General features: G+C 51.1%; 4 protein-coding genes and 1 long non-coding RNA gene across 6 annotated transcripts in view; all 5 read right to left on the bottom strand.

Moving 5' to 3' along the window:
* Positions 1-16,001: 16,001 nt before the first annotated feature.
* Positions 16,002-16,510, bottom strand: SCP2D1 (SCP2 sterol binding domain containing 1). Its single transcript, XM_044442834.1, has one exon. It carries the CDS (start codon positions 16,470-16,472, stop codon positions 16,002-16,004), a length of 471 nt encoding a protein of 156 aa, XP_044298769.1. The 5' UTR covers positions 16,473-16,510.
* Positions 16,511-18,885: 2,375 nt separating this feature from the next.
* Positions 18,886-33,753, bottom strand: DTD1 (D-aminoacyl-tRNA deacylase 1). Of its 2 annotated transcripts, XM_044442938.1 has the most exons (6): positions 33,678-33,753; positions 32,823-32,913; positions 32,335-32,570; positions 30,576-30,673; positions 26,583-26,755; positions 18,886-20,111 (listed from the first exon to the last, which is right to left on the bottom strand). In XM_044442938.1, exons 1-5 carry the CDS (start codon positions 33,718-33,720, stop codon positions 26,600-26,602), a joined length of 624 nt encoding a protein of 207 aa, XP_044298873.1. In that variant the 5' UTR covers positions 33,721-33,753; the 3' UTR covers positions 18,886-20,111; positions 26,583-26,599. The 2 variants fall into 2 exon arrangements, with proteins under 2 accessions (XP_044298873.1, XP_044298872.1); XM_044442937.1 differs by lacking the exon at positions 18,886-20,111 and having other exon boundaries at positions 26,581-26,755.
* A 1,258-nt stretch (positions 33,754-35,011) lies between these two features.
* LOC123029694 lies at positions 35,012-37,302 on the bottom strand. The gene is made up of 2 exons (XR_006415971.1): positions 37,159-37,302; positions 35,012-35,415 (listed from the first exon to the last, which is right to left on the bottom strand). It is a non-coding gene; the product is annotated as an uncharacterized LOC123029694 (long non-coding RNA).
* An 820-nt stretch (positions 37,303-38,122) lies between these two features.
* Positions 38,123-53,950, bottom strand: SEC23B (SEC23 homolog B, COPII coat complex component). Its single transcript, XM_044442910.1, has 20 exons — positions 53,898-53,950; positions 51,983-52,218; positions 51,209-51,266; positions 50,581-50,667; positions 50,059-50,295; positions 49,862-49,947; positions 48,997-49,141; positions 48,306-48,464; positions 46,795-46,910; positions 45,430-45,553; positions 44,848-44,928; positions 43,780-43,869; positions 43,170-43,276; positions 42,859-43,012; positions 41,576-41,653; positions 41,202-41,363; positions 40,509-40,595; positions 39,906-40,061; positions 39,245-39,310; positions 38,123-38,512 (listed from the first exon to the last, which is right to left on the bottom strand). The coding sequence occupies exons 2-20, from the start codon at positions 52,201-52,203 to the stop codon at positions 38,423-38,425; spliced, it is 2,304 nt and encodes a 767-aa protein (XP_044298845.1). The 5' UTR covers positions 52,204-52,218; positions 53,898-53,950; the 3' UTR covers positions 38,123-38,422.
* An 11,809-nt stretch (positions 53,951-65,759) lies between these two features.
* SYNDIG1 (synapse differentiation inducing 1) overlaps positions 65,760-69,458 on the bottom strand; it is a 10,233-nt gene continuing 6,534 nt past the window's right edge. The window contains exon 3 of the mRNA XM_044442906.1: positions 65,760-65,918. Coding sequence (XP_044298841.1) covers positions 65,760-65,918 — 159 coding nt within the window. The remainder of the gene's footprint in view (positions 65,919-69,458) is intronic.

The raw sequence follows: 69,458 nt of genomic DNA on the forward strand, positions 1-69,458 counted from the left end.
CTGACCTAAACCCATTCCTATGAAAACTCACCGGGTGACGCACCGCTGAATGCGTACAATTTCTGCTGCGGCAAACGAAGCGCCCGCTCCCAGCAGGCCCCGGTTGCCGATCACGCGGGGAAGGCACTTCGTGGAGCCACACTCCACATGCCTGCACGTGAGCACGGAGCAGCCTCCGTATCGCCCCAAATCCCCACTCCTCGTGCCCTCCTAAATGGTGCCTCACTGGAAGCCCCGCTAAACCCCACACTGAGGCCTCCTTCATGGAGCTGCCCATCTCATATTTCGTCTGCTGACCTCTTCTGTCTAGTCCTTCCATATATTGTTTCCACCTTCTCTTTATTCTGTCCTGGACAGGTAGTAACCTTCCCTGTTGGTCCTTTAGCATTCCGAACGTAGCTTTAAATTTCCCTTTGATTTCCTGGACCTTAAGGGAGAGATCTTTTGTTCTTCCTCTTTTGTTCTTCTCTTCTGTTTCTTTGCACCAGTCATTGCAATAGTTCTGGTCTCTACGTGACAGTTGCTGAAAAATCGCATTCGGGATTCCGACCCTTTTCCTTCTGCTTCTCACCTGTCCTTAGCAATTGTGTTTCTTCTGTCATCCGCCAAAGCCCGCGCCCTCTTTTGCCACAGGAACTGCCCTTTTTCATTTTTCCCTAATAACGTCTCTGATTTCAGCCCACAAGTTCTGACTCACAGTCAACCAAACTGAGTAACCCAAATTATGTTGACTTTAGATTTCTCAGGAACGTTGATTGGCGCTGTATCTCGGCACTATGCTTCTGTTAGTGATCCTTTTCGATGGATTTCTGATATTGAAAGTTCATGATCACAACCACAATCTGCCCCTATTTTGACAGTGAGAATAACCATTCTCCATTGTCCCTCCTTCTCCACTTCCAATTACAGTCTCCTGGATTTCTAAATAGCAGAACACATGGGGAACCTTCCAACATACCCACCATCATTCAGGTAGACTCTCCGGCAACAGAAGCTGAAGGAGGAATTGAAAAATGTGGTCCATGTTAGAAGCATCCCAGGCAGATGGAAGTCCAGCTGTGTCTTCAATGCTGCCAAACTGGGAGAGTCCATAACCTCGTGAGTCATTGACTCCATTGCCAACAGTCCAAAAGTTTTTCCTGATGTCCCAAGGAAACTTGGGTGAGTTGTTGTTACTGAACTCCACAGGCAGCGGACAGGCCACTGTGTGAGCCGTGCTGGGTTGGTTGCACGGTTTGAGCCAGAGTGGCTGTTCTTACCATCTTTGATACTCTGTATTAGTCGATGGGTTGCATGAAGGAGCTTGCCATCAATCCAGGGGAAACATGCTTCCCGGTGGCATGATTTTAGACGTGTCTCGCCCACACGTGAATCCCGAGGCTGAGGCCCAGCCCACTGATGTATGGCGAGCATCGCCCATCACACCCTCTGCAGTGTAGTGCGAAAGGCTTAAAAGGGTGCCACAAATGTTTTGGCACAAGCTGCCAGAAGGGCTCCGTCATTCCGGGAGCAGTTGAAAATCATGGGAGACCAGCCACACTATCTGTTCATGTGTCTGCACCGTTGATATCTACATTGGAGATGGGAAGATCTTATTTTTACATGGAAAGGGCCCCAAAGGAGCAAAATGCTTTCTGTGTCGTGAATTTTGGTTTGGGTGCAAAGTGGTGATCAGATCCACACGCACGTTCCGTGTTGGATAGAAAAGGGTATTTCCAGCTATGCTGGGTTACAGCGACATAAGGGAAGGAATAGGGATTTTGAACGTCTCTGTAACAAAAGAAGGGTCTTGCATGTCACAGAGTGGGGAAGATACACCTGTGCTTCAGGCCGCCCTGGGAACGGATCCTTCCCCTGGCAGGGGGAGAGGAAAACCCCGCAGAGGGCACTTTGGACAGACAATAAAAGGAGTCTTAAAACACAGACTTCCCACTCTGCCACTGCGCCTCATATTTAAACAAACATCGATCACCCGTTGTTTGGCCTAATGAGGAGCACCAAGTCAGGAGCCAGTTCTCTCCCTTCCCCAGCGGCTTGTTCCAGATTTTTCCCCACCCAAACGGACAGGCACGCGATTTCATTTCCATGAACAATAAACAACGCGGTGAACTGACCCGTAATTCGTTTAGCTGCCAGGCGTGGGTTTTTCCAGGAAGCCCTGGCCAACGGGATGCTCCCCGGCATGAGGCTAATTCACGCAGCAACCACGAAACTGGGCCCATGCGAGTGTGGGGCTGCGAGTGGGGGCAGAGCTAACATCTAACGGTGCCAAAGGAGGAAAGGAGGATGCGAAGCAGAGCAGGGCCTTCTCGGGGGCTGCACCCCATTTGTGGAATGGGCTCCTGCCAGCAGTTTGCCTGGCACCTTCTTCACAATCTTTGCAGCACCAGGCAAAACCAACATTATTTTCCAGATATTTTAACAATTGATTTCATTTTTGCATAAATTAAGATTTTCAATTGCAACTGAATTACAGACTTTTAATTTACTTTGTTTTTCACTCCCATGTTACTGTTCAAACTTTCAGCTGTATTATATTGCTATGAATTGCGCCTATGGTAGCGTGTGTTTATATTATTGGTTTATTGTTACTTTATGTGTAGCGTTGTCGTATTGCTACCTGTTGTACTGATCCTGTGTGTGCTGTAATCCTACTCTGAGGGTCCTGTTGGACTATTGACTTGCGGAAGATAAATGTAACGAATTAATTACTAAAACAAAGGGTCAAAGAGCTGTGTTGCTCCTAAGGAAGGGAACCAAACTGTTACCCCAAACCTTAATCACTTGCTTAGTTTAATCGCCTTGTAGCCTTGCATTCATTTCTACTACCCATTTCTTTCTATTGCCAGTCAGGTGTGGTTCCATCTTTAAGGCTTGAATTTCTCTGTGGCAGCAAAAGATCTTGCGGAAACTGAAGACATCATCATGTATGCAGATTTATCACTAAAAACTGCAGCTCGAAAGGGTAATTAATGATCCGTGGCTGATTGGACAGCACTCGAAGGACCTTCAGGATAACGCCGCGAAGGCAGTCATGCTGCCAACGGGTTGCTTGCATGCAGAGGACGGCCTTGAGGAAGTGTGTAGAGGGAAATACACGTTCGACTGAGCAAGGCCCGGCAGGACATTTCCCCTCCCCAAAAATATAGCCACTCTTAGAGCACAGCCCCTCGTTCCAAAACTGCATGGATGGAGTTTGCTCAAGCTGGGCTTGGCCTGCACCAGAACGGCTCCGCAGCCCCACAAGCAGTCCAGTGGCGTTTCCCCGCACACCAAGGCGTGCCTGTACCTTTTCCCAGGTTGACTTTCCGGAGAAGGGCCCAGCCCACCGTATGACAAGCCCACCCCCAAAACACGACTGCAGGAGGGCACCTGTGTTCAAAGGGCCACCTTCACAGGATGCCGAACTACATCTCAGGAGAGCCAGTGCCCAACGGAGAGGTCCAGGCCCTTTGCTCTGCGCAGGCGGCCGGACGGAAACGGCGATGCGAGAGGCACTAGCAGCGGCATGAAGCCACAGCTGCGCACCATCAAAAGGGCCAGTCCCTTCCGTGCCGTTCAGTAGCCTTTCATTCTGCAGAAGTGGAGGGGCCATGAAAGCAATCAGCCCTGCAAACCCCCAAAGGGGGTCCTGACACCTCTGAGAGGTTTTGTTCTCAGTACGGGTCAAGCATCCAGAATCTCGTGGGCTTTTCCATGTGCTCCCTGCAGCCCGCCGTGGCTCACTGGAGCCACGACGGGTCGCAAGGCCTGCCGTGGTCTTTGTGTGCATTCAAGCCGTGGCAAGGAGGTGCCGTGGCTTCTCCCGACATTTAAACCCGGTGACGGCAGGCTGTGCTGGACTCACCGGTTATTTCTGGGTTGGGGGTGAGTTACACACTGCAGCTACAACCTCCCCTGTGTCGAGTATCAAACGAGTCAAGTCACAATAAGGTGCTGCGGCTTTAGATAGGACGTGGGGACCGCACGGACCAGCGCTGGGTGCTCCGTTCACCAGTGTCCCCTCCCTCTTCCGCACAAGCCCCTCGGCCGAGATCGCGCAGAGCTGTGTCAAAGGGACGAGGAGCCGGAGAGAGCGAAGGGTGCTGGAGGCGAAGGCCAAAGCGCAGGCGAGACTGTGCCGAGCGCGGCCTTGCGACCGACGGGCTCCGGGGAGCGCAGCACTGAGCGCGAAAGCGGCCGAGGGGGCACGCAGGGGAAAGCACACTACGCGGCAGTTGGCCCCAGGAAACATTCCTCTGCAGGAAAAGCCGGGCTTCCGGCTGACAGTTGTCCTCAGGATCCCCCGACTCTCCCCTTTGTTCTTGGGAGCACTGGCGTGTGCCTGCTTTTGCAGATACGAGCCACAAATATTACAAAACACACGCGAGTCGGCAGCAGCTATCTCCGGACCGCAGGGCCTGCTGTCAGGAAAACGAAGGACCGAATTCCCAAAAGGGAAGCTTGTTTCCCACAGGGGGACCCGGTGCAAGGCAGGCAAGGAGATTCTTCGGAGCTGTTCTTTTCCTATCCAAGCGGCCTCCAGCCAAAGCAGGAAAGGCCGATCATTTACAACGCTAGGAAATTTCAGTGCACTCCTTTCTTCGGCGAGAGCAGAATCCGGGCTGAGTGGGTGTACAGCCAGCTCTCCAGAAAGCCATACCGGAAATGTTAATCATCAAATATTAATCTGAGATTGATACAACAAGAAGTACGCGTAGGAGCGAACTGCGTGCTGTCACAAGCGAAACACTGAAAGTTGGCTCTCTCTGACGGATGTTTGTGAAGCCGTCTAAGAAAAACTGCCTCAACACGAATGCCAAGGAACTGTTGGACTGTAACTCCATCGCTTTTTCAGCAAGAGGCGTTAGACATTCCAGCCTGGTGTTGGCGACCACACATGCCCTCGTGTCTCTGCCTCAGTTTCTCTAGAGCGGGGGTCACCTAAGGTGTAACTCCAGTGCTGTGGAGGCTTCCTTATTGCAAAGAGTTGTTACACCTTGTTTGCCCCTGCTTGATTTCATAATCCTTACAGAGGAGAACTTTCCAGACTGGATTGAGGCCTTCAGAAATATACAAAGACACCGGGCTGAGCTAAGCCTTAAATGCATCCTGTTGGAGTGGACAAGATTTGAAAGTCTGTCTGCACATGAAAGCATGTGATGCCATCTCCATAATTTACTGGGGGTTTTGGCTTTGGTGAAACATCTGGATGGACCTGCTCAGGTATATAGATTCATAGCCATTTCAAGGCAAAGGAATGGGATAAATGTATTACGACTGATTGTTTTTGTACTCATCCGAGGGTATCATCATGAATGATTGTCCATGCAACTCATTATTATACCATTAAGCTCGGTGAATTATTGCTTCTAACAACGCTCTTCCAAAATGATGAACTGCACTTTCATTAGATTTATGGAGCAGATAGATTATTTCCATTATACATATTTCTTAAAAGGAAAATAGTTGTTGTATTCTAATCTGCCCGGCTTTGCTTCAACCGGCCTCTCCCATTATGCATTTCTGGAAGCACATTTATCCCTTCAAAGCACCAACAAACATTGCCCTTCGCGCACCCTCTTGTGATTGCAAGCACTGCGGTGCTTATATGGGTTGTGTATATTGTGGGAGCAAGCGTTTCCAATGGGCTGAACATGATGCGGTCTCTGTCAGCGAATGGAGGCCCTTGATACATTGGAGGCGGCCTTCCCTTCGAGCCAAACTGGAGGAACTGCTCTCCCAGCTTCCAGGTGTGTCCGCACCCTGCCTCCCTGGGGAGAGGATCCTGGCAGCAGGGAACGGCGAGGTGCAGGCGAGAAAACTAGGAGAGGTTCCACAGGACTACACACCCCATGGTCCCTGGGAGGAAATGACAGCGTCCTCTGCTGCTCGAGAGCGAGTCCTCAGTTCCGGGACATCACTCGGCCTGCTTTCTCCTTCAGATCGCCACACCCTGCCCCGGTTTTCTTCTCGAGGAACGGAGGAGGGGGCAAGAAGGAGAGAGGGAGGGCAGCTCTGAAGAAGGGAAGCGCATGCTGATCAGATGATCAGGTCAAGCACTGGGAAAACCCACCGCGGCTTTTTTACTGCTTACCTGATACTCAGGTGTTCAGCCAACGCAGCAGGGCCTGGCTTTGCTCATTAAGAGGTAGACTGCCGTTCTCCATAAGTTGAGCCAGGAGAGGTAATTCTGAATCTGCCGACATATTTTATCTCCCCTTCATTCCCCATCGTTTGGATAGCACTGACCTAATATTGGATCTTGCATCTCCCTGGAAACACATCTTTTCACATTCTGCTACTTGTTGGTTGTGCTTGTAACTATTGTTGCCTGTTACTCAAATGCATTAAATGATTCATTTGTGCACAGAACTGTAGGTATATTTCAGTTCTACAGAACATCAGGAATTTGGGCTCAGTGACTGCTTGGAAATATTAAGCAAAGGAACTTCAAAGGGAAATTCCAAAAGGAAACCACTGAATTAACATGTGTCAAGAAGAACATATCAGCTGTGTCCTGAATCAAAGCAATGGGTTCTTTTATCCCACCCATTATGCTAATTAGCTTACCAGTGCCAAGATATTTGGGTCATGATCAACACTCTCTCTCTCTCTCTCTCTCATATATATATATACACACACACACACACACACACACACACACACACACACACACACACAATTATATACAGATTATTTTATGTACACACATCTGAGCTTTAGCACAGTCATCACAGTCTATGGCCACATAGCAAAAGATATACATTATGATGCGGTAGCTAATACTTACTGACAGTGGCTTTAAGACCAAAAACAACACATTGTCACAAATTATAGCAACACCCAGCGCGGAAAGTTCCTACAAACAAAACTGTAGCAAAAAGGTGGCGTTCACCCTAAATATGGCCCTTGGAGTTGGGTTTGCAAATAATCCAGTGGTCCCTTCCAACTTCGCCACTCTGTGCTTCCATGATTCAGTGCTGCCGTTGTGGGGAAATCCACAGGGTTTGTATAACCAAGCCCGCTGCTCTCGCACCATTGGAATTATACTGTCTTTGGGAGATTTTGTGCAAGTTTACATTTGTGTGTTTCTTTCAAAATCCGTTGCTGATGTAGTATAGCTTCGATGGTGTACCGCACCATCATGTATTCCAAACACATCGTTTGGAGATTCAAAATACAGACCTTCTTACTAATTGGCAACGACAAGAAACTACCGTGATTTTCTCTTTCATTAGTTCTTCCAGAGATATTGTGTTTCCACATCATATAATCATGTTTTCCCCAGGTACAAGGTGTGTGTGTTGTAGCAGTTTTAAAAATGACATAAAGGTGATTTGGTTTTAATTGCATCGCTTGAATGCTGTAATCAAAGACTTTGCAAAGGATAAAGCAATGAATTAAAAGCCATTAAAGACTCCCACATCCACATCACAAAGAATTTCTTACAAAATACCCAACTGTTTCAAGAACAATGCAAGCACGAAGCCCTTTCATTCAAAAGTTCATAGCTAAACAGATGCCGGCATGGAACCGAGCCAGGGGAAAAACGAAAATGCTTCCGCCCGCACCCAAAAATCAAGCTGGGGCACAAGCCAGAGAAGCATTCTTTTGCATGAGCCCAGATAATGTTCTTGCTGCATGATGGGCTACAGATTCAACTGTGAAGGTATTCAAAATCTGACCCCCAGATGCCTACCAGATAGCATAATTCTGTCCAGAAGGGCTGAACTTTGAGGCCTGTGGCAGGTGAGCTGAACAACCTGGAACTGTGTGGTAAATAGTTTCGTACACCAAATAAAATCGCTGGGGAGAGAGTTGCAGGACAAAACAACAAGTCATCTGATGGCACCTTAAAACTGGTCCATTCTGGTCCATTTGTGATGGTGCAAGCTTCCAGGGATGGCACCCGCTCCAGCAGACAAACCAAGGGTTCTAGTCAGTTGGCATCCATGCAGGGGAGAGGACTGCAAGCAGAGAAGCCAGCCGGAAACCTGGTGGTTTCTCTGGGCTTCTCAGCACATCAGAATACTTTAGTCCACGGAAGCATGTAGCTTGTGGCTACTTCCGACTAATGCCACTCCCGATGGAAACTGCCACCATTCCCAAGACTGTTGTTGCTCCAACTAGCTTGGCCTCGCATGAGGAGACACGACCCTCATTCGCCACCAACAGCACCAAGCAAAGACCTTTGTATGGTCCATAAGCCACGCATGGTCCAAATTAGGCATAATGTTTGCAACCTCCTTCATTCCCTAACAAACTGGGGAGGAGTCTGAGGCTGGGAAGCCCCATACGCAGCCATCAAACCTGTCTGTTCTAACAAACAAGACTGCATTCATTTGTAGTCTTCCTGTTCTAACATTCAAAGATTTGTAACTTTTTAACTCCTGTTCTAATTTTCAAAATTTAAGCTGCATGTTCTGTTCTGGACCACAACTCCACTGAGGCAGGCACTTCTGCCTTACCCTGCTTTCCACCCACCCCGGGAAGAAATCTAAGAACGACACCATGCATGAACTGCAGGTGGACTATTCCATTGTGTGGTTTTCTGAAAAACGGGGGACACCCAGGTGTGGCTGCGAGGGCTGGGAGTGGTGCACAGAGCCCTCAGACCCAAATCCCTTGAGGTTCTTCACAGGTTAAGCTTTCCAACAGAGAGATCAGAAAACACAACTGTTCTGAACTGTTGTGTAAAGATCACGAGAGCACCTTTTCTCTGGAGGCTTCGACCACCTTCCATCGCAGGGACCAAGATGGCCCCGTAAGACCTGACTTCTCTGCCTGACGAAAGCTGAGAAGTCCCACTGCATGGACACTCCCATTCCCTTCGCTCCCAGACCATGCCTAGCTCCTGGAGTCAGACCCTGGTCCTCCATCTTGGAAGTCCCCGCAAGGCTCGTATCTTCCGGGCGCCCCAATCAACTGCAAATTTTTCTGACTGCACAACCTCAGCATGCTTGCATCTGCTGTTCCTTGACACTAATGCTGCATCAGTTGCGCCTACCAAAGGAACCCAACGCATCTCTGCCTTCTTCACCCACCAAGACATTTTGCACGAGGGGCAGAAAAAGAAGCCATCCGACCTGAAGTCTACCTGAAAGATGGACTTGTCGCCTGATGGAGCATCGACCCTCTCCCCTTTTTTCATATCACAAAGGGATCCGCCCTGGAGAGGGAAGGGCCAAACGCATCCCTAGTGATGCCCGGTTGGCAGAGACACGTTTGGAAGCCCGGGCCGTTAAAGCCATACTTTCCCCCAGTGATATTCCTTTGGAATATCATCTCAGGATGGATCCGGATGCCAGGAGTATCCTCAACACAATCCGAGTTATTTGTTATCTGTACAGGATGCACCTGCCCCGTCAATCGGGGATTTACTCTCATTGCAACCCCAGAGAAGCAGCTCAACCAAGAATTCCGCAGAGTCTCAGAAATAAGGGCCAGAACAGCAGCAAGGTTCCCAAGCAACGGGGAGCGCTGGAACAGACAAAGCAACGGACAAGCTGCAGCCTTGAAAGGCAGACCGCAATTCAAGCTGAACGATCGTGATCTTGGCCCAGCTTTAATCTGTAAAACTTTCCCCAAGCAGACAAGTCTGGAGTTCGGAAGTGACCCGCTGGAATTAAAAAAGAAAGCCTCTGCATGCTCAGAGAAATGTTTTCATCAGGCCTTCCCAGATCTTCTACTCCTATACCGATGAACTCGCCAGGGCTCAGCATTAGCAGAATTAATGCCTGGACCAGTGACAAGTTTTCCTCCCGTACGTGAGCAGTGCCTGCAACGCCGTCGTGTGCTTAGCACCTCTGCACCCTCACAGCTTCTCCGTGGGTGTGTGGCAGTGCCTGGCCCCCATCGCGTCGCTGCTTTCAGCGCTCAGTTTCCCAGGGGTTAAAGGGCTTCTATCCGAAAGAAAAACAAATGGACTTCAACTAATTTGTTTTTCCATTGCCAGTAGGCATGGCTGCAAAAGTCTGTGGAGGAGATTAAAGTGATAGGGTTTGGAAGGACAGTGGAAATGTTTATAGCCTGAAATGTAGCAAGTTGCATTCCTATGGCGCGGGGGGGGGGGGATTAAGGCCGCCGCACAGTGCACATTTCCTTAGGAGTAAGTCCTACTGAATAAACACGAGGAATTGGGCGATCCGAATGGCCATCCCCAAATAAACCAAAGCGGAACGACAAGAAGCACGATCCACAGTTTATAAACACACACACACAATTCATAAACATGCAAATCTGTAAGACACCCAAAATGGCCATCGATTCAATTCTGTTATAAGTCCTGCACGGCATCATCCAAGCAGGGGAAGCGGTTATCCACTTATCTGGGGCGATGTGCTCCAAGCTGCTTCAGCCTAAAAGGTCTTTCTGGGAGATCAGGCATTTTAGGGTGCAATATCTGATCCTCTGCCTAGCGGGGGAAGCAGAAAGGTGATCTTCGCCCCGTGTCCGTTCCACCTCCTGTAGGACGGCAGTGCTGGATTGGGAGTTGCATTGGATCGTGTACAAAAGCAAATATAAGTATTTAAGCATCTGCTTCAGCCCTGCACTGAGGTCAGTTTGAAAAACATTTGGGATGTTGCGTGTGCCTTTTCTCAGACTCCAGTTGGTTTTGTTTTGGGGTTCATAACTCGTTTACCCTAATAAGATATTTTCATGTTCACTAGTGGGGAAAATGCAGCCAAAGGGAGAATACGATGCTTTTCTACTGTGTCATGATGACCATTGTGGCGAATAAGAGACTTTTCTCACCCGAGCATATCGTTTGCCACATATTGGGCATCAGACCTGCGCCTGATGTGGGGCAGCATCCTCCTGGCCCCGGACCCGCAGGCTGAATGAGTCAGCCGTGCGATGTGATGCGGCGGCCAAGAGGGCAAACGCCACCCTTGGTTGCATAGCCAGAAGTGTGGCATCTGGATCAAGAGAGGTATTACTACCACTCTACACGACTCTGGTGCGCCCGCAACTGCAGTATTGTGCTCAGTTTTGGGCCCCTCGTTATAGGAAGGATATAGCCAGGTTAGAGTCAGTGCAGCGTAGGGCCACAGGGTTGGTGGCTGGTTCGCAGGGGATGCCATATGGGGCGAGACTGAGGGAACTGGGTCTCTTCAGCCTGGAGGAGACTCCGAGGGGATCTGTTGGCGACATGCAGGTATGTGGGGGGATGTCACAAAGAGATGGGTAGAGACCTGTTCTCCCCTGCAGAGGAAGGCAGGACGTGCTCCAACAGAGCAAAGCTCAGGGAACCAAGATTCAGGGTGGATGCCAGGAAGCACTTCCTGACAGTCGGGACCCCGAGGGTGTGCAATGGGCTTCCTCGGGAGGTCATTGAGGCCCCATCGGTGCGGGTGTTCAAGGATAGGCTGGACGTGCACATGGTGGGCATGTCGTGAGCGGAGTCAGCTGGAGCCGGGGGTCAGACTAGATGGCCCAGGAGACCCCTTCTGACTGATTCTATGTTTCTATGTCTGGGAGTATCATCCCATCAGCCCCAAGCAGCCCAATGACTGGGGATGATGGGAACTCTAGTCTAAGCTCTTAGGAAGGCATCAGGGTGGTTCAGTCTAGCCCTATGGCCTGCCCTCCAGTCTCCCAGGGAGAAGATTTTGTCCAGCGCTGGCCAAGACCCCGGACCTTGAGGGACCCTGCCCCCATCTCCACTTCGGAGCCGCTTTGCCAGTGTATTCATGGCCCACCAAGGCCTTGGCAAGCTCGTCCGCGCAGCACACCCGCCTTAGCCTTCCGCCACGTTTCGCCAGGTTCCTTTAGCAGCTAAAGTGTATCCGACTGCCCCGAGAAGTCCTGCTTGTTGGGGACGTGGCGTTTCTCTCTTATAAAACTAGTTTGAAATCTGGCACCAGAAGGAGAAGAGGCGCCCAGCAATTTCTGTCCATCTTTGCCCGAATCCGGCCTGCAATAAGTTTGGCTGCTGTAAATGCAACGCAGCTGAACTGCAACCTTAAAAAACTCACCGGATGAACCCCAAATGTCTGCGGCATGATTAGAGGGAAGGCCCTCTAGAATCATGGATTCCAGGACTACAAAGCCCACCAGGCGGGCTTCTGCGTGTTTCCACGGAGTGTGCTGGGCTTGAAGTTCTGCAGCTGTGACAGGCTCCGCCTTTGACCTGCATGAGGAGGGAAGACAGCTTGATGGGAACAGACAAATTTATAGACTTGCACTTTCTAATGTTCGCTTCGTGTTCTTGGCACGGAGGTTAGTTTCCACGTTCTGTTTTATGGCACCACAGACAGCAGTAACAAACGTGAAAGGTGAGTCAGGAGCCCAATAATGCCCAACAGAGCTTGCTGGTCGGGATGTGCGGAGCCATGTGGGCATCCAAAGGGGTGAGTGCCTGGCGCCGGAATGCCGGCCCGCCAGCGAGGCGCACCGAGAGGCACCAGGCAGACTCAGCTACACAGACAACCTTGCCCATTTGCTACCGGGGTTCAGAGGCGTTCTGCCCTCCTTGGGGGTCCAAGAACCTCCGTGAGGTGGCAACCGGTGCAGAAAAAGTGTTGGGAGGTCCCTCCCACGAAGCTCTGCCATTCCATGAGATCGGAATCGGCTTCCTGTCCTTGATTTAGCCTTTCCGGACCATGTCCATGCTGGCTGGAGACGTTGGGTGTTGCAGGCCCACGCATATGGATGGAGGATGCCCATGCATTAGACTGCTTTCACACACTGAAAACACTCCCAAGCTTGTCGTGTGATGGGCCTGATCCAAATACCTTCTTCCAGCTAGAGGGCAAAACTCTGAGCTTGGCTTTATTAGGAAGTGTCACAAAACTGTGGGCAAATTTGAAGTTGGACATGTGGAATACCAGAGAGCAAGTCTTGAGCAAGTCAAGGAAAGAAAGTTCTGTGAGTCGTGGTTGAAAGTGAGGCGCGTGGTCAACCTGAGGAGACGCTTAACAGGTGGAATAAGCAGTGCCTTCAAACATCTAAGAAGCTGTCACGGGCGGAGTTGGATGCTGCAAGCGAGTTGCTCTTGAGATGGGACTAGAACCCCTGGGTGGAACTTACGAGGAAGCAAAGCTCAGCTGCATATTAGCAGTATTTCCCCAGGGTTCAACTGTGGGACAGTCTTCTCTGGGAGGTTCTGGCCGGAGATCTTCGAGACTGGCTGGCCAACTCTCAGGGATGGCAGATCCTGCCTTGTAGAGCACAGAGATACAGCCTCCAAGATGTCCACTTCATTTATTCACACATGGAAAAAGCAATGTTCCCATTGTTGAACCGAGTGGGGATTTATTGATAAAATAACATCCATGTTTTCTAGAATATTATATATAAAATAACATCTTGCTGGTCAACTTCAGCCTTTTCGGCATTGCTGGTTGGGGCACAGACCTGAACTATTGTGATGTTGAATGGTTTGCCTTGGATTGGAACTGAGATCATTCAGTCATTTTGGAGACTGTATCCCAGTACTGCTTTTCCGACTCTTTTACTATGACTGCTCTTTAGAAGGTCAGGTACTAAAGCTGAAGCTCATATACCAGCAATTCACTGGAGAAGACCCGGATGCTGGGTGCGACTGAAGACAAAAGGAGAAGGGGGCGGCAGAGGTTGAGGTGGCTGGATGGGGTCACTAGGGCGGTGGGTGTGGGCTTGGGGGGACTCCAAGGGATGGTGGAGGACAGGAGAGCCTGGAGGAATGCTGGGTTTTTCGTGGGAAAGGAGGGGCTGAACAGTCTTCTCTGCCGATCTCATATTAATGAGCTTTCTGGTTTTAATGCACCATATGTTCAAATTCTGCATTTAGAGAAACAAACCAATCAAGCGTGCTTCTGAAAAACTGAAATCCTGCATGCAATAGCAGACCCAGGAATGCTGAAACCGTTGCTGTTTGCCTTTCCTATGAAATATTATTAGCTTTGAATTGCACAGAGAATCAGAAGCCAGGGACACCATCTGGTGCCTTTGAAAAAGTGACGAAGTTGGAAAATAATCATACAGTGTGCAAAATGCTATTCTGCATCAGTTCAGTGTCTCGGTTTCCCAAGCATTGGGAGTGATAGTTACTCAGACCTTGGGCTGCAATTTGTTTGTGGTCTTTGTAGTTGCACTTGCACACTGGGTCAAGAATGCCGGGCCCTTGCAAGACCCAGAGATCTGGCATGCAGGTCCCTGGTCGCATGTGCTGATGGGGCACTTGAGACCTGCTTAAATCCACGAAATCCACCCAAGTCCACATGCCTGCCTGAGTTTGTATGACGTGGCAAGCCAACCCGGTGAACGAGCCACGGCGAGTTGCGTTGTTCAGTCTTGGACCACTTGGCCTGGGCTAACCAACCGCTCTGAGGGCCCTTAGCTTGTTGCGGTGGGGACTGATCCACAAGAGGTTGAGACGTCGTTCCAAACCCAGGAGACTGATCCCACTGTGGGCCGCAGGATGCAATGAGCCAGCTGCTCAAAAACGGCAGCAAAGCCGACATCTTTGCCCTAGTTTGGAGCAGGTGAATCGGGTGAGCTATCCAGAAGGCAGCCTTGTCCGATTCTGGGGGGTGAATTTCAGCCGGAAAACTTTCACAAGGTGCTTGGACCACTTCTACATTGGTTCTTTGCGCCTCTTGCCTTATAAAAACAGTCAGACACAATGCAAGCAGGCAGTGCTTGGAGGGCAGGGAGCGAAACCCAGGGCCGGCGGCAGATTTCAGCTTTCCGGTCACTCGGGCTCTTCTGCGGATCTTGCCAGTCGTTGCACTGAAGAAGGTGCGTCGAGGTGAGCGGTTTCAACCGCCATCGCAGCTTTGCCTCGCAGTGGAGCCTGACATGCCACTGTGGGCAGCGAGCGCGGTCCTTTCCAGAGCATCCTGGCCCCGTCAGGCCGCTGCCAAAGACACACGGCAGGTACGCGGTTTCCTGTTCAGGTGAGAAGGCGCTCCCGACTTTCTCACCAGCTCTCCAGCATTAAAACAGCGCAGCCAAATTCCTTGGAGCATCTTGGAAAGGGAAGCTTCAGGATGGTTTCTTGCATAGTATTTCACTCTCAGATGTGACGTCCCTGGTTTAGCAGGCATGTCTGTTGGGAAGGAAACTCATGCGCACTTTGGCAGCGGCTTTGGAGTTTCTGGATAGCCTTTTCAAGGGTCGGAACAGCTTCCCCGGAAAGTGCCAGCAGAGGGAAGCCAGCCTAAATACAGACCAAGCCCCTACCTGGGTTCAGGTGCAAAGGCTTTCAGGAGAGGCCTGCGGTCAGAGGACAAGTTTACAAAAGTGATATATTTCCATCGTTCAAAGAGGAGGAAAATATAGGGAGAGGCAGTGTGGTGTAGTGGTTAAGAGCACAGGTCTGGGACTCAGGCTATCTGGGTTCCAGTCCCCGCTCAGCCAGGGAGCCCATTGGGTGACTTTGAGCCAGTCAGATTCTCACCTCAACCTACCTCACAGGGTTGTTGTTGTGGGGACAAGATTGAGAGCAGGAGGTGCCAAATGATGCCAGCCACTTTGCATCTATTAGAAAAAAGCAGGATATAAATCTAATAAATAAATAAACTGTGAAATTCCCTCACTTTGTGATGGCGACTAATGTTTTTTCGTTATAGTTGCCACCCTGATGGTGCCTCAAATTACTTTTGCTAAGGCCAAACTCACTTCTCCCCATTGGAGAGTTTTCTCCTCAGATCCACTGGGCTCCATGTGGCAAATCCGGGTCTATTCGGAGTGCCTCGCCTGGCCCACTGCACTTTGAAAAGTCTGCTTGGCCTTCTAAGGCATGTCTGCTTCCCCTTCCCCCCGGCAGGTATTTCAGGTGTGTTGAGCGCTGCGCCTAAAGAGAAGGGGGCAGCACACTGGCAAAGCGAATTGGGGAGAACGACCCAACAGACTCGCCCGATTCGTAACTATCCATCAATCCAACACAACAAAACCTTCATAGCAGCTTGATGCAAATGCCAATCTAATGGTTCCCCATTAAAATACTCTGCATTTTAATCTCATCCTCCGCTGGGAGCAGCATCTTGAGTGAAGAGAGCACGAAGGGATCGACGTTCTCCCCAACGAGCCGCTCAGAGCGTGCTGCAATCTTTCAGGATCATCTCCAGCTTACGGCTGAGCAGAAGGCTGCCCTTCACTTTCACCTTGCCAACCAGGAAGGCCTTGCGTGGTTTGAGCTTCCCCCGCACGAGCTCCATGAAGTCGTGGTCAGAGAGGATGAAGACGGTGTTGGCGGGCCTGCGGGAAGCCCCGTGGTAGACTTCGCCCGCGCCAGTCTTCAGGTCCAGCGTCCACTGGGCCACCACCGTCCCGCCATTCACGATGTCCCATTGGAAGACGGCGCCCACCTTTTTCACCAGCTGACTGCCCACCCGCCTGACGCGGTGGCCGATTTCTTCAAATATGAGCTCACTCTGCAGCCCGGTGGCCTTGGCTGAAGAACTTCTAGAGAACGGCGTGAGGGCTACGCACGGACCAGCCTTCTCGGATCCGTTGCTCTTTGTCCCAAGACCCCTTTTCTGTTTTTCTTCCCACGTCTTCATTTGCAGGTCTTTGGAGAATCATGAATCGTTGTTCAAACCAGGGAGCTCTCGAAGGGCCTCGGTTTCTCCTTCGGCAGCTGCAACAGCTGTGTGTCTTACCATGCCTCCTTGAGTGCCTGGCTTAGTGTTTGGGTTTCACAGGCACAACTGGCATGAATAAAATGAGGTGGGAATCATTGTTGGGTGGCGACATTGTGAAATCAGACAGGACAGCCACTTGGCATCAGGGCTGCATGAATTTGCACGCAGGGATCTCATTGGTGAATGCGCTCCAGAATGGTATTTTAAGTTCTGCACATGGGAATAATTGCACGTCATGTGTTTCGTATGAGAGGTGGGTCGCTTGTGGCCCTCCAAAGGTTTGAGCCTACAATTCCCATCATCCTTCACCATTGGACTGGCGTTACAAATGGATGCATAGCTCATAATGCCCTGCTTCCATTTCAGGTTTCCAGGGAACAGCTGGCATCCCTACGACTCCGTAAAACTATACACGATTGGACCGCTATCGCTTGGAATTTGCTGGCATCCCTCGATGATACACTTGGAAGAAAGCCGTTTCGAAATCAGCTTGCAGAACAGGGTTCCAGGGCTGACAGCCCAGAAAGGCTGATCTCGTGATTCAAGTGCTTGTAGCCATTTTATGGAACGGACCACAAGCTACAGTCAGACTCCCTCTCTCTCTACCTAGTGCTTGTCCCTCACAAATCTGCTTTGACAGTTACCTAGGATATTTGTCAACAAGACCTTTTTGACTGCAAATTTCTCCAGCACGGTGTATTTTTCCTCCCGAATCTCAGACCACCGACACCATGCGCCATTTCATACGCATCCTCCAATACTCACCCTTTTTCCAGACTACCAGTGTTGCCCCACGGGGAGCTTTTGCAGCCCCTCGATCGCTGGCATTGCCCTTTCCTACCGACCTACTTTCCAGCACTACAATATCCTATTTGAGGTGCAGGGCCCAGAACGTGACCCAAAAGGGCTCTATCACTGACATCAGGTAAGCAGCGGCTGGCCTTTCGATTCTGTTCCTAATGACTGTCCACACTGCATCTGCCATTTCCACAACCACTGCAGCCAGGACGCCGTTTTCATGAAGCACAAACTTGTACCCAAGCGCACGACAGCTGGGGCCCCAAGCGAGGAGGAAGTTCTGCTGGCGCCTGCTAGCAACTCACATGCAGTTGGTGGATCCCCAGCCAGTGCATGTCCTCTTTGCAGTTACCCCAGAAGTACAAGTTGGGAGTCTTGGAAACTTTCCAAATTTTGGACCATTGAAACTCAAATGCTTTGGCCACCTGATGAGAAGGACTCGCTGGAGAAGAGCCTGATGCTGGGAACGACTGAGGGCAGGAGGAGGAGGGGACGGCAGAGATGAGGTGGCTGGAGGGAGTCGCGGGGGCAGTGGATGCGAGCTTGGGTGGACTCCAAGGGATGGTGGGGGCCAGGAGGGCCTTGAGGAGTGTTGTCTGTGGGGTCAGGATGGGTTGGGCGTGACTTTGCGACTAACAACACAGGACCTGGCAGGAACGCAGGTGTGCACTCAACAGCAAACTTCAGCCAATGGTTCTTCCCTGATAGGTCTACCTGGATGAGTGTCCCTAGATGATATATATTTGAAAGATGCGCATCTCTGTATTTTTTTTAGCTACACATCTAAGAATACTGCATTTGACACATCCTGCCAACAAGTCTGAGAAAAGATTATTTTCCCAAGGTACTCAAGTCTTCAGAGTATTTTTTCCCCCAGATTGTAGCCACTCCTGGCTCTGAAAGCTCAAGGTAGTACCCAAACTTGAATATTTATTTACAACATTGGACTAAACCACACCCAAACACTTTGAAACCAGTTTGCTGTATTTGCTTGCTCACTTAACATGTGGGAAAACCTGTCTGTCAAAGGACCAAAATGGCAGCCCTTTCCTTCGGTCCTGGAGGAAAAATAATGGCAGGAAGGGCGGACTCGCATTTGAACTAAACCAAATTATAAATTCAGCAAAGGTGGTGATCTAGCATCTGTCCAGCACCAGCTGCAAGCTGCGAATACACCCCAGTTCCCAACCTCCTTGCACAACCGCTGATTTTGGCAAACTGGCGCTTCCACTCTCACCCAGAACGCCTGTGTGGTAAAACCGGGCCTCCTTCGCCAGCTCTGGCAGAAACGCCCCCAGACGGAGCACGAGAGGCGACCTGTCACGCGCTCAAGGCTGCCCCACACATTACAGACCGAACGAGTGCGCCGCAGCAGAGCCAGCAGGCAGAAAGCGAGTGCTGCCCTTGGGAGACAAGGGCGATTCTGGGGACACAGGCAGACTTTCCTCGCAGGCCACTGGTGGCCAAGCTCGCTGCACCGAGGAAACCCGCCGAGTCCCCCCAAAAGGCAACAGGCATTCAACACAAGAGGCGCTCAGGTGGCATTCTTTATTAATCAAGTGTTTTTCCCTTTCTGAAAAAGTTTAAAAGGCACACGTACAAACACATATTGTTCACAGATAAATAAATCAGCAGGTCGGTCTTGTTCAAATTCCGTATTTTCCACATTACAGCCACACGCAAAATGCACACATTGGGAACAGCGTCATGAAAGGAGAGACTGGGGGACACATCACACGAAGCAATCGAAACAGGAAGCCCCAGTGAAAACGGAAGGAAGCCTTTTTATTCTACCAAAACAGACCCTACAATCCATTACCATGGCACTGCTGCAACCTACGGAGAATAGCCGCCACACGCTGCTTGGGGGCAGCGGGCCCCTTCCCGCATGGCGCGAGAGCTGCTGCGGCTTCCGGCATCACCGCAGCCAGGTGGGAATCCTCGTGCCGCCGCAGAGGCCTCGGTGCCGCAACGCCTCTGCACATCCCCTCTGCTCCAGCTTCTGGAAAGGCGGGGGAGCTGCCAGGGGGCACCTTCCGCGTGGCCGGGGCGCTCGCACTTCCTGGCCGCCTGGAACGGACTCGCGCTGGAGCAGCTTCCATGTGGTACGAGAAAGGGCTCCATCGAAGCCGGAGGCTCCCAGGGGGTGCTTGGGGCTGGCTGTCCAGCAGACCCAGGTTCTGCGCTGGGGCGGGTGAAAGGTGGGGCCGCCGGGACACAGCCCGCCTCCACATGGGGAGCAGACAGGCCTGGTCCCCGTCCTCACGCTGGGCTCGGTGGCCCATCCGAGGGCTTCTGAAGCAGAGGGGAGCGGAGAGGTGAGCCCAGCCGGGCAGCACGGTGCCGGCAAGCCCCTGCCTCCCTCTGGGGACTGTGTGGACCCTCCTCCTCCCTCCCTCCCTCCCTGTGCTCCCTTCCGGAGGGGAGTGGGCCCCTGCAGCCCCCTGCCACGAGCCCCATGGGTCAGGTGGACGACGGGGGGTCTTCCCACCTACAGTGGCAGCCGGCCTGCAGCAGAAACCTAAGAACCCGAGAAAGAAACGGAAAAGGGGAACCAATCACTTCCACATGTAAGCGCATTAGCAATGGACACAGATAACATTCCTTTGGTTGTTCTTGCGTACAGCACGGTGCAGATCCCGAACTTCTTGCGTCTGCTCCAAATTCGCTTTCTGCCTGAATTTTTTTCATGGAGGAGTTGAGCATCATCTGCTAATGAGTGCCGGTCACCAGCAGCTTCTTACGGAGTCTTTTTTTCTGTCAAAATGGGGGGAAATCATCATGCGACGCAGGCAAACAAATTACCCCCAGACACAACACGCGATTTGAAATTGCCTCTGATTGTAAGGATCACCTCCATGAAAAACCCGAGGGGCAACTTGATTGTCCGTGCCAGTTTACAGTTCTCTGGAAATGCTCGTCCTCATTCATAACGGTAAAACTGTTACCGGATTGTGCCAGTCAATAGCTGGGGCAAACCCGGGTGGACCCCAGACCAGAGCCAAAAGGAGCCTGAGACGAGACTTAGAGCCAGAATCAGCTTTATTCTAGTGCACTATAGAAGAAAGGGAGACAAAAGGGGACATTCAGCCCAAAGCAGTGTCTCCAAAGTCGCACCCCAGTACATGCGTTTCATACCCTAGGTAACCCATTCGGTCACCTAACACACATCTAATGCATCGATCCATCAACGGATACACCCCTCCCGTGCTGGAGAAAGAGTCCTTTCTTCTGCCAAGGACCAGACAGTTCCCATGCCTGTTTCTCATCTGCTCGAGATTCACACAGCCTTGCCATGTTCTTACGCCCTGCACATCTGCAGCTTCCATGGCGGCTGCAACCAGTCTCCACTGTCCGAGCTTAGCCTGGGATTTCCCGAGCTTGAGACCGCGAAGACAATTTCTGGGAGGCGCGCGTGTTCCACCCTCAGAACCACACAGGAAGGTTTGCTCAGTGCTCCCAAACAGCAGAGAGGCCCCTGCCTGAATCTGCAGGCTTCACACAGCTGGCAGCTTCACGTTCCCTTTTCTAGGATGCGAGCACACGGGGGGAATGGGCGTTTACGTGCCACAGGCACTTCCCAGCCCAAATGTCTGAGAGCCACAGGGACATGGAAGATGGCAGGGAACTCTCCCAAGGAACATTCCCGGACCTCTTGAGCCAAACAGACACCGCTCTCAAGGGCACCCCACTGCCCTGAACTGTGCGCCATCTATTCCTTTAGCCAAAGGCATCCACAGCTCTTAACCGGACTGTCGCAGATCTCTGCAGAAAGTCACGGCAAACATCCTTCCAGAGTCATACTGACTTATTTCCATTCATTTCGCAACCTCCCCAATTAGTCTTTTTTATATTGCCAGTGGCTGCACAAATGGGAGAGAAAACGTCACTTTCTGCAGGCCCATTATTTTTAGAAAGACTGATAGTGGAGCCAATCTCTACTAGCACACCATTTAAAAAAAATTCTCCTTTAAAACTGTAAGTTTCGTTAGAAGCCTTTCCTGAACCCTTCCTGAGGTGTATTACTTCACTCTGCGCTATCTGTGGTCAATAAACCAGCCGTCAACCACATACTTTACGAGAGAGTAAGCCTGGGAAAATATGGGTAGGATTGTGCTGGTGGAGTTAGTCTATTTTTAAGTGCCTTAAGCAAAACATAGGTCCCTGCCTCCTAGGAGCATACAATCTAAGATAGACACATGGGGAAAGAGCTGAGAAAAGGGAGGCACAGAGGATACTGAAACTTGACACTCACTGGAAACTGTAATGAAAGGGCTAAGCCCGAAACTCTGCAGAGAAGCTGATTCTGAGGAGGAATCTGAAGAGCAAGCCACTGCAGTGAGGAAAAGTGCGGAAGGACGGACGGACTTCAGGCTTCGGGGCAAGCAGTGGAGGCGGAGGCATGATGAAGAGCGAGATGCCTTTGGGTGGCTGAGAAGGGAAGATGCGAAGGACCAGCAGAGGCCTTTAAGGGTACCTTAGCCTTTCAGTGTTTTAAAAATGTATGTGTATTTTAAATCTTTGAAAGACTGCTCTGTTTTATTTTGGTTTCTTTGTTCCTCTGGGTTTTGCATTGCAGTTTTAAAGTATGATATTATATTTTATAATGTCATGTTTCATGGTTTTAATTGCTGTGAACCACCCAGAGCGCTTGGGCGATTAGGCAGGATAGCAAAGTAACAAGGATAATTAAGGGATACGAGAAATAAGCTCAGAAGATATGGTGCAGGAAGGCCATGGAAGGTGAAGGAGGAAGGTGTGGGTGATGCAGACGTGAAGGGTGGCCAGCAGTGGGACAGGAAGGCAAGGTTCACGTGATATGGGAGAGAGAACGATGGGGTGGCAGGTTTGGAAGAGGCAAGACTCACGATTTGGCAGAGGGCGGACAGGACGAAGGTCACTGCAGCCAAGCTGAGGGATGGGCCAGAGAATCAATCGCAACGTTCGCTGCGAGGACAGGAAAGAATGGGACTATGTTTGCAATGTCGTACAGAAGATGTGGGAGCAAAAAGGAGGACGACTCAAACAAACGCTGCTCTCCTGGCGAACAGGGAGAATGGTTAGGGGGTTCCTCTAGAAAAAGCTTGGGGGCAAAGGGAAACCGAGTACTCCTGGACGTGAGGAATGAGACCATGATGAGAAATGGAAATGGAACAGGCGAGCAGGCAGAGGGAGAGAGGACTGGGATAGAGATGCAGCTGGGAGCCTATCGTGAAAATCATTTGCTCAAAGGGCAGGGTTAGCCGAGGACCCTCTGTGTGTCCGTTAAGGGTGATGGATCGTCTGAAGAGTGGAAGAGAGGTCGGCACATTTGAATTCAGCGGGGAAGAGGGCAGAGGAAGACATGGCGGTGAATTATCACAGGGAGATGGTCGCAGGAGCAAATGTGGCCAAGAGAGAAGCCAAGTGGTTAAAGGCGGGGGGCAGAGTGGCCATCTGACCGTGAGACGGGCGGACGAAGCCTGTGGGAGGCGGCTGGAGAAGCGGCCGCAGCTCCTTTCGCTCTCAGGTGCCATGTGCTCAAGAGAAGCCTGGCAAACACAAAAGAACTGAGCGGGAGCCTAAATTTCACCGTCCGTTATTGCCCCGTCCCTGCACCTATCGGAGACGTGTTGAAACTCTTTATCTGCCCAATCTGCAGGTTTTTCTTCCAGCGTTTGCTTAAAAATGGGACCTGAGCCCAATCCAAGCTCATAAAACTGAGCTAGGAGAAGTGGAGTTCTGTAAAGGCAGCACGCAATCGCCTCGCCCGGGGTCTGAAGAAAACACACACAAGCCTAGGGGCAGATTCCCCAAACGGCCACTGCCTCGGCTGCCGCTTTCCTTTTCGGGGAAAGCGGCTGAGTGCCCGGGGACGGCCAGGACACCTGCACTCTGTCGGCATCCTGGATTCCTGCCCATTCTGACTTCCCACCTGGACGTGTGGCTCCAGACGTGCTTTGGGCCTTAGCCGACCATCCTCACCTGGACATGGAAGGGGACAGCAGCCAGCGGAGCAAGGCCATTAGCGCTGTCTACACCCCACTGGGCACATGGTTCCTCTTTTTCCTGATGGTGGTGACGCCCACGCAAAGCTTTCACCCTCTGCCACGGGGAGAGCTCCGGTCTGGATATTCGGGCAGCTCTGGGTGGCGCCTTCCTGGCCTGGGGAAAAGCTGTGCAGCCAGGAAAGCTGCGGGAGAAGGGGTGAAGGAATGCCCCCCTTCTCAGTTATTCCATGGACCACCTTCCTGGCTTTGTGTTCCGGTTACTATGGGATGACCCCTGCGCAACCAAGAAGACCCCCTCCGCTGTCGAATTGGATTTAATCACGGCCTCCCCTAGCCTGGCCGGATTTGGCCACCCACAACGGAGGGCACAGCCCTTCCACACCGCCCAAGCCAGGAGGCCCAAGCGAGGTGCCGCCCTGCGACCTGCCTTGCCTGGAAGCTCTTCTGCGCCGAACTCTCACACCGGGGCTGGGAACACTTGCGCCCAGTCAGCCAATTCAACTTGCCACAGGTGATGAGCAGGATCTTACCTGCAGGGTTTATTCCTGCTCCCCAAGCAGACCTGCCCTGCCTCAAGGCCCTCCTGGAACAGTGAGTGTGGCCGCTGTGCTGGGAGAATATGAAAAATCCAGAGTGACAGGGCAAAGTCCCGGATTTTGTGCTGGGCACCAATCCTGGAAGGAGCGCTCCACTCTCAGTCCCTGCCCCCCACTGTTCAACATCGCATATTCTGGTGCATGCGAATTGAGCGCGAGGTTCCGGACTGACTGCTTTCAGAAATGCCGGGCTAGGCTGGGGGAAGCCCGGCATGGCTCAGCTTCCAGCGCAGCTGAGGGCGAGGAGTGGGGACTCCAGCACGGAAAACTAGACTTGCTGTACACCAGAGCAGGGGCTGTGCCCACGAGCCACAGGAAAACAGCTGGGCCCGAGACGATGGAGAGCGTGTGGGGCACTGTGATGGAGAGGTGGACTTCCTTTCGCTTGCAGGCACCCTTTGGTTTTCCACGAGGGGCCTGCGGGCGGATGCAGCACAGCCGGGCTCAGGCAGGCAGGCAGAGCACAGCCAGGCCTGACAGCAGTAAGCAGCCCCAGGCCCCGAGCCTGCGATGCCGCTGCTTATCCATCGCAGCTCCTGGCTGCTCAGAGCCCTGCCGGTGGCCCCCGCGGCAGGCCGCAAAATCCAGAGCAGCCGTGAGGCGTGGCATGAAGTGTTCCCCTTGGTTCATCTCGAACCCTACGCGCTCCCCAGTCCCTCCAGCCCGTCCACAAGACCCGCGGCACCAACTGCTGTGAGCTTCCGCACCACCTCCGCGCCGTGGGGCTTGCAGCAGTGCCCACCTGCTTCTGGCAGGCCTGCCTTTCCTTTCAGAACGGCTCCCCGCCATCGCAGGAGCTACTCCCTATTCAGACCTTTAGTGCTTTCCTCTCGACATTTCCCACAACGCTCTTTTCTTCCCTGCATGCCAAATGAGCACCTTCTTTTCTTCTTCCCTTGCTTTATTCGACTGGAGGACTCAAAATGAATCCTCCGGAGATATTATATTACCAATGCCCAGCATGTTAGTTTTAAATGCCTCCCTGGCGGGAGGTGGAAAAGCCAACGCAATTTTCAAAATGACAGCATGGAAAGCGGCTTGATTGAATGGCTCCCCTACAGAATTTTATGCAACCGTCATTGAACTCAGGCAGGGAAATTGTGCAAGGGGCTCCGTGAGTCATTCTGAGCGGGCAGCCTCACCCCCGACACAATCAAGAGCCGTTTCGGGTCGTGCGGGGAAGCCAGGATGGAGTGACTGCCGACGTGCTCCATCGTGTGGCCAAAGTGATACTCTGCCCATGAGGATGCGAGTTTCTTCCCAAGGTTCAAGAGAGATGGGCCCTGATTCACCACAGTCCGCCACGGAGAGGCGCGCAAGGGCCTTGGGATGGTTTTTGCTCCTGAGAACCAGCCTCTGAGCCTTTTACTTGTCATTCTCGGGAGTGGGGGGGAATAACCACAGATGATCGTTCAAAATTAATCGCATACTTTATATTCAGTTCTCCAAAGCAAGACTGGAAGTGAACCGGGCATGTTTCCCCCCGTCTTTCCGGACCCCCTGTTCAGCATCCCATGACGTCCCAACAGGCAAATGAAGGCTGGCCCTTGTCCTCAAACTAGAAGGGCCGGAAAGGCTTTTTTTCTGTCTAAACATGCAGAGGACCGTGCCCTAAAAAACCCAGTTTCATTCTGGTCTGAAGGCAAGCCGTAATCACAGTATGCCAAGTTAGACACTGCGCAATGGTTTATGCTGAAGAAGAAAGCAGAAGCAAGGGTGAAAGGGGCAACAAAATTTTGTGATTTATTTCCGATTCTATTCTGAGGGTTGTCTGAACTGAGATATTCTCGCACACCCTTTAATCCTCTATAGTAGGCCAGCATTAGCATTTCCATACTGCAAATGGAAGGTGGGGGGAGGGGTGGGGGGAGGGGAGGGGGGGTCCCTAAGGCCAAACAAGGTGAGCACTGAACCAGCGACCTCCGTTTATAGCCCCACCTCTGAGCCACTGCATTCTGCTAGCTGCTCAGCTCGGTCCAAACAGCTTAATAAAACAAATCGTTTTTAAAAAATTCTGGCAGTGAGACCAAAGATCGAAACCAACAATTCCGCTCATCATGTCACGAAAGCCAATTGGGTTTGAGGTTGTCCCGCGTATCGCATCACACACGGGAAAGCTGCAGTCTAGAGCAATGCATATTCAGGACAGATTTGTCCACAGAAGGGTGTGCACACACCAGAGTGGTGAAGATGAATGGTCTTTTTTTTAATTAATCAAAACCATGCATGGTTGCTAAAAAAAGGTTGTTTTTCTGCCTGCATAAAATCCAAGACATTTGGGTCACGCAACCTTCTTAAGAGCAGATAATGCTTTTTGTTGCATCCTATTTGCTCAACTGCGTCTTGCTGCTCAGTGCTCCGGAGCCGCTGCATAAAACTCAGGTGGTCACAAAGGTGTTTCCAAAATGACTCAGTGGGAAAAAACCAGCTTTTTTGGAAAGGGGGAGATGCAGGAGGCAGAGGAGAAGACATGGCAAAAGGCATTGAGAGGGGAATAAAACAGAATTTGAACAGCAGATCAGCATTATAATAGTAAGGAAAGAAGAGCGAGGGCGACCAGGGGCCTCCGAGAATTGCCTGCCACCCTGTGACGATGCGTGCCAAGACTGGCTTACGCTATCCGCGGGAAAGAAGGCGCTATACCTGAGCTGCGCTTGGGGAGCTACGGCTCCCGTTCCGAAGAGACGTCCCCCTCTGCCCCACTGCTTGCACTGGGGTCGTTTTTGCTTCGAGGAACATTCCTTTCCCGGCTCGATTCCGAGGGCACCTTTATCCGGGTCTTCTCTTTCCGCTGCTGCTGCTTCTCCAGTTTCGCCAGCTGAAGCAGAGGAGAAAAAGAGGTTGCATGAATGCACATGGAAGGCATACCATATCCCACACGAGACGGAAGGGAAGCATCTTCCGTCAACTGTTCTGCAGACAGCTTTCCTTCCATCTCGTTGGCAGGGAGGTCCCAGGTCTAATTTTCTGCTAAGCACGACGTACAAGCCGCTGCAGTTGGATTGTGCCAAAGCTGCATCTTGGAAGCAACGTGTCGGCAGGTGGACCTTCTTGAATGACACAGGCGCTCCCCTTAAGCGCAGCATTTCAAGACGGCCTGCCAAATTGCCACGACTCGAGTACCAGGAAAATGGTGACTACTGTGAGGGCGACCCAGCTGAGGTGAAGCGCTGCAGCTCGTCTCACTGGGAACTTCACGAGCAGGAGGAGCAGGGCTGCCCAGAGCCGGCCCTTCCTTCCTGCCCGAGGCTTGCACACAGCAACAGTCCGTTGCAGCACCGATCACTGCTGGCACGTCGGAGCCTGGGGGCCTTGCAACGCTGCAAGCTGAACAGCAGCCTCGGCTCCTAGGAAGAGCGGGTGGGGACCAAACCGGCCTGGGAACTGTTCCCCAGGCCTTCCCTTCTGTTCGTGCTGCAGGCTTCAGCCTCAGGGAGGCTCCTGCTGGCGGAGTGCCAGCCGGAAGGACCGCCGCCTGGGCAGCTGGTCTCCCCCAGGGCCTCATCGCCGGGCCAGGGCCCAGGCAAGGCAGCGACTCTCCCTCCTTCCCTGGGTCCCCGCCCGTCTCTTCCGAACCAGGTCAGCCCTCACCATCTGCCGCGGGAATGCTGGCAACACCTCGATGGAGCACCAAGGCCTTTGCCCACCCTTTGCTCCGCCTCTTCCTCGGTGTCCTCCCCATCAGAATCCAGCCACGTGGGCCCTCAGGAAGTTTGCAAGGTGGGAGCGCCCGGTCCAGGCACGACACCCCCCGCACTCCCCACAGCAAGACCATGCGGGGAACGGCCAGAGTGGCTCCAAGCCAGCTGCAGAGGGCCCTAGTCCAGCTGTGGCCCAGGCCCGACCTCAGACGGGGGGAGTCCGCCCCACGGCCTCCAAGCAGCCCCAGCGCGACGCATACCCGCCTCTCTCACTTGTGTTACGAAGGGAGGTTTTTGCACCCTGGCTGAAGCTGAGGAGGGGCAGTTTTTCCAGAGAGCAGACCTTCCCAAGAGTTACACAGCGCCTTCTCAGTCTGCACAAAGGTTGCTTTCCTTCACCACCAAGTAACGACACGGCACAGAAAGAAGGTTGCCAAATAGGCCCCTGACACCGTCGCCAAAACAGCCACCCTGTTCCCAGTCGTGAGAGGCTGCACTTCCACGAGGTGCCGGCCGCCACGAGCCACTCCTGCGGCAACAAAGCAGCAGGCTGCTGTGTCCGGAAGGTCTTGGGCGGTCTTAGCCTCGACACCTGCTGATCCTGCTGATCCTGTCAAGCGATGCGCTAAGCCATGGGGGCGCTAACAGACCAGGTGACAATCTTGTGCGAGAGACGAGGGCGGCAGAGGTGAACGGGGCGACGTAAGAGGCAAGGAGACCGATGGAGTAAAGCTGGAAGCCCAGGCCTGGAGTGTTCCAGGGCTTCACTGCAGAAGCTTCAGGAAAGGAAATTTTGCAGGCTTCCTCTCCTGGGTTTCACTTGCCCTCAGGTGCGAGGAGACCTTCTCAGGCAAAAATGATTTTGGCCAGGCTGATGGGCAGCTGATGCTTCTGAACAAGAAGAAACTGAAAGGGGCTGGGGGCACAGGTCACAAGTGCGGAGACTCACAAACATCCAGAGCAGAGGTAGGGGGGCAGTGGAGGGAGGCCATCTCTGCCCCCGCCATTTCCTGCTCTGCCTTTTTGTCGGATGCCTGTTGGGCCAGAGAGCAGGGGAACCTCGGAGTGCGAGCAAATTCCCCACAGAGCGCAGCCAGCCGCACCCCTGTGCTGTTCAGCTGCTTCTCTGGCTCTCTGCTCAGCTGTGCAAGCCTTGGTGGCCCTCCGACAGCTTCCCTGCTTCCTCATACCAGAGCGAAACAGTCTGAAATAGCTGGGAACCAATTTCCTTATGGACAATAAGAATAAATGGGATCCAAGCAAGGGTTCTATTACGGCGGGATCATTAAAAATTAAAATTAATATTCTTTTTCTCCAGCAGGCCTATTAACAAAGGATGGTACATTTCCAGTACAGGCAGCCCTCCCCTGTCCGTTAAGAGAAAGTTAGCTCTCTAAATTCACTCTGCAAAGCATTTTACGGTCACTTCGGTTCACGGATGCAGCGCCCTTTGGGAAGAATTGGCCGAGTTTGCTTTCAAACATTTACTTTGGAGGGACAGCAGAACCTCTTAAAAGAAGCAACTTGGAACTAAAAATGTGGAGAGCTCTGAGACAGAAAGTATAAAGGAGGCTCCTAAAATTGTTAGCCTATGACTAATGGGGCTGCATGCAAATAAAATCATAATAAAATTTTAAAAAATAAAATTATAAAATTGGTGTGATGATGCCAGGGAGAAACACATGCTTCTTTAGGTACATGCTTCCCACAGCAACAGGTACCAAGGTATTGCCCACATCACAGTGGATGTAAATCACAATAAGCTGCTAAAGAGATCAAAAGATCACTCAGAGTGGATCTCTTCTAAACATGGCTGAGCTTTTCTTGTCCCCTAGCAGCCCGCTGAAGCTGACTTTTTTGGCTGCATAATGGAGAATGTTTTCTCTCTGTTTAGGAATAAAAAATAACCCAATCTTGGGTGTGCTTATTCCCACTGGGCTAAACAAGGCTGGAAGCCAAATATGAATTGCCTTTTTTTTTTAAAGGCAATGGACATATACTCACCATGCTAACCTGACCTGACCTGGAATCCATAACCACAAGTGTGGCCATTGTTGTTACTATCATTTATTCATCTTAAATCCTACAGTTAATTAATCCCAAGGACCCTGGATCACAATGAAACAATAAAACAATGCATCATACTGACATGTAAATATATAAATAAAATACACAATTTGCAGCTGAGGGTCAGATATAAATAGGCCAAAATAATCTAAAATGAGGCTGTTCTCTACCAAAGGAATGGAGCGCTGAGGCAGAGGCAAAAAGGAGGCAGGCAAGCCCCTTCTATGGGATGTCGCGCCCCTGCATAGGAAGGGCCACTGCCGCTAAGCCACGGTTAGTTAGCACAGGACCGAGTCTGAACCGGAAGCGGCGTCCAAGCACGAAGCAGAATCAAGGCTGGGAGTGCGCTTGCACATACCGTCTGGAGGTGACGCCCTGTTTGTGAGCACTGTTCTCGGCCTGGTTTGGAAGTCACTCGGGCTACGCCAGAGGTGAAGTGAGCGGGGCAGGGGCACGCAGTGGGTGAAGGACGTGGCTGAGAGAAATACTGCTGCCAACGGCTCGGCCAGTCAGGGTTCAGCAATAATGCCCTCTCTGCCTCCCAAGCACCATCTGCAGCTCACATAAAAATAATCCTCCTGATTCAAAAGAGGGGGTTTCGGCATCCTATGGAAGACGGGAAGAGTGCGGAGCTCACTCGGGGTGGCCTCCATACTGCTCCTGTGCTGCAAAACTGTCCACCTGCCACAAGTCGTGTGCCTGGGAACAATCCCGAATTTCCCCAGGTCAAACATTAACAACCCTTTCACATCTAACAACACAGCTCAAAGGAGAAAATTCCGGGATTGATCTGCTCCCGTATTTAAATCAGGCAGGCAGCGTATGTCTCTGGGTTGCTTCATTTTAGTCACATTCTGCACTATCTCCTCCAAGGTGCACTGGAGCGGACCTAAAGGAGCCGGCACGGAGCCTGGGTCGCCCAGCACTTACCTGCTTCGCGTCCAGGGGGGCCGTGGGGGACTCCAGCTCGATGGTCACCGGCCCATCATTCTGGATGTGCACCTGCATGTATTCGCCAAATTTGCCATCTGGAAAATTAGAGGCCGCTGGTTTGTTGACGTCGCAATGGAAGTGCTTTCAGTGCAAAGCCGAGGCAACTTGTCCCGCATGTTGCCGAGGCTTTGCTGCACACACGTTCTCCAAGACTTGTGGAGCCAGTGTTGTAAGAGTACCGAGACCGAAGCAGTGCTCTTATCGCTGCATTTATATGCCACCTGAAGGCAGCTGCCTCAGTTCCTCCAATCCATTCTATTTCCCAACCAAACCCCTGTGAGGTGGGTTCAGCTGAAAGTGAATGACCCACTGACCTTCACAGCTGAGTGGGAACTAGGACCTACCCCTCCCAGGTCCCCAGTTCAGCACTCTGACCCCCCACACCACACTGGCTTTCAGTGGCTTTGCAAACAAGCGAGTAAATCAACGAAGACTTCACTGTTGCGCTAACGACTGGATCGCAACCTTCGGACAGCTTCACATGATCACAGCGATGAATAACCACTGCCCAGGGATGCCCTCCAAAACACCCTATGCGTCCCATCCCTGCTCAGCAATGCTAAATTTAAGGTGGTGGCTTCCTTTATGGAGTCTACTCATCTCTTATTTGGTCCTCCGTGGGATTTAATCCACCTTCTGAACCATCTCACAAGAACTATTGAAGACTTCCATGTAAAGAACTGTGGTGGAAACACTTCTGCCCAGGGTATGCGAGAGCAGTATACAATTTAGTGAGAAGTTCTGGATAACTCTGTATGTTCCCAGACAATCCCATGACATGATTAATGGTTTGACAGAATAATAATTGTGTGTGTGTGTGTTTCTAAAGCAAGTCCCTTCCATTCCTTACATGCCTTTGTGTAATCTGAGATTTTCAGGCAGGACAACTTCTAAACTAGTGCAAGAGCTTCCTTCCATGATAATGGTAACACCGAAATAAACTGCAAGCTAGACTTAACCCCCATGTTTTGACGCAGAAGCGTGTGTTACCGTTTATAACCCAAAACCTCCAGCCTGGAGGAATGTGGAAACCTCCATCTTGCACGTCAAACACGGGCCGATTCTAATAAAGGTGGGCAGGTGGAAGCACGCAAGGCACAGTCACAGGAAGGCATCCCTTCCAAAGAGCATGATTCTGCGGCCTGTGCCTCGCACCAATGTCTTTTAAGCTGGAAGGGGGAGCAGGGCGCGGAACCAGGCTCAGTTAACGCATGCTCCGGGCCAATGGGACGGTGCAGCAAACAGCAACCTCCTGTCCCCCTGGCTACCGAAAGCACCGTCCTCCTCTCTCAGTGCTCCAGGGCAGTGCCCTCAGCCTGCAAGAGGAGGGCGGCAAAGTATCGCTTTGGAAGCTCGGCGATTTCCCACACACCTTTATGACCTCCCCATAGTCCCATTCGTAGGACTCTCCTCTGCTCGCTCTCTACCCATTTTTAGCTTCACCACACCTGTACAAAGACACGCCTGAAGGACCGGTGTTTTAGCATTATGACTGATTGTTTTAACAAACCAAAATGACTACTGACTTCTTTTACCCTCAAAACATCTCCTTTTTAAAGGCACAATGATCCATTAAATGAATTGACAAGAGACAAAAGAAAAACAGCCATTCTTAAGGGCAAGGAGCTTTCATGAGCCATCTGGATTCCTCACTGAAAAATGTTTCTTGTATCCAACAATCCACGATTTGTCTTACCTTTAATGAGTTCTGGTTTGTATGTGTTGCGGAGGTGCTCCAGGAAGTTGTTATAGAAAGACTTGGCTTGTTCTGAAGGCATTGCAATGTGATAATCTGGTTTGTTTCCCCTCAGGATACACTGAAGAGTAAACTGGCTGATACACAACACTTCATACTGCTTGTCCATTACACTTTTAGACCAGAGTTTCCCACTCTCATCTTCAAACACACGCAGATTTAAAATCTTTCGAACCCTAGGCAGAAAAGCAGAAGTCAGGAATGGGTGTTCGTTGGAATTAAGAAAACTCCCACAATTCTACACAAAAATGAAAAGAAAGTACAGCCAGGAAATGGAAGACAAATATGATAGCTAACATATTTGTATTTTTATAATTTAGCCATTAAACATGCAAAATACAGATGTATAAGAAAACACACCAACAAACAGCTATGTATAACTGAAACAGAAGAAAAGTGTGATACTTTGTACAAGATTTTGTTCTTACATGTGCTCAAGCTCCTTCTGAGTGTCTTCCGCAGATATACCCAACAGAACACAAATGCCTTGCCCAATGGAACTTATTTGTTCTCCAGCAACTGCAGAAGAAATATTTCTAAATGTTAAAACTTCCAGAATTTCTCTTTGTGTCATGTCAACATGCAGTAACAAAGGGACTGGAAAAACTTGTTCTTAAATTAAGGATCCAGCTTGCCGCCCAAAAAGTGCTGCCCTTGGGTACCAGTTACGCCCCTAAAGGAACATTGCCTCAGATTCCTAGGCAAACGTGAACACGTGGAATGATGTGAGGAGGTGCCTCTCCTACAGGAAAAGTACAGGTGGAAAAACGGGACCAAGGCTCGGCCTATTAGACCCTGCACATGACTCGATTCAAGCAAACTCCTTGAATGGTAAATTGGTCTCCGGATCCTCGCAGGAATGCCCCTGGATTCGAGCACAGGAGGAAGCACGAAGGGGGCGCAGAAGAGCCTCTCCCGGGCCTGCAATGCGCGCGGGGGAGAAAGCAGGGCCTCCGCCTCAGCCTGGCATCTGGGCGGCCGGGCCCACGGGACCCTCGCCCGGGAAAGGCGCGCGAGGAGGGCCGGGCGCGCGCAGAGCAACCGGCGCGGCCCGGAGGGAGGGCGGGAAGGCTGCGCGTCCCCGGGCGCGGGAGGCGGCAGGCCAAGGGCCCCGCGGGGCGCCCCGCCCGGGGCCCTGCGCCGAGCCCGCGCCCGGGGCTCTCCCACCAAGGCGTGAACCGGGGGGCCCGGGCGCCGCAGCCCGCAGGCCCCGGCCTCGCGCGAGGGAGGGAGGGAGGGAGCGCCGCAGCCCTTCCCGAGGCCCCGCCGCCGCCGCCGCCCACCTGTCACGCTGGCGCGGGTGACACGCTGCACCACCGCCTTCATGGCGCCCTCCGAGGCGGCGGGCCGCGGACTCGCCGGAGGCCGCACTGCGCGTGCGCGCCGCCCGCCCCGCCCGCGACTTCCGGGTCCCCGGCCCGCCCCGCCCTCTCCCGGAAGTGCGGCCTGCGCGCGGCGAACAGCGGCGGGAGCGGGAGCTTCCTCGCGAGGCGCGGGCGGGAAGGGCGCAGATCCCCCGCGGCGCGGCTGCCCTCGGGGCCGGGCGCTTCCGCCGGGCCTGGCCGCCCCTAGCCTCCTTTCCGGGCCGGAAGAGTCGCGCCCAGCGGCTCCTTCCGGTGCCCTCGCCTCAGGACGGGCGGGCAGCGGCTCCGCCGTGAGCCGGGCTGGGCCCGGCGCCCCTAGCGCGCCGGAGGGGAACGGCCTGCTGCGGGCGGGCGGGCCGGGAGAGGCCTCGGCCGCTGCTTGCGCACAGTGGCGCCCTCCCGCGTGGCGGCGGCCGCCCGCCGCTCCGGCAGCTCAGAGGCCTCGCTGGGCCGCCCGCCATCAGCCGCGAGGAGCGCGAGAGCAGGCGCGGAGGGGACCTGGGAACGCCTCGCGTCGATCCCATGCTGGGCTCCGGGACGGAGCAGCAGAGGAAGGCGCTGCAAACGAGCCGAGGAGCGCCCGGCAGCCGCTGACGCCCGGGGAGCCGCATCCCTAGGCGCCCCCACAGCCCGAATGCAACGGGCGAAAGGGCCTGCTGCACCGGCAGTGCAGGCAACGGGGTTACGTTTGGCCTGCAAGACCGGACTGTCCTTGGAAAGTGAACATCCGGGGAACGGCGATCCAAGCAGGCATCCTTTTGTGCGAATTAAATTGCGGTGCGTGTCGCACAAGCGTCAGAAAGATTACGTTGCTTCTATTCCGGCCACCGCATCAGAAGGAGCTGGGATCTCGCAATCACTTGTTGACTCCACAGACTAAGACTTCAACCAAATATCAAAATGAACGATCAGGGACGCCAAACTGTAGACACTGTTGCTATCCAAATGATTTAAAGGGAAATGAGAAACCTCATTACAGCATCAATAGGCCCGGTCAAATGTGCTTAGCAGTTTTATTTAAACACAAATGAATCAAAGCATGAAAAGAAGTATCTGGATTCTACTTCGGATCTTCTTGGCACCAGATAGAGGCCCTTCCTATTTAGTGCCCACCACATTTTGGACTTCAGCTCTCATCAGCATGCCCAGCAGGTTGGAATGTTGGGAGTTGTAGTCCAAAATTCCTGGAGGGAACCAGGCTGGGGAAAGGTGGAAAGAAAGACAGACAAGAAAATATTTCACAGTCAGAGTAGTCTGAAAGAACTCAAACTTTAATAGATGTCACACTGGAATCCATGAAGCAATCTAGGACACCCAGTGATTTTTTTAAAGAGCAACCATTGACTGCACAGTACTTCCCAGTTTCCATTATTTTAGATCCAGATCTTGTGCAATGAACTAGAGAAGGTTCCATTCTTCAGTACAAGACACCCTTTTAAGCAGCTTGGGGTTTCTGTTCCCAGATTAACTTATTTTCCTTTGTTATCAGACTCATTAGAAAATGATAGAAAATTCTGCAAACGAGTTGTGTATGGTACAAAGTTTTTTTTATAAGTGGTCTGGCTTGAAATACATATCCTTTGTCCAGGTGAGAAATATATCGCCCTGTCTGTCATGGTATCTTCTGAAGCAATTGTAGGAAGGTTGTTTTCTTTGCCTAAATGCAAAAAGGAAGGTAAGTGTTCCAACCCATAGAAATTCCTGATAATATAATTAGAAAGTTATGACAAATAGAACGACGGCTTTTACATATCCACCAATTAGTTAAAAGAGCGCTTCATCATATTGTTGGCTATATTTAGCTTGTGGGCTACAATGACCCCAAGACCCTTCTCATTTGCAGTATTGCTGAGCCAAGCATTTCCCATCTGGTAGCAGCGCTTTATTTAGTTAGTTGTTGTTCCTCAGTGGAAGACTTGGCATTTGTCCCAGATGAATTTCATTCTGTTGTTCTCTGCCCAGTGTCCTAACCTATCAGGATCACCCCATATCTTATCTCTGTCTTCCAGGGCATTTGCTATTCCATCCACCTTTGCATCATCTGTAAATTTAATTATCTGTCCTTGTACCTCCTCATCTAGATCATTAGTAAAATGCTAAAAAGCACCCATCCCAGGACAAATTAGGCATAATTTCACTTTTCTGACCTGTTGCCAGAAATGAGAAATTTGAAGAGCTGCTAGTTATGATTCTGTCACTGCAAATTCTCCACTTTCTCTAAGATAAGAGCTGTCACTAGAAGCTCAGGCGACAGCGGTGGCGAGGAGCACTTTCCTTCAGCTTAGGCTGATCCATCAGCTGGAGAACGATTGCCTGGCCACAGTGACACATGTGTTGGTTACTTCCCGGTTGGACTTCTGTAATGCGCTCTACGTGGGGCTGCCCTTGAAGACGGTCCGGATACTTCAGATGGTGCAAAACAGAGCTGCCAGGTTGCTGACGGGGACTGGGCATTGTTCTCACATAACCCCAGTCCTCTACCAGCTTCACTGGGTTCCCATCGAAGTCCAGGCCCAATTCAAGGTGCTGGTTATCACCTATAAAGCCCTTAACGGCTTGGGACCTGGGTACCTAAAGGAACACCTGCTTCTGTATTTGCCCTCCCGCCCCCTGAGATCGGTGGCAGAGGCCCTCCTCCGGGAGCCCTCCGTGAAAGACATTAGGAGGGTGAGTACCCCGCCTATGGAATGCGCTCCCCAGAGAGGTCTGCCTGGCGCCGTCGTTACTTGCTTTTCGGTGCCAGGCCAAGACCTTTTTATTTAAACGGTATTTTAATAAGTGCTGGTTTTATCTGTTGTTTTTAAATTATTGCCAGGATGTTTCCAGATTTTATATGTATTTGTATAGATATTTACTTATATGTTGGAAGCCATCCCAAGGCTTATGCAAATGGGACGGCATACAAAAATTCCAAATAAATAAATAGATACAGTAAATCAGCAACCACCGCGAGCAAGGAGCCTTTCCCACCCCCGGCACGAGGCAGGTTTTTAAAGATACCGAACCTGTGCAGGCCTCTTGTCCGAAGCTCACCTTTCGAGCCTAAGGCAGCCGGCATGGCACGGCGAGTAAACAAGCTGGATCGGGGCTCTAGATCCGGGTTCCAGCACCTACTCAGCCATGAAGCTCATCGGGGGGGGGGGGCACAGCCCAGCCTACCTCGCAGGGTTGTTACGAGAATAAACGGAGGAGGAGGAGCAGCAGCAGCAGCAGCTCGTTACCCGCTCCGGCCCTGCAACTTATGCCTTGCCTTCTACGGCCGTTAACGGGGGAGGCACTACGGACACCGAGCAAGCTTCTGCCCGCGATGAAGAAGCGGGGCGGGGGCAGCGCGGCCCCTTCTCCTGCGGAGGGTGCTCTGCACATGCTCAGAGGCACGCGCGCCGAGAAGCGAACCTACCCTGCCAGTCCTGCGGCTGCGGATTCGGGTCCTTCGTGTCAGTCTGCTCGCGGAACAGGTACCGGCTGAGGTAGTAGCTGAACACCGTCCACACCCCGAGCGCGTATATGAAGGCGCTCCGTCGCACCCAGAGCCGAGCGGCGGCCTTGCTGCTGTCCGACATGGCGGAGACGTGCCCCCCGCGTCGCCGAGCGGACGGCGCATGCGTGGGGCCGCCTCGGAGTCCTTCCCGCCTCCTATTGGCTCGCCACCGCGCCTCATCTCCCTGCGACTGCCCGGGCAGCCAATAGCAGCGCTCTCCGGGCTGCTCTTGCCACAGACTTATGAAGGGTGTAGAGGGGTGATGGTGCGGCCATATCCCGGGGATGCTAGGGGAACCGGAGGGCAGCAGGAGCGCATCGAAAGCGTCTCGGTGGAGGCTGGCCCTGGGCGGGGCGGGGGTCTCCGGGCAGGGGTCTCTAATGCTGCCGGACCGCCGATAAACTCCGCATTCCGCCCCCCACAGATGGGGAATGAGCCTCGCTTCGCTTCGCTGAAGTCACTCCACTGACTCGCGTGCCACTGGCTCGGTTTTTCTTTTGCAGCAACGGACTTTAACCATCGTGAGGTTTATAATAATCAGACACTATACAAGAAATTTTAAAAACGTAAGTAACGAGATTAAAGAGAATAGAGACTGCACACTGCTTCGGCCCCTTTCCTCAGAATAAGACATGGATCTTTCTATATTGGGCAACGTCCAAACAGTAATATTTCTATTGTAGTGAGAAATAATAATGGTCCCATTAAATGTCCCAGTTAAATCTGTTTGCTGCCTGTTCACATTTTCAAAGGTGAAGCAAGAACGGAAAGGTTTGCCTCTTCAATCGACTACAGGGAGGCTGTGCACACAGCCAATTTCTCCCTCTCTCCTTCACATAAGCATAAAAAAAACCTTTACGATATACACACACTGTGGCAAACATTATGTATTAACACTCTCAGTTTTTATTTTAGGTACAAGGGCAGAGAACAGCAAAGGTGTTATAAAGGCATTGTCTTGGAATAGTTACATGAATGAAAAAAATTCCCCGGTGGAATGCAGACAAGGAACATCAATAACTTAAATCTGAAATACAAAAAATCTTCTTATTTGCTTGTTACATGGAATCATTAAAAAATTGATTTAAAAAGAGGGGAGGAATGTTATTAATTTCTTGGCAGATTGAGGTTAATCAGCAGCATGATTCAGGTCACTGACTTTTAAGTTCCTTAGAAGGTGAAATTAGGATGCACTTGACACAGCCAGTTTCTTCAGATGGTCCATGAACACCTGAAGACTAACATCGTCCGTTAGGATTGGGGCGCCAGATTCCTGGAAAAAGAAGTTACAGTTCAAACACCAAAGTCTGAGCTGACATATCTGGTAAGAAAATGTGACAGATGAAGCCTGCCATTGATTCCAATCATAGTTGTCCCTCTTATTTCTCACCCAACCATTTCCAAGCCTTGCACGCAACAGACGTAAATAGTTGTGCTGTTTAGATGTTTCATTCTACGGAATGCACTCGTTCCAAATCGTGCAGCTCAGTTCTAGATCGTGTTCTTTATTAATTTATCTGCCATTGGAGACTTGGAGGAATTTCTCATACGATGGAAACCAAGACTGAAAGCTCTCAGACTTGCTTCTCTGCCCCCCCCCCCCTTAAGCGGACGTTATGGCTGATGTCATTATGGCTCTTTAGAAGGCCAGATACTGAAGATGAAACTCAAATTCTTTGGCCACCCAATGAGAAGGAAGGACTCCCTGGAAAAGAGCCTGATGCTGGGAACAATAGATGGCAAAAGGAGGAGGGGACGGCAGAGGATGAGGTGGCTGGATGGAGTCACTGGGGCGGTGGGCGTGGGCTTGGGTGGAATCTGAGGGATGGTGGAGGACAGGAGGGCCTGGAGGAGTGTTGTGCATGCGGTCGCGATGGGTCGGACACGACTTCGCGACTAACAACAATCATGTTGTTCATACCAGTAATTATATATAACAATGGCTGATGTGTGAGCACGTATTCAGGGAGCGAACAGCAGTTCGTGCAGTCGTGCCACTACTTACCTGACCCCATGCATAGAGATTATTGTGTGTCTGAGAAGGATTCACTTTAGATAGGAGAAACCGTGCCTGTAAAAGTCAAAATGCAAACACAGCTTAGATGCAATGCAACAGGACATGGCAAGTTTAGTGTAACGTGACCGGATTCGGCGCCCTGATCTGCGCATGCACGTTCATTCTGCGTGGCTTGTGCCCTGGATCAATGAAGATCGCGTTCCAAGGAAAGCGGTCTGCATCTCCTGAACCCCATCTCCTGACACCGCCCTCTTTCCGCAGCTCCTTCTCACAGGGTCACTGCTGCAGTGTGACAGCAGTCAAAAATACCCCGAGAAGGTGACTTGGATGGGAAGGAATGACTGGCGTCACCCCATCCTGTTTTGCCACCTTGAAGTGTTTTATTTGTCAAGCGCCTCGGAAACGTGCACATTTTTCTTTTTTACAGGGAAATATACACAGATTTCATGACGAGGCAGTAAGGGAAGAGAAACATAGACAAGTTCAATGGCTGGGGAGTCAACTGAAGGGAACTGTGCTGTATATTCTCCCTTCTTTTATCAACAGGGTCGTGCGAACCCAGTCTGCATGAGGGCTAGGCGCTTGGGACACGCTCTATTTTTACTTCCAGAGTCCTTGACGCACCTTTGTTTGCAAGGTTCTGCCTTACCTGACTGCCCCCATGCTCTGTGTTAATGTAACGGGGCATCGGGAATCGCGTCTGCAGGATCTCTTGAGCGTCGTCCAACGGAGCCTGCAGTAAATGCTTGAAGTTTTCATACTCGGGCATTTCTTGATAGCCAGCTTTGCGCCACTGGGCAATCGTCTTATAATGGAAAGGAGGGAGGGAAAATTGATCCAAGCGCTCCCACGACTTCACATCTTATTTCTCTCGCCTTTCCTCTCTTACCAGACCATCCCATTTTATTGTCAGGCACTTGGAGACAAGTGTGTATTTTTGTTTCCCAAACTATTTCTAACCAAGGTGCAAAAGTCCTTGCCTGTGATCCAGTCCAAAAATGCAGAAAACTCAATGCAGCCAAGTAAGCAATGCCACTGAACTGTTTTAACTTTTTTAAAAAGCAAGCTTGTCCGGAAGCACCCTTGGAAAGAGTATTTCGGGCTGTTGCTTACATGTCTCCTAAGTAACAGATGCTTTTATTTTAAACCAAGCGGCAGAGTGGCGGTTGTGCACCGCCCTGTTCACGAAGGGGAGGCAGGGCATGGGAAGGGAGTCACTTCCGACCACTCGCGGCCGTCGTTGCCACATTACCTCACCAAGGTAGATGACGATCTGGAAAAAGGTATCCATCAGCAGTATTCTGTCGGCAAGAATGCTGCTGCTATCCAAAAGCACAGGCTGCAGGAAAAGGTAAAAGAGAAAGTGTTAATTTCTGGCTAAGGAGGATGGTGTTACCAAGCAGCTTCCGACAGATCTCGTTTCCTGAAGTACTCCAAAACTAAATATAAAATAGGTGGTACAACATGATCATTCCAGTCGTGTGTAGTGTCCTCTCTCAGGACTGACGCAGAATGGTTTTTTTAAATGCCATGTTTGCTGCTACTAAGAATTAACACTTGCTTCTAAATATCCCATTGGTGTCTTCCACTCAAGCAAGAAATACCTGTTTATCACATTTATAAACTGATAGCTAAGATCCTGGTCCCCGAACTTTGAAAGATGGGATCCCCACTCTTAATTACACAGATTATTATTACATTAGGGATTCTCCTTCACCAACTGATTCTGGGATGATTTCTTCTAACCACTGTGGATTTAAGACACTTCCCACCATTTGGAAATGGAATTGTTCAGCAAGGTTTCTCTGCAAGGTGGAACTTGGCGGGTGGAGCGGCCGAATGCACTGAGCACGGGGTCAGTAGATATTCCCGGCCTACAAAAAGTTCGCACAACTGGCGACAGCGATACTGACGAAGATTTAGCTCTGAAAAAAGGAAGGCTCACCTCTGGTGGTCCATAGAAGGAATAGGAATAGAGGATGGGTTGGATCATAATGAGCGACTGAGTCAGGTCTTGCCTGGCAAAGTGATGGCGGTAATACGAAGATTCATCCGGACTGTTATTGAAGACTTGAAGGAACGGAGATCGTCGCAAATGGAACATGAACTGCAAGACAGCAGGCACGGTCACAGCCCCACTCCTGTCCGTTGCCTCCCCCTCCACAGGAGCTGCACTTGGCTGGCTTGATTAGAGGACTGAGACAGAGCCAGCAAACACGCAACATTTGTCTGAAAGCTACGGAAGCGGATCTTCACTGCTACCTCTTAGCAACTGTTTATGACTTTTAAATTTTTAAAAGTTTAAGACCATCATCTTACCTGGGGGTACAGAGAGAAGGACTCTGACAACCTAAAAGAATTTGGGTCATCCTTGCTGTACTGTCCAAACTTCTGGCACTGTTGGAATAATAAGTAAATCTCAGCAATCCTTTGAGTATTTTAAGTAAGTATTTTAAATAATGTTACAAATAATACTTTACAACAAGGAAGGATGAAAAATACCACCAAGAAGTTAAAATATATTTCTTGCACAACGAAAGAAATCAAATTTACACATAAATGGGCACATTTAATATAGAAGTCTAGTTTCAAAATTACTATGGGAGGAAGTGCTTTCAAGATCATGATGTAGTGCAGTTGATGTGAAAAACGGTATGCCTCCACACCATGTTTCTCTGTAAAATGATGCAGAACTGCATGACGATAAATATGACAACAGAACACACAGATCCAGTCTCCCCATCACGCTGCAATTTCTGGGTTCTGTAACCTGGGAATTGCCAAGAAGCAATGAAGCAACAATTGACAAGCCAGAAATATCGCCTTCCTGGGTTGCTCACTGACATGCAAACTCGGAAGCGTTGGGTCGTGGTCAGATTAAACAACCCAGACTTTACCCAACAATTGCCTCTAGTTTGTGGCTAAATTCACTGTGGGTTGTTTAACAGAAGCAATTCAGAATTTCTGGTTTTGCACATCACGGCCCAGAGACAGATTAATGAGAAGCAGAAATGGCACGCGCATGAATGGTACTATAAGAACACCATGAAATGTGTGTAACTTAGAAAAGACCATTTAATACTTTGTCAGAGATCTTACTAAGTGGGCTGCCTGGACCAAACCATTGTGTTATGTGAACAACCCCAGGGCCTGCCGGCTCCCACTCTTCCCGCTGCGATCCCACAGAGATGGGAAGCATACACTTCTGTTTTAAAACCAAACCAAATTCCCCATTGCTTCAAAATTCAGGGGGAATTTGGTTAGTGTAAGATTCACAGAGCCAGGAACAAGCCATGGTTTAGGATCCTGGCCTATTTATTTGCCATTCCCTGGCTAATTGCAGGGAACGCTGTCCAGGTTAGAAGAGCGAGTGACTGCTGCTGAACCCCCCGCCCCCCGGGGCCACATCGGAACTTTGGTGCAGAAGCATCAAAGGCCTATGTAGGCTTGTCCTTGCAAAGCTACGTCCCTGATTCTGCTCACATTCAAGCCGGCCAAACGCTACAGATTGAGCCCACGGATTGTTCAAACATGACTTCAACCCACTCGGGCTCAGAGAACACGCTGCGCTCATGTGGTCGGGAGGCCTGGGGTGTACGCACCAGTCGGATCAGCTGCCTGTCCAGCCACCGCAGGACGTCAGGGCCTTCCTCCGATTCAGCTCGGTAAACGCCCAGCCGGGCCATCAGCACCGCTGCTGCTTCTTGGTCGAAGGCGGCTTCTATGTGTTGCAGCTGACTCTGTGCATCTGCCCAGCTAAGGGGGACCGCAAGGATTAGCAGCCTGCAGTTTGGAAGACGGAGGCCCACCCAGAGCACTGCCCCAGCGCCCGCGGGAGGCTGGCCTCGGGCTGCGAGGTGCCGCGGAAGCACAAAGCCAGCGGGCCACCCCGACCCCTGCACACTGCTCTCACTTTCTGGCGATGGTGGTCACACGGATGCGCCTCTGCATGCTGGAGTGCTGGTAATGTGTGACAAACTGGATCGCTCCCCTGCCACCCTGCGGGATCGGCGCGTTGTGCTGAAGATCGGAAAGACAGACGTTGCCTTTAAGAGACGAGCTAACGCTTTCAGGGCAGGCTGAAAATAGGCAGTGCTCCAGAATAAAAACAAAGAGCAGTGTATCGCTTTCAGAGTCGGCTGCTGACGAATGGAAATTCTGGAGACACCAGCAACGAGAAGGATTGCTATGCGGTGGTAAAGTAATTGGAATTAGACCAGAAGTGCACTCTTTGCCATACTCCCAGGAGAAAGGTCCACCGAGTTGAATGAGCCTCCTTCTTAGTAAGGCCTGTGCCACGTGAGAAATGCTAAGACCCCTGAGGCAAAGCGCAAGGGAAAAAACGAAGGGTGCACACAGGGAGAGCAAGACCGTTCCCAAAGAAGTATATTTTCTAAGTGTGCAACACTGCGCAAGAAAAGAGCAGCTGGGCTTTTGGAAAGCTAATTTGCTCCGCTTAAACAGTACATGGCCAGAAGTGTCTCAAAATGTGAGCCTGGCAAAGAACGAAAAAGGGCGCTCACCTGATTCACGACTTCAAAATAAATGGCGAGCGTCATGGTGGGGTCAAGGCTGCAGATCTTCCACTGGCTCGTGCCACCGATCCCAAGTTCCTACAGGAGACACGGAAGCATTCCCATTCCGTTCACGGAAGCATTCCCTCTGCCGGCCAGTTAAATCTACTCGCATTCTGTCCGCACAGCTTGTTCTGGGACTCTGTTTCGTGCGCTCGCCGATCCGCGTGCGGCTACAGAACTAACGCACGATTTGAGTCGCAGGGCCTGTGACAAACAGGCGTCCCGGTGCTACAGGAGGGGGTGGGAAACGATCCGGCCTTGCCCATCTCCTTGTAGTTCCACCTGCTGCGAAGACGCTCTCCTCCGTCTGAGCCAAAACAACGCAGGCAGCCCTGGCCTCAGCTCTGGCACCGCTCCTCCAGTCAGGGCTCTGTGAGAGGTGCTGCCTCGCGCGTCTCATGATGCAATGCTCTGTCACTCAGCAACTGCGCAGAGAAATCCACTGGCGACCCGGGGGGCATCTGAGGCTGGGGCGGGTCCAAGTCGTGCGCTCTCTTGCATCACTCAACCTAACGGGCTGGGCCAGCCTGCACTCCCCCCTCCCCACCCCAGGATCAGCCGATCTTCTGAACAGGTAAGCACTGCAGTGGCTAATGGTGCCACTTGGATGTGTGGGTTGTAAAACAAAACGTACAACGTATTAAAATGCTGAGTATAGCAAAGCTGGAATGAGAAGAAATAGGAATCGGGGAAATCAACCAAGGGAAACCACAGAGGGCTCAATCTAAAGAGGCATAAACACAACTCTCCCTTTCAGAGAGCCTGTTTTTTAAACATACCCCACTCCAGACAACTAATCTCTCTACAGAATCCTGATCTCTCAGCCAGGGTCACCGAGATGTATTTTTTCCTTCGGAGCAGGGAGACAACCAACCAACCAACCAGATTGCCCAAAGAAAAGATGACACACACCCGGCACGTCTTCCCAGAGCAGCAATTTCAGGTTTTCATAGTATCGAAATAACCCTGGCGTCCCATCACGAGTTACTGCACCCGCACGCCTCGCAAACTTACATTTTCGGACACACATGGCCCTTTGACACCGAGGGAGACACACGGTCCAATTGCGCCAGCGATCTTCAGCTCTCTAGAAGTCTAACGTCAAAATAACCTCAAGGTCAGTGCAAATCCATGACCATGATGGCCCCACGACCTGACAGATCAGTTGCCCCGAGACACCCCGTTCGAGGACTGGCATCTCCACAGACAGGGAAAGACTGGAATGCCAAGATAACTTGTTTCCCCATAAAACCGCGAGCGCTTCTGTTGAGAAGGGTGGTTACCTGCGGCAGGGGGGAAAGGGGCCATCCCACCCCCCCGCCCCCCGAGAGGGAGAACGCCAAGTGCCTGGATAAAATAGGAGACCCTCTTCTGAATTCGTCAGACCAACGCTCGTATACATTAGCCCTTCCTTCCTTCCGTCCTTCCTTCCTTCCTTCCTTCCTCTCTCTCTCTCTCTCCCCTCGCCTTTCTCTCCCCCCCTCTCCCTTTCTCTCTTTCTCTCCCCCTTTCTTCCTTCCTTGTCGGGAGAATCTAAGAGGGACACTTGACTGGTTGTCCCTGAACGGGGACACGGCCGCTGTTTCTCGCACTTACCTTCACTTCCAGCGTGGCCCCGAAAGCCATCCGAAACTCCCCGCTGACGTCTTTGCTGAACACTCTCTGGAAGGTCTGCTTGAAGAGGGACGTGTTGAAGGAGTCCCCCATCAGCATGTGGCCCCTGCAAGGGAAGAGAGCCCGCAAGTCATCGGCACCGACGGCGGCACGGGCGGCCCTCCCCGAGCCGAGTGAGACGGGGCGCCAGCCGGACCGCATGTCTGCTCAGCCAAAGTAGCTAACGAGGTCGCCGAGGGAAAGCGAGGGAAGACCTTTTTATTCAAATGTCATTTTAACTGTTAATGCTATTTATTTATTTTATTCTTCGGCCAGGACGACTTATTTTATATTGTTGTTCTATATTTTTACCGTGTAATATTTTAATTGATATATTTGTGAGCCGCCCCGAGGCTTCGGCGAATGGCGCGGCATAGAAATTTTCTAAATAAATAAATAAAACAATAAGTGAGGAGAGCGCCATGTGACCTGCAATGAACTCAACTCACTGCACGGACTAGATCTTTCATTTAAACCACAGGCAGAAATACCACGCTGTTGACTAGAATCAGTTGGTAAACTGCCTTTCTCTGCGACAGGAGCACAGTGTCGGGGAAAGAGACAAGCGCAGACTTTTCTCATGCGGCGCCTGACAGACACAGCAGTGTTTCGCTCTGCCTCCCACGGCCTCGGAGCGCCTCTCAATGGAACCCAGACGCAGGCAGAAGGCGTGCTTTGCTCCCATGCCCCTCGTAGATGGACAAGCCTGACATTTAACTTCACTTCGTCGGTTTTAGTCCGTGAAAGGAAAGGGACCCTATGGACTAGCTGCGTGACAGAACAAACCCCACTGGGTTATCTAGCCTGTGGGGAATTTACAGTGCGTGCCATTGCCATTTTGCGTATCTGACCTCTGCAGCAGAACTGTGGTGCTGTGCAAATTCAACATGCAGGGGTTAAACAGCCCTTGCATAAGCCTGGAACAAACCATGGGTTAGAGGAGGGTGCTGGGTTGTCACAGAAGCCATGGTTGCTCTTTCCTACAGGCAGGGGCCAGATATGCAAAGCACTGCGGCCTATTGTGAACTACCGAATCCTGTGTGTACCTGTGCAGAAGAGGCTGCAGCGAGTCAAGACAGTGGGCCAAAGTTTGCGGCCTCAGCGACACAAGGCTCTGCCTACAGGAAAGCACTGGAACTGCAGCAATTGACATTCTCTCCAGCCACCCAAAAAGACCCCCTGAAAAGCTTCCCCTTCTTGCCCTGAAAGGAAGTGGCAGGCGGAAGGTACAGCTGAGAGCTGTGCATCCAGCGAGAAATCTCCTTGTTCCCACTCAGGAAAACAGAGACGGATCCCTTCTGAACATACCCGGTTATACTGGTACAGCACTTCATCTCCAAGAGGCCGCTCTGATCCAGAGCGCAGGCATAAATATCAATGCAGTGCCCGCTGGCAGCTGCGCGATTGGCCAGCGCCTCGTAATGCTGCGGAAAAACAACAGGCAAATCGAAGACACGTTTTATTCTCATTGTGATATGGGGTTGTTTATCACCCTCTGTGGCAAGGACCCCGGGCAACCCTTCTGAAAGTCCAGGCCGGCCAAGGCACTTCTGGTTAGGGCCTGGGAGTGCTTTGAGCTCATTCGGGGGAAAGCAGCTTTGTTAACGGAGGCCAAGCCAAAGGGCCACCCGAGGGCCTTAGCAGAGCCCCTGGCCTGTTCTGGAACATCTGTGAATATTTCAGGAGGAGAACAGACAATGCTGTGGAACACGAATAGCCAGTCTGGGCGCAAGGCCAGGAGGCCCTGTTGTAAACCGTCCCGAAACATCTGTGAAGAGACGGTATAGAAAACTTTGAAAGACAGACAGACAGCAGGAACTGTGTGCACAGAGCCAATGGGCAGGGAAGCCACAGAGAGTGCAGGAGACTACAGAAATTAGAGGAGAAGAACCTCAGAGGCTGAAGGAAAGGAACGAGAAGGCTGGAAGTCGAAGCAATGAAGCCTGAGAGATAGCAAGGCCCAAGCGGCCAGTGAGAAAGAAAGGCTGGGGAAGAGTGCCACGCAGGACCTGGACTCAGGGCAGCGATCTGCACGTGGGCAGAAACACTGAGCGCACCGGGTAGCTACGGATAGCTACGGATAGGGAGGCGGAGCAAGAAAGCAGCCGGGGGTCAAGGGAGGCAAAGCGGGGAGTGCGCTAAGCAGGGGAAGCGACGAGCGAAGGAGATGCTGGTACCATGAAGGACTGTGGGCCTTGAGGACGGCCCACAGGCATGACGCGAGTTAGTGCCTTGCAACCTCAAACCAGCATGGAAGTTCTCTGGGGCTGACCGCTGCGTGCACAAATGTGTGGCTGTGGATGCTGGTGTTCGTTAGCCTGTAAAAGCGCTGAAGAGCGTAACATGGGGGTGCGGTAGCGAGTTACCCCGATGGCATCACGGTACTGAAGCGACTGCTTATTCCAGAGTGTTAGGTTGAAATTTTAGGTTGAAATTTTTTATTTAAATAAAAACATACTACAAAAATTCCAGAGTGTTAGGGTTTTGTGCAACCACCTTTGCGGTGGAATTGAAAGCTGCAGAGGCTTAGCGAGAAGATGAGGAAGTAGAAAGTGTAACACAAAATTATGGTCTACTAGTGAGCAACGACACAGAAGATACAGCTGTTTCCTAGATAACTTCTGCCATTTCATTTTGCATAATTAAAAAAATACTCAGGGAGAAGCATGTATGTGGCCTAAATCATTAGACTCTGAAGTAAACATTTCTCATCCACTATTATTTTCTGAAGAGGAATTCAACCTATATGTTTCAGGAAAACTGATTTTCAGAACTTTGCATTTGCTCTTACAGAAAGAGAGAATTTAAAGCACACCGACCTTCATAGCTTTCTTCATGAACCGTGCGTTATCTTTCTCTATATCATGCCAGGAACGGATGGGAGTTTTCAGCTCATCTCCAACCACCATGCCTGGCCCCTGAGTTGGTGGACCACCTGTAAACAACATTATTCTGGCCCCAGTATTTGGAAACGACCCCTTGAAGGTGAGAAAGAAAGGAAAACAAACATACACAAAATGATCAGTTCGATCTTGAGGCAGTGTTAGCAGGCCGGTGTATATCGGCCTTACGGACAGCATCTACCCTACTGGGAATTATAGATACCTTGTTAAGAAAAAGACGGAGGAATCCAGGCTAACTTATTTCAATTCCAAGCAGTCTTTAACATTAGGAAAGTCAGAACTGTTCATTCTATATTATGTCTCCTTTCTCCATCCATAATTTATAACCAGTTGGACGCAAAGGAAACGGAAAGAAAGGATTTTCAAAATAACATTAACTGCTGTCTGAAAATGAGATTATTATTCCTATTTTGCTACAAGTCTCATTTTCAAAACAATGTTTAGGTGACACCAGCTGCCATGCTTTTAAAAATAGTCACATATGTTCAATACAGGTTCCATAAGATATGCGAATGACAGTAGCTTATGCTTTTTGGATACGGAATGTGCTAGAACACGCTGACACATTTCCACAATTGTTTAAAGTTGTCCGTGAAAGTGAAGATACCTCCAGTAACCCAACAGCAATGGACAAAGCTGCGCCGGTGGATCGCAAGGGTCTTTTTCCTTGCGTGACTGGCCATGGGTCCCTTTGAAGCTCTCCTAGGAGATCTGTCAGGTTCATGTCGATCTTCTGAACAGGCTGCAGAAATCTACCGGAATTCAGAAGCATACACTGCTTTATGCTTTGGCGAGTCAACTTGATTTCCAAAATCCTCGTACGGTCTGCCTTCTCATCAGACTACTAAAAGAGCGATTAATATTAGCAGAAGTGAAACAAAGCAAGTTTGGTGCTGCGGCATATGACTCACATACACCCAAATACAGAGAGGACTTGGAAGAAGCATTTGCACATTGGCCAGGCTACAAAATTCACGGCACGCTAAATTTGAAATATGCCAAAGGATCCGCTACCTATGTACCATGAAAATATAACTGAAAATAAAAACTGAAAACTGATTCTTTTTGTAAGCCGCCCCAAGGCTTCTGCGATGGGTGCAGCATAAAAATGTTGTAAGTAAATAAATATAAATAAATAATAAAAATACACATGGAGAAGAAGAACTCCACTGAGCAACACTGGAGTTCAAATGTAATTTGCGACATATCCCCACGTTCTCAATTGCACACTGATGATAGAATGCCAAACATCTTTGAAACCATAGGAAAAAGTTTGCAAGAGGCTCCCCTTTGACTATAAATGCCCTTAACCACTAATGAGAAGCAAAGCAGCTGCTTCACGCAGCCTGAAATGGACTCATTTGCTTTAAGGAAAAGGCATCCTTGCGGCAAGTCCGGCTGAAGCGCTGGAGTTTTAAAGCTTCCATGCAAGCCGGCTAGTGAGACACAGCCGGCCTTGCGGAGCTGCATACCTGCTCGTGACGTGAGGCTGCTCCTGAGGCTGAAGAGCTCTTCCTTGCTGAACGGGTGCGGCAGGTCTTGTGAGACCCAACATATCCTGACAATTAAAGCACACATCAGAACAGGAGAGGCCCAGGAGACAGCACTTTGAGATGGTCTTGGGGAGCGGGGACAGGCCAGCTTTCCGTAAAAGGTGAGGCGGACATACCTGGATTTGTTTGGCCGTTAGATCCTTCGTGCCTCTGAAGACGTAGCTTTTGGAAATTCCCTCGCAGCTCAGCTCGTGAACCTGGACCATTCTGCCGAAGGTAATCAACCCCACGAGAGCGTTGGGGGGCAGCAGGCTCAGGGACATCTGCAGTGACTCCTTCAAGGCCTGCAGGTCCTCTTCTTCCAAGCATGTGTCCACCACATAGAGAAAGATCAGCGGGGTCTGAGGACCCCGCTTGTGTGCAAGAGAAGAGAAGGAAGCTGAGCACATGAATGTGCAGAAGAGATGCCTGCATTTCCCTTTGTCTTGATAGTTCTCAGCACCTTCCACCTTTTCTACACTGCGCTAAGCCACGGAAAAGTTAAAATCCACAATCTTCCCCCCACCCTTGCAAACAAGGATTTTTGATAGCTATTAAAGGAAAGCAATTTTCTTTAAGCAAGATTTTGGAGAAAACTAAATTTGAAAAATTCATAGCTACATATGGTGGAGTTTCAAACATTTTACTCAAAGGATTACCTGGACTATATATTCAATTGTGGAAAACTGTGGCATAAGCTCTGCTGGTTGATTCACTTCAGATATGCCTGCATATGCTGGAGGAAACTGGGAAGATTAAGATATATTTTGAAAGTTCCTGTATAAAGCAATATCAGCAAGTATTTCATCTTCATAAAACAAGGCTGCTTGGTTTCCCTTTCCCCAAAAATGACAACTGATGGTTTCCTGGATACCCGGGAAATGATTTGTGACTGAACTGAAAGTCAAACAGTGCTTGCAAACCGCCCCAAGTGTTACGTCAGCCGTGACATGAAGAGTCAGTCTCAAGGGATGCGACATCCTTCTTAGCCAGACAGTATCACGATGGAACTACGGCCCCCCACAAGACAGCCAGAAGCAGGGGCAACTTCAGCTTCTGTCTGGGCAGTGTTACTGGCCGATATGCAACCAAGGAGAGGAGAAAAAAAGTGACACGTTCATCACGTACATTAGCAAGCTTTACGGATTAGGCAACTGGGAGAGAGCCCCTGGAATCTCCTCAAGACCGAAAGGAGTTTAGAAAGAGTTACTGAAAATACTGATAGGAGTTGTGTCCCTGCAGATATTTAGGCCTACCTGTTGCCCACCTAAAGCTTTTCACACCCACCTGGTTTCTCTGAAAGCAGAAGTTACAGGCCCAAAGCTTGGCTCGGTAATCCACCTGACTGCAAGAAAGTAATACATAAGCTTTGTTAAAACCAAATCCAAATATCTCTCTGACGAAATTACCAGGATGAGTTTAGTTTTGAGGTCGGAGGCTGCTGCTGGCGTTGCTTGTGGACCATAGTGCCTGGATTCCAGAATCACAGGGGCTTTAGCTCTCTTGCCCCCTCTGCCAGCTGCTCTGCTCACCCCTGCTTTCCTCACTTTTACGCAGGTGCAGGGACTGTCCCTGCCTTGCCACCCCACCCCTGTTGCCAACAAAAAGAAAAAAGCACAAAGCCTTAAGATCTAACTGTCCTGAGACTCTAGGAAAGTGGGAGAGTGGGAGCCGCACCATTTAAAGGAGCAGAGAATTCTGACAGCTGTCCCGACTCAGGCTTCCCTTCAAACCAAGATTTCTGCCAGGGCGCATCAGGGGTTTTGACGGGGACTTAAGCACACACACAAGCATTTAATTATAATGTAATGTAATATGAACTCAGTATCACGTGATTGCATGTTAATTATATTTTAAAGTTAGTTCTTACCACCCTGCAGTTGAATGTATAGGATCCTCCAACTTAATTCTGTTTCTTGCAGGCAAATTCTACAAAGCTCAGCACTACACCTAAGTTCACTAACAAAACATACAGCTGCTGAGGCACCCCAAACGCAAACCAAATCCACACTCGAGCCATTTTTGCTGCGTGAAATAAAACACATGGGAAAAAGCTTTTACCAGAGTGGATTGAGAACGGTTTTGCAAGTCTGCCTGGTGCACAGGACGGGCTCGTACTGCACGGGAGGCAAATCCAATCGCTCTTTCAGTGGCGTCAAGAGGCAGGCCAGTGGCACAACCATCCGCGTGGCCTCCAGTCTGCTGGAGGGCCACACGTTCCAGCTAAAACGCACTCCGTCGCGCTCCTCATTTTGCTGGATGAACTCCAGGTATGTCGCCATAGAACCACGACGTTTCTGCAAAGACAAACACATTTGTTTGGGTGTGACTGGAGCTTCTCAATAGCCAGCGAGGGTTTCTTTCCATCGACCGCACCGACAGCTAGGTCACTTGAAACACGTGTCCAAAGAGATTCAGTGACTTTGGCATGAAATGGCTCAAGACGGCAAGGCACTGTTGTTTGTCCATCGCTAAAATTCGGTGGGTCTGGCTTACCAGGCTGCAGCACACAAAGGACCTTCTCAGTGGTGGCACCGCTCTTTGGAACACACATGGCTTGAGAAACACAAATAGCAGCAAATTTTAAATGCCTCTTGAAAGCACACTTGCTCACACTGGCTTTCCAGGCACTCTGTACACAGTTTTATCGTTATTGTGTTGTAATGCTTTTTAATTATTTTCTAGTTTCTTATTTTCTGTCTGCTTATAGAGGCTTTGGGATTAACTTAATTGCAGAAGATAAGGTGAATGTATAAATGTTTTATTTTCTTTTTATATTGTCACGGCTACCATAGCTGGCCGGGTCATCCTAAGAAGAAAAGGACCTTTCTTCATTTAACCATACATAGGACTGCACTCCAAGCAATATAAAAGTATTACAAGTTAAACCAAAAAATAATCTGGGTTGAAAAACACCTATGAACCCCACATAAAAGATGCTGAGCACGCGAGTCTAACCAATAAACAAAAATGACAAGATGTTTCTAAAAAGTCATCCTGGGATATAAGCCACCGCAAAATTTATAGTCTGAACATGTTGGAACCAGCTGGATACCAAGCAGCGCAGCGGAGAAAGGCTTATCCAATTCTGGGCCGCCTGAACAGCTCCTGCCTGGTCCACGGGGCGCCTGCTGGCCAGCCCTGACCGGGAAGAGACCCAAAGCCAGGACGGACTTTCTGGCAGAGGCGTTTCAAGCCGTCCTTCCTTCCCCACCGGAGACTGAGCTGCGCCGCCTCCGAAGGAGTTACGGGCTGGACCGAGAAACAGGCTCCGCGCGGGTCGGCGGAAAACCGCCTTTCTTCGCACAAACGAGCCAGCCCAGACTTAGTCCCAGTTTGCAGGGAGGTCGATGGAAAGCCGCTGCTGCGGGAACCGGGGGGGCCCGGGCGACGGAGCCGCACCCGCGGGGCGCCAGGCCATGCCTCCCGGCGGGGGCCAAGCCAGCGAGCCGCCGCACGGAGCACCCGAGCCGCAGGTGGCCGCGCACCGGTCCAGCTGCCCGGCGTCGGGCAGGCTCCGCTTGCACCGGACGCGGCCCCGCTCATCGGCCCCCGGCTCCGAGGGCGCCCCGTTCGGCCGGCCGGCCCGGCCCGGCCACCACCGCCCCCCGGAGGGGTGCAAAGCGCCGCCCGGGCCCCCCCCGGTGATGTGCACGGGGAGGGGAGGGGAGGGGAGGGCCGCGGGGGCAGCCCTTCCCCGGCCCCCCAGTTTTACCCCCCCCCGCCCTGCACCCAGGTCAGCCCGCGCGGGCACCGCACCAGCCCTGCGAGGTGGGCCGGCGGCCGAGCGCCGCGGTGGGGCTCGGACCGGCTGCCCGGGCTCTCCTCGGCGCCCCCGCGCGGGGCAGGGGCAGGGCGGGCGGGCGCGCGGGGTCGGGCCGCCCCCGAGGAGCTCGCTCTCTCTCTAGAGGCGGGGGGGCGACTTCCCGGGAGAAGCGCCCCAGGGCCCCCGGCCCGCCGCCCCCGCCCGGCTCACCTCAGTGCGCCCCGCCGCCGGCTCGGCTCCGCTCCGCTCCGCTCGCCGCGCCGAAAGGACAGCTCAGCGCCGGCTCGCCCTCACCCAAGATGGCGGCCGCGCCGTCGCCATAGACTCGCGGGTAGAGTCGCGCGCGGGCGGCACGCAGCGCGCTCGCGGGACGCTTCGCGCGGAGGCGAGCGAGTGCTCCCCGGCTAGCAGGCGCTTTCCCGGGAAGGCAAGCCCGTGCAAGGAGAAGGCTCCCCGCGGAAGAGAGGAGCGGCCTGCCGGGCGGGGAAAGAGGCGGGCCAGCGGCGAGGCGGAGCAAAGCTGGGGGGCAAGCCGCAGGGGCAGGCGCGCCTGGCCGGCCTGCAAGCGGGAGCTGCCCTGCGAGCGCGGGAGGTAGCGGCGAGCTCCTCCCGGCACGCGTGATGGAGCGGGCCACGTTCGCTCTGCATCGTCTTCCGCCTCGCTGGCTGCTTTTTCTTACTGCGCTGCATTGCATTGATCGGCCACCTCCAAGCTGCTCCAGCTGATCGTCACAACAGCCCTGCAAGGTGGGGTGGCCTCTCCCAGGGCCCAGTCCGACACTCCAGCCATCACACTACGGGTTTTTTTGCAACATACATGAGCACACGTGTGTGCGTGCGTGCAAAGCCAGTAAAATCAGAAGGCAATTCAGTGCAGAAAGGAACAATGCCATTACCTATAGTCGTCTGCAGCGCGGGTGTCGCTGGGTAACCGCCAAGAGAGCGTCGGCTATTGGGCGGTATAAAAATTAAATAAACAATAAGCAGGCATCCTGGCGCTGGAAAGCCCGCGAACTCACGCAAGCGGCATACAATGCCATTCAAGTCACGGGGGTAAAAAAACCCTCAGCATGAACCGAGAATTCATGTCCGGATACCAGTGCGTAGCACCTCTTCCATTTTCATGCTTCTAGAGCTTCGTGGGGGTCTCGGCTATTGGCCGGGCGAAGTCCACGTCGGCCCTCCGGTTGGGGCGGGGCATCCCCCGCGGCCGCCTCCTCCCCGGAGAATGGCCCTTTTCCAAGATGGCCTCCGCTCTGGCAGAGGAAGGGCGGGCTGAGCCCTAGACTCGCAGTGCAGAGGGGTGCTTTCGCGGCTCTAAGGGGCACTTCAGACTTGCGATAGAAGAGACGACGCCTCGAGGGATCGGAGGGGTCGGGTCGCCCCACGAGACGGGGAAGAAGGCGGGAAGTGGGTGCACACGTGCCTTTGCAAACATCCGTGCCGGATGCCGGATGCGCGGTCTGCGCGGCGCGGGGGGGCGAGCCCGGATCCTGCATCCTGCATCCCGAAGCGGGCTCCGTGCGAGGCTTCCCGGATGCAGGCGGGCAGGTTGGAGCGGGCGGCGATGACGCGCCAGTCTCGCCTCGGCGCTGCAGATCGAGGCCACCCCGGCCGAAGGACGAGGCTTCGACCGCTGCCGCACTGTAGTGCAGAGCGGTCTTTCCTGGAGCCGAGAGAATGGCACTGTCCCACTTTTTAAATTGCAAATGTCCCCAGTTAAATCACGTGAGATCGTGGGAATGCGCTCTGTGCAGCCCATAATACACAGAATTTGGAGGAGGGGCGTGTGAACACCCCGGAGGAACTGAAAGAGGCACAAGAGGCCCTAGATCAAGGAAGGAACTTGCCCTGGAAGGGAAAGAAATGACAAAATCGCTCCGGGCACATGACGAGCAGGCAACGCTGGCTGGAAAAGACCTTCCTGCTGGGGAGATCCAAGGCAGGAGATGAAGGGCGAGGCCCAATGTGAGGTGGATCGGTGCCGTCAAGGGAGCCCCAGCCTTGAACATGGGAGAGCTGAGCGGAGCTGTCACAGACATCATGCAGGGCTTTCACGCACAGGGTCCCCAGAAGTCGGAGCTGGCGGCATGGTACAACCACCTGCGTGTGTCGGGTCCTGTGTGGATGACTGGAAACCCTCCAAAGTGCCGTCTGCGACAGCTCCGCTCAGCTCTCCCAGGGGCGAGGTGGTGGTGTCCTTACCGAGTCCGCCCATCTCACGCCTGGCCTTCCCTTTCACCTTCCGACTTCAGTGTTCCTTGGATTTTTGATTAAAGATTTGGATGAGGAGGTGCAGATCAGATCTGCAGATCACACAGAACTGGGTGGGAGAGCGAATACCCTGGAAGGACGGAAGAACATTCAGGGCGGTCTGGATGGGTCGTAGCGCTGGGCTGAGAGCAACAGAATGAAATTCAACAGGGACACAAGCAAGTTCTGCACCTAGGGAAAAGGAACCAGATGCACTGTTACAAGGCGAGCGATCCTTGGCTCAGGAATAACACTGCAAGTGAGGCAGATTTTGGGACTGTTGCGAACCGCAAGCCAAAGGTGAGTCAGCACTCTGACATGGCTGCCAAAAGAGGCAAATGCTTTTCTGGACTGCATTAATAGACTTGCGAAGCGCATGAGCTTCCGCTTCCCTCTGTTGAGCACTGGTCAGGCCCCATCTCCCGCACTGTGTCCCGTTCTGGGCCCTGAACGTTAAGGTAGATGCTGAGAAACTGGAAAATGAAGGTCTGGGGTCCATGCTTAGCCCGGAGACGACTGAGGGGAGGCAGGAGAGCGCTCTACCTGGAAGGTTTATTTATTTATTTAGAATATGTATATGCTGTCCTAGCGTGAAAGCCTCAGGACAGCTTACATAAATGAAATAAAATAAAATATAACATGAATAAAATTACCGACCCACACTGGCTGCAGTTAAAAACATATAGGAAACAATATTAAAACTTGTTAAAATATTGCTGAAATAAAAAGGTCTTAACCTGGCGCCGAAAAACAAATAACGACGGTGCCAGGTGGACCTCTCTGGGGAGCGCATTCCATAGGTTGCCACAAAGAGGGAGGCCAGGCTCTCCTCTGGATCATCCCAGAATTCAGGACTCGGAATAATGGGCTCGAGCTGCAGGAAGCTGGATTCCAGCTGGAGAAACTTGCTGACAGTCAGACCAGTGCGGCCGTGGAAGCAATTTCCCAGGGAGGTGGTGGGCTCTCCCACACTGGGGGCATTCAAGAGGCAGCTGGGCAGCTCTCGCTCAGGGTTTTGAGTTGAGGACCTGCATTGAGCAGGGGGGTGGACTAGATGACCTTGTGGAGTCCCTTCCAACTATGATTCTAGCATGATTTCTTCAGGATCATGCTGGCTCAGAAGGCAACCGGAGGAGCAGGGGGCCCAGAACAATTGTCCAGGGGATCTACCAAAGGACGGCTTCTTGGGGGTAACCGACCAAGAGCTTCGTTCACACACACATACATGTGGACATGTGCATACATATCAGCAGGCAGAGGAACAAAGGACTTTTCCCAAAGGTGCAGTGCATTCATGACAAATATCTGTAACACAAAGAACTATAATTATCCTTTTTGCGAACTTCAGCAAAGTACGGATTGACAGAAAGATAGACGTTTTGGGGGAATCTGCAGGTTATGAATTTATATATTATGTGTGTGTAAGGTTCCTTGGCATTCTTATTTTCTTGTATATCTTTCTTCTTTTAAGAAGACAATTAAACAATAAAAAGAACATGATGGTATTTGAGGAGCTTTTCTGCTCCTCTTTCCTAATCTTTTGGTCATCCCTTTCTAATCTCTGGGAAAGAATGGGGAACCTGGCACCAAAGGAAAGAATTCCAAAGGAACGTTTTTCTGTGTTTCCCACCTACTCCTCCAAGAGAATAAGGATTCCACTGCCGAAATGACATGTTGTCTTGATGAATAAGGCGTGAACCTGACAAGCCCTTCAATCTTTCGGAACAAATTCTTGTTCCGAATGAAAGAAACGGAGAATTTGGAAGTGCTTTCAAGACCAGATGTTCAAAAGGGATTGAAAAAAGTAATGTTATAAGTGAATGACACGTTATAATTGACAGGCTTGACAATTACAGCCTTGTGCGAGAGCTGTCAGTCTCCTGCATCACTGAAGATTTATTCCTCTATCAGAAAGGCGGCTGGAAAAAATAGAGCGCAGCCTCCCATAATGCGGAGAAGACCACAAACTCTGCCCAAAGAATGTGGCGGCTGAGACAGACTGCCAAATGCGAGCCCCGCGAAATCGTATGGGCTGGATCCAGATCCAACGTCGTCTAAGTGGCTCACTCCTCTCGCGTTGGATCTTTATTTGCTGCTTCTAAAATGGCTAAAAGGACGGGAGAGATGGAGCAATTCTGTCGTTTGAACCACTCGGCTATTTGAGAGGCCAGAAAAAAGCCAGAGTACCAAGTCCAGCCTCCAAAGTGAACCCTGTGATTACGAGACGCCAGCCTTGCATTTATCCCAACAATGAAGAGCTCAGAATGTCTTTATCTGCAGATACCGATTCTTGCAATAAATCTACCCCTGTATTCAGTTGGGGACTTCATGCTTCAAGAAAGCACCGTTTGGGACTCATTTTGCGCAAGAGTTTTTTGGAGGCGAAGGCTTTTGGCGCCCGCTTCATCTGAAGTGCCCCCCTCCGCAGCTCACGGGCCAAACTGCAGGGCCCATGGCAATGAGTGTCACAATGGGCCGCGGTGTTTACATACCTCTCCAGCAATTTACTCCAGAGCACTGCTCCTAAGTTATTTTTCTAACTCCAGAGGAGAATACTGGATTGGAAAGAATGGTGCCCTTGGACTTCTCTATTCTGCTGCCCCTCTGAAGCTGTCTTTCTTTTTTAGAGAATGCTATCAAGCTGCTGGCAGGCCTTGGTTTCCATCCTAAGACATCACCCAGTCGCTCCACTTCTCCATATTGGCTGCTGTTAAAAGCTCAGGAACGGGGAGAGGGGAAACGGGGAACCACAGCAAAGCCTAGCGACCCTATCATGTGGGTTGCAACCATAAAAATCTCACCTTTAATCTTTTCCGTTAATATGCTAGCTTCCCCCAGTGACACAGGCATCAAATGCCAGCCTGTGATCGTTTCAGAAACGTTGTCATGAGTCTTCAGAAATGGTGTTTGAAAAAACATGACTTTCAGTCTTTTGGTGAAGAATACTTTTTATGCAGTACATAAGCTTGGCGTTAAATTTGTCCCATGTTATAATTCCAGGTGGTTTGTTTCCATTCTTATTTAAGGCATTAAGAATATTGTTTGCCGATAAGTACTTTCTGCATTAACACAGGAGTGTTCAGGACCAATTTCAATTGCATAAACTTTTCACTGCAGGATTTTAAAATGGTTTCATCACCTCATACCTGATGTTTGCCACCCACTGCTGAACCGCCAGATGCGTGTCTGCCTGCAAATTTTGCTTACACTGTTTCCAACTGGCCCTGGAGCCCTGAAAATGCTTCACATTCTTAAATCATGGAAAATATGGGACTCCCGGGATATTTTGTACGGACAGCAAGGACTGAAGACTGTGGGAGGCGACGTTCCTTGACCACAGAATCATGAGGTCCATGTACTTGGCTCAGAAGCGGCGATCTTGCTACCATATCCTCCCGCAAAAGCAATCGGCACCCTTGCACAGCTTCCCGGGATTCTGACCTGCACGACGCTCCAGTTCCAAGCTAGACCGTGTGACTGGCCGGCTAAGAGGCTGGAATTCCAGCTGGCCGACCTCTTGAGGCTGCACTTCCTCTCTCTAAAGCCAAGCTTACTCTGGTTGTGCGCAGAACGTTACCCACTTTGTCCGGAGTGTTCCTGAGCGGTTAGAATTCTCCAGCTGAGCCACAATTGTGTGTGTTGGTTCTTTTGGTTGGCAGAAAAAAGAGAAAGCAAAGCCAGTCAAAATGGTGTTTTAGCAAGGAAAAGTGAAAACTGCTCTAGTTCTCCAGGGTTTTCTAAAATTTTAATCGCCATCAAGGCTCCCCACAGTTGCCATTTGGCTCTGGGAGGCAAAAAGCAGCAAGGAATCATGGCACGGAACGAGATCCATGCCCCCATCTCCCACCCCTCTGCATCCTGCCTTTTCTTTTGCCAGGGACTAGCTGCAGCATCAGCCCTTTCTGCAAGGATTTATGCTGAGCGAGAATGTGTAAATAAAAGTTTTCATCATTTGGCCCCCTTCTGCTTGAATGCTACAAGCCAATTATCTATGTCACAACACCACCATCCTAAAGGAGAGAGATGAGCAATGCTCCGACTGCTAAGAAAGTCGCTTCCGTAGGTGGACTCCATAGTTAGCATCGTTTCAACCAAGGCTCGATCTTGTAAAAGAGCCAGAGAAGAACAGAATCTGTTCTTGGACAAAATCTGCTATTCTGCATTTGGATGGTCCATTTCTCCTTGGAGTCAGTCACATCTTTTGTGCTACTATTTTTGCTGGTTCTTTCATCTGTTGCGTGGAACTTCCAACCACCAAGAGACATGGAAAGGAGACCCGGTATCTCTTTTCAAGGTGACCTGTTTGGTTAGTTAGCACTCCTGAAATGCTTGATTGTAGAAGAATGCATTAATCAACATACTAATTAGATCATAAAGGATTCTGAAGGGTCCAGGTAACCTTATCTGTGGAAAGGACTTTGTCCTCATCATTTGGCCCACACCATTAGAAAAGAAAAGAGAAGATGAAAAGAAAATATACAAGCCACTTAATTTTAATTTCTTAAGCAAATTTCCCACAGAATCTCTCTATAATGTCCCACTCTTGTTTAAGTACTGCAGTATTTGTGTGCTAAACTGATCGCTATTTTACTCAGGACTGATTCAATGCCATTATTTTCCAAAAACAAACTCTGAAATGTAGGCACACAGTTTAAAAATGTGCGTGGTGTGCCACAACAACCGATTGTTGAGCCTTTCCAAAATAGCTCAAGGCAGAATTAATTTCCCACCTCCTAATTCCTGTGGAGGCAAATAAGATTCTCCACAGATTTTGTTGATGTACAAAAGCTTGTGCCTGAGGAAGACGGGTGCTGACGAGCACGGGCCGCGCAGGGCAGTCCATTTGGCAGGATGCTGCCGAAGCCGTGCTTAATCCAAAAACGAAAATTGCAGCCTTGTTAAGGCGTTCGCTTTCCCCGTGAAGTCCCCAGCCGTCTCTGATCGGGCAATGCGAGCATTTTGGGGAGTGTTGGGGTTGCACCCGTGGCAGCAGTGGGGCCGATCTCTGGCCCTTCGCCGTGGGGGCTGAGCTGTTCCGGCATGACGGGGTCCTTCCTTCACGGCAGGCCTTCTGCTCGGCCTTCTGCGGGCGTGAAGAGCATCTGCGGACGGTCCCTCCTTCCAGATGCGGTGTGTGCTGGCCCCTGGAAGAATCAGGAGGAAACGAGGCTCGCAGAGGGGCTGGGGACAGCCATCCCTGCACGCACGGAGAGGAGAGAAGCCAAGGCCGGCTCCGCAGGGGGTCAGGCAATGCCTCACAGGTGGGCTTCAGCTAAGGGGGCTGTGCAGGTTGGATGCAAACACATTTAATCGGAGGAGGGCATCTAGTCCATGCGGCCTGACGCCGTGTTTGGTCCCACAAGGCTCTTTGCAGCTCTTGGTCTGCACTTTTCCTCTCCCGGCTGCTTCGTAATGCTCGCCCTTCAAATGCCACGGGCTAGTTTGCTTTGCCAGCTTTCTGGCACATTAACAAAGACTTCTCTCCATGCCGTGAAAATCTTAATCTACAGATTTCTGCAGATGAAGGGCAACATGTTAAACATACAAGGCGGTTGTCCTCTCTGGACAGTTGGCTACCCTGGGGTGAGAGATGTGAGGCCCATTCTGGACTCGTGAGTGGCAGCGAAACCTCTGGCTGCGGCAGTGGACGAGATCTGGGGCCCAAGCCGGTGGAGCCTGGTCAGCCGCGTTCCCTGGAGGGCCCATTACGGCAAGATTTGGGGTGTGTCTGGCCCAAGAGCATTGCCAGCAAATTCCACAGTCAGACCAAACACTGCTTTCCCCTCTTGCTCTGCCACGGAGTGAGGCCAGCTGGCTGGACTAGGTTGGGGGCTCCGACCCCGAATTATTTCTTCAGCTCCAGCTTTTCCAAAGCCCCTAAGATTTCTTTTTCCCCCTCCATCTCCCAAAGGCTTTGCAGGTTTTGACAGACAAATGAAAGGAACAACATCATGATGTATCCACAAAGTGGAGGCTCAAAAGAAAAGAGGCAAAATACCAGCTGCCAAAATGTAGAACTCCAATTATTCCGTGACTAAATAATCCAGTTGGAAGAAAGGCAATTAGAAGAAAGTATTAAGAAATAAAAGGCCTTTGAATGATTGAATGAAGACCCCTCCACCACCACACACACACAAACTTTATTAGTATACATCAGAAGGCTCTCCAAACAAATGCTATATTTATACATTTATTTTGAAGTTGAGATGGCCTGGGCCCTAGGGGAAAGAAAATTGTTCTTGCTGACAGGCAGGGTATGACTGTCTGGAATGCAAATCTTGTGATAAATAAGATTATGACCTGAAAAGAATAGTAGCTGAAGGAGAATATCTCAGCGAAATCCATTTTTCCTCTTTTTATGAAGTGTAAACATTGTGGAAAGTTCTCGGAATGGCGCATGACAATGGAGGCCTATGCCTGTCTACTCAAGGTAAGCCTTGTTACGTTCAGTGAAGCTCATCCCAAGATGAGTGGACTGTAATCTTACTCAAATTATAGTCTCCAAAACAGAGAAGACAGATCTGGAGAGAAACCAGTTGGAAGGAAGCCAACTCTCCGTGCAGCCCTGGACAAACCGGCTCCATCTGTGCAGCACAATTTCCAGGTAAATTCGCCTAGGAAATAAACCCCACTATTGCTTCACTTACCGGCAGAAAATGTGCTTTCTTCATCTTGCAACGTTTGCAAGATGAAGAGTGGGGAGGGAAGGACGGTCAGTGGCAAGAAGCACCCGCAGGGTTGCATGTCCAACAGAATTTGTCTGAGCAGGTCCTTTTAAGTCTTGAATTCATTGCTGCTGTATATCCTCGCAAAGGAAATATGTAGCTGCACAAAGATTTCCAAGGTGCTCGATGCAGCGCAGAGGCCCAGTGATCAATCAAAGAACGATGAGAACATTCACCGGAGAGTCGCTCTTCTATGACTGAGCCGTGTCCAGCTGCCCAGGGGATGCAGGGCAGGTGTGGCCGGTGGCCACGACGGGAGGACGTGCTCTCACTCCTCCTGCCCCAGTGCACAGGGGGTGAAAATCAAGACAGGCACTGGTTGCCATCTGCTCTTGCACCCAGAGCCTCGCTTTTTGTTTCCTATCTGATGTAGAACGTTTGGATTTTCTTTAGTCGCTAAGTCATGTCTGACCCATCGCGACCCAATGGACAACACTCCTCCAGGCCCTCCTGTCCTCCACCATCTCCCGGAGTCCACCCAAGCTCAGGCCGACGGCTTCAGTGACTCCATCCAGCCACCTCATCCTCTGCCGTCCCCTTCTTCTTTTGCCCTCAATTGTTCCAGCATCAGGCTCTTCTCCAGGGAGTCCTTCCTTCTCATCAGGTGGCCAAAGTATTTGAGTTTCATCTTCAGGATCTGGCCTTCTAAGGAGCACTCAAGGATGATCTCCTCTAGGACTGACCAGTTTGATTGCCTTGCGGTCCAAGGGACTCGCAGGAGTCTCCTCCAGCACCACAATTCAAGGGCCTCAATTCTTCGGTGCTCAGCCTTCCTTATGGTCCAACTCTCACAGCCAAACATTACAACTGGGAAACCTATAGCTTCCCTTTCTTAATTAATCAAGAAAACCATTTCTTACACACAGAGAAACCCTTATCCTCAAACGATGACAGAAACTTGAGGCATTGTGGGTTTGTTTCTCCTGAAGCGATAAAAGTTGCCTACGGCAGAGCTCGCTGGGCTCCTTCATCACAGCCGCTCTCTCGCAGAGCGCTTGTCTGGAAGCAAACCGGCTGCGTTGCCTTTTGCCCTGTTTCAAAGGTGAGCTCCCGGTTGCTGCCTCCTTTCCCTTGGAAAGGCCGATCGCTCCCTTGGCATGAAGCGCAGCTCCTGGGCCGCCACAGTCGTTGCTTCTCGTCAGCGGTGCCGGAAACCTTATCGTGGCTGCAACCGGCCTTGTTTTCACTGAAGTGGGCTGAGGGGGAACGAGCCGTCGACATTCCGTGTTTCAGCACTAACAGCTAGCATTCATAAGCCACCTCGCTTTGGTAGGAACATGCTGTGCAAATTACATATCGTCCTCAATTATCTCGTTATTTAGACTCTCTTTCTGCAGTAGGTAATTCAAGCAGATTGCACCCTGCTCCGTTTCGGTTTTAATTTTTTAAATTGGAGGAAGGCAAAACACAATCAGAGAAAGGGGTTAGATTCTCGCTCCCAAAGCTGCAGTCTTATGTGAGAAAGTCATACTGAAGGAGAGGTAACTCTGAGCAGACATGAAGTGAACCATATTGTAATGAAGCAGCTTTTGGACAGTGTTTGCAAGGACCCTTGGAAACTTGTCCCTCATTTCAAAGCTTGCCCAAGAGGATTCCCGGGGAAAAGAGCTTGTGGTCTTCTCCAGCAATGCCTATGGGGAAGGTTATGATGCTAGGCAGCCGTGGGAATCGCAACTCATCATGGCAAGACTTTATTCCATCAGAGCCCGGGCAGCGCAGGGCAGGGCACGTCCCCTCTGTTCCGGCCACGCTCCGTCAGCATCGCAACACTGGCCGTTGCAAAGAGGAAGCAAGCTGCGGTGTGGGGAGCAGCGATTTCCAAGGAGCGATTCCATTTTTGCAAAGGGCCAGCAGCTGGAGGCTTTCCTGGAAACGGATGCCGAGGCACCACCCCGTGGCCAGGAAGAGTTCTGAGCTCCAGGGCCAGGGGAAAAGCAAAGTCCTTGCTTCCTCATCCCCGGCTGGGGCGAGCAATCCAGACTGTGGAACATGGGAGTTCAGGAGCTTTCACTTTGTTTGGCTGTTTGTCTCCTATACGGACCAGGGTGTGTTCATTGATATTGTAACAAACTGCCTGGACATGCAAAAATATTTCTTCATCTATGTACCCTATAAAGAAAAAAATCATTTTTCTTTATAGGGTACACAGTACACAGCTGAATGAAATACAGCTAAATGTATATAACTGTATACACCTAAATGAAACACGTTCTCGGTTAAAAACAGCTTAGATTAACAGCCCCGATGTGAGTTTTCTGTGATGCTTCAGGAGATTAAAGCAAGGAGAACAGGCATATAGGAACACACAAAATACAGGCTATGGTTTTTCAGCAGTTTTTTTTAATATTAATTACATTCTTTACAATATGCCACTTGTCAGCTGCAGCTTTTAGCAGGTGGAAGTTGCCGGTAGAGAAAGGGGGATACAGCACTGCTCAGCCAGGGGTCTGAAACCATGATGGCACCCTCGTCCCCAGTTTCATTCACCGAGGCCATGCCTGGGGGTGTCGTTTCACGCCTCGCCGTGGACGTTTGAGCCAGGCTTCTTGAATTTAAGTCCCCTTAGCGGGAGATGCTGCCACAATGAGCCACATGCTTGCACGAAAGTCGTCTTCAGGGAAAGTCCGCGTCTGGGTTGAGCCATCATACCCCCAGAGGTGAGGGGGCCGACCCTCCCGTTGACCCTCCACAGAGGAATTCTCCCACGGAAGCTGCGGAGCTGCACGGAGATGAAAACGAAGAGCGGAGCTGGCCTTCCGACCCACCAAGCGACCGAGCGGGAGCCGGCGTGTGCAGCCGGATGCCTCTCACCTGTGGCAGGTGAGTCTCAGACCTAATGGCAATACAGCCGGCAGCCTGCACTGGGCTTCATTAACTCAGGTCACCAGCCGGTCTCAGGCAGACAAGTGCGGGAAAGAGCCCGGAGCTCTTGACGTCTCCCAGCCAACCACGGTGTTGCCAGCATTCAAAACCAGCTGAAAAGATTCAAGACTTTCCTTTCCAGAACGCAGCTGCAGCTTCTCCCTTGGCCACCAAACCGTGACGTCCGAGGCGCTGCGGTCCAGGTCGTCCGCTGCGGTCCAAGTCTCCGCGTCTCATAAGTGGTTGTTTTTGGACAGGTAGGCGATCAGCGCCACTGCCACCCCCACGTAGATGCCGGTGCCGATGGTGATGGCCAACACCGCCAGGAAGAGCGCCCGCCGCGAACTGGCGCTCGCATGGTGGAAGTCCCCTTTGGCGATGGCTTTGTTTGTCTGCCGGAGGAGAGACGCTGCCGTTAGTGAACCGGGACACGGCGCTTTTTATACTCTTGTAACACTATACGGTTTTTGTAATCCATACAGTTATAATATTGTACGTTATTATTATTATTATAACATTTCTATGCCGCCCCTTGCCGAAGCCTCGGGGCGGCTTACAACACAATACAATACAATACAAAAATAACAATATAAAATTAAAGTTAATAATATAAAATAAATAAAAAATATAAACGATATAAAAGAAGTTATAAAAGAAAAGTTATAAAAGAAAAGAAAAGAAAAGAAAAGAAAAGAAAAGAAAAGAAAAGAAGTCACCCTGGCCAGATAAATAAGTAAATATTGTTAACAATTAAAATGACATTTAAATAAAAATAAAATAAAATAAAAATAAAAATTATGGGGCTGATTTGTAGCGTGAGAAAGCACCGAGGAAGGGAAGGAGTGGGGTGCGACGGGTGGAGTTTGAGCGACTCCCAGAGCAGGAAATCCGAGATTAAATAAGAACATAAGGTTTCAAATTGGCATCAACCAACTGATGCGCCAAATAAGGGCTCGCTCTGTGGTTTTCCCACCTGATACCATTTGCTGCCCATCCCAGTCTCAGACGGAAGGGATGTTGTCGTTTCAGAAACAACTGGCAATATAATGCTCTGTTATGTGTGGATCCTGGTCTGGGTGGCTCAGGGCCTTCCCGTTACTTTGCGCTGCGGTTCCCAGAGTACCTGACTGTTGGCAGTGCCGGCTGGGCCTTATGGGAATTGTAGTCCAAAACATGGACAGCACTAGAATGCTTAGCTTTGGTTTAGCGGATCTGTATTTTTTTCATAAGCTTCTGGATGTGATTCCACAGCCCACTGTAACTTTGACAAATAGCTTTCAAAAATGAATATTTGATAAAGAATACATTTGCAAACTATAATAAGGATACATATTTGCAGGGCTTTTTTTGTCACAGTACCCACTGGAATGGCGTTCCGGCACCTTTTTTTCCAATGGATTTTACGAAGTGATTTTGAATCGCCTGTCAGCGTAGCAGGTCGGCAGCAAACATCGTTAACACAGTGGCTGCTTTTGTGTCCGTGCCGATCTGCCAGCGGCGACCATTATGTTTACGTATGCGTAGAGTGACAGGCTTTACACTAAAAATCTTTTTTAGTGTAAAAGTGTGACCCCAAGATGTGAGTTCCGGCACTTTTTTTTTTTTTTTTTTTTACAAAAAAAGCACTGCGTATTTGTCTTTACAAAACCAAGTTTTGCTGCAGGGCAGACTGGGCACAGATGCGGAACCTCTCCGGGTGTTTGTGCCAAAGGATCTTACTTCTAAAAACCCGTGTGGAATGAGTAGTTAAATGACCGGATGTCCTGTGTGAGCAGAAGCCCAGAGGAGATGCGCCCTCAGACTGACCCAACAGAACTCTGCGGCATAAAAACCTATTAAGAAAAACAAGATGGAATTGCAGCGAGCTGCTCTCTGGCTGCCGGCCGTCAGTTCCCCCGCATCCGGAAGATCAACCGTGCACCGGAGCAGCCGGCTCTTTAATGGCCTTTTGCAGCCGCTGGCTCCGTGCGTTGCAAGAGAAAACAGCGCAGAGCTGGGCAGTGCCTGGACGGCTCCGAGTCGCTCTGCCGTGCCTGACGGCCAGGCTGCGCCGGCCTCAGCGGCCGCACACAATCCTTCTAATCATCCCCCTTTGCTCTCCTGAAGGGCACCTCGGCAGCAATTACGGGGCCCGGCACTCCCCCTTCCAAAAAGCAATCCTACACCAGACTGTGGTTGGCACCAGGCTGACTGATGAGCAAATTTAACGCTGTCTTCGGGCTGAAATGTTTTCAGTAGCAAGCCAAGAGCTTTAATAAATAAAAGGCACGGCAAGCACCGCACGTCGGCAGAATTCTAAGTTGGGGATTGCCGGCTGGCCTGACAAGGGAAAAATTAAAGATAACGGTGCGGCTTAAAAGAGCGTGGATCCTGCTGCCCCGATTGTGCTGAACTCTGCTTATCATCTGATGTGCCATTAAGAGGATTCCCACCCCTTTGCATTTGCTCTGAAATTTTCTGCGGATTAAACATTTGCCTGAAATTTGGGGGAATCAGCCACCTTCAAAGGATCACATGTTGGAAGGGTATATTTTACAGACAATTGTTGATCTGCCCCTTTGAAAAATATACGATCCAGCTCTGAACTCAGAACTGTTTGCATCTGGGGAGGACCAGATGGGTGCTTTGGCTAATGGAAAACAGAAATGGAGACCAGCGAGGCTGTCTTTACAGTACCAACACTGGAAATCATGTTAGAGGTTCTGTCAAATTGTCTGTTGCCGGACACCCATTCATACCACCCCACTCAGAGGGCTGCCCAATTCCTTTCTGGATGCCTCCAGCATGGGAGAGCCCCCCACCTCCTCTCCAGGCAGCTGGTCCCACTGTCCCATTGCTCTGACCGTGAGGAAGCTCTTCCTGATGTCCAGCCTGAATCTGGGTTGCTGCAACTTGAACTGAGTATTCCATGTCCTGCCCTCTGGCATCAGCCAGATGAGATCTTGGCCTTCCTCTTTGTGACAGCCTTGGAGGCACTTCTAGAGGGATACCGTGTCCCCGCTCAGCCTTCTCTTCTCAAGGCTGGACTGGCCCAGCTCTCTCAGTCCCTCCTCACAGGGCAGTGTCCCCAAACCCTGGATCATTTGGTTGCCCTCCACTGGACCCTTTTCTAATTTACCTGCCTCTTTCTTAAATCTTGGTGCCCAGAACTGGACACGGGATTCCAGATGACAGAATCCTTTGCGGAACCTGCAGGCCGATGCCACTGCTGTGAGGGGCTCCTTGACCAGGACCCCATTCCATATATAAAAGCCACACATCCGGTTCGCGAGTTCTTGAATATTAAGAAAGAGCTAATCATAGGCAAGTAATGGCGACCTGTAGCTGGGAATGTTGATAACGGGTGTATTGCAACTTGTCCCGCCTTGCCAGATTAAAAGAATGTTTTTTTAATCTTTGTCCAAGGAAAGGAATGGAGAACCAGCACAGTATTTGCTCTGCAGCTCTCTGAGCAAAGCAGAGAAAAATGGAGGGAGAAAACCAGAGAAGCCGCACCCATTGACTCGGAAGAGCCCCTCATGCGGAGCCCACAGAGATGTGGGGTGTCCCATGAAGAGGGCAGGGGGGAGACTTAACCATTCGATTTCCAGCCATCCCAGTCCAGACCAGGGCATCCCACGCCTGCCCTCCCCACTGCCGAGAAGAAATCAAAGCCAGTTCAAACTCAACTTGCGGCTGCGGGATTCCCATCCAGACTCTGCAGCAGGAGATCAGGGCCCCAATCCAGACCGAGCCCTTTGCATTTCAGTTACGAAAGAAGCAATGCAGTTTGGTCCTTATTAGTCAGACATTTAAAACCCCCAGTGCCTTGATTCTTCATTCTATCCCATATCAACTGTATCAGCAGATGGGGAAAACCGCATGAAAGAGATTCTGTGATCTTTTGCAGGGGGCGGGAAGGGGGTGGCTTTGCAGGAAAGCCCTCTTGCGCT

The sequence above is a fragment of the Varanus komodoensis genome, unplaced genomic scaffold, assembly GCF_004798865.1.
Source record: "Varanus komodoensis strain SLA01 unplaced genomic scaffold, ASM479886v1 scaffold40, whole genome shotgun sequence".
Taxonomy (NCBI): domain Eukaryota; kingdom Metazoa; phylum Chordata; class Lepidosauria; order Squamata; family Varanidae; genus Varanus; species Varanus komodoensis.

Coding starts and splice junctions, on each gene's coding strand:
- SEC23B (XM_044442910.1), bottom strand. CDS start 52,203: ATGGCGACATACCTGGAGTTCATCCAGCAAAATGAGGAGCGCGACGGA. Junction 44,929..45,429: donor GGGCCACGCTGGAAGTGAAG/GTAAGTGCGAGA, acceptor TTTTGACGTTAG/ACTTCTAGAGAGCTGAAGAT. Junction 43,013..43,169: donor GTGACCACCATCGCCAGAAA/GTGAGAGCAGTG, acceptor GGTCCCCCTTAG/CTGGGCAGATGCACAGAGTC.
- SCP2D1 (XM_044442834.1), bottom strand. CDS start 16,472: ATGAAGACGTGGGAAGAAAAACAGAAAAGGGGTCTTGGGACAAAGAGC.
- DTD1 (XM_044442938.1), bottom strand. CDS start 33,720: ATGAAGGCGGTGGTGCAGCGTGTCACCCGCGCCAGCGTGACAG. Junction 32,914..33,677: donor CACCCGCGCCAGCGTGACAG/GTGGGCGGCGGC, acceptor TTTCTTCTGCAG/TTGCTGGAGAACAAATAAGT. Junction 30,674..32,334: donor CAAACCAGAACTCATTAAAG/GTAAGACAAATC, acceptor CTAATTTTCCAG/ATGGCAAATTTGGCGAATAC.